The 71490-nt window shown below is 48.6% G+C and overlaps 1 protein-coding gene, 1 long non-coding RNA gene and 1 pseudogene across 2 annotated transcripts; 2 read left to right on the forward strand and 1 right to left on the reverse strand.

Moving 5' to 3' along the window:
* Positions 1-17794: 17794 nt before the first annotated feature.
* Positions 17795-21015, reverse strand: LOC112619277 (annotated as a pseudogene).
* Positions 21016-21245: 230 nt separating this feature from the next.
* On the forward strand, positions 21246-24164 carry FOXL2 (forkhead box L2). The gene has a single exon (XM_025376958.1). The coding sequence runs from the start codon at positions 21658-21660 to the stop codon at positions 22786-22788; it is 1131 nt and encodes a 376-aa protein (XP_025232743.1). The 5' UTR covers positions 21246-21657; the 3' UTR covers positions 22789-24164.
* A 218-nt stretch (positions 24165-24382) lies between these two features.
* On the forward strand, positions 24383-33245 carry LOC112619597. The gene is made up of 3 exons (XR_003118258.1): positions 24383-24407; positions 25759-25993; positions 29940-33245. It is a non-coding gene; the product is annotated as an uncharacterized LOC112619597 (long non-coding RNA).
* Positions 33246-71490: the final 38245 nt, after the last annotated feature.

A 71490-nucleotide genomic window follows, 5' to 3' on the forward strand; every position in this document is an offset into this window, starting at 1 on the left:
CAAAAATTAGCTGGGCATGGTGGTGCACACCTGTAATCCCAGCTACTCAGGAGGCTGGCTGAGGCAGGAGATCGCTTGAACCCAGAAGGTGGAAGTTGCAGTGAGCCGAGATCACACCACTGGTTGAACTCAGAAGGCGGAGGTTGCAGTGAGCCGAGATTGCACCACTGCACTCCAGCCTGCATGACAGAGAGAGACTCCATCTCAAAAAATATATGTATATTATTTATATATATAATATATACATGTATTATATATATGTGTATATGTGTGTGTATATATTTTTTTAAATATATATAAAAAGAATGGTTGCTTCTGAGGAGGTGTAGGGATTGTCCAGGAGGCGACAGGAGCAAACTGCCTGCAGAGATGACAATATTCTATACCTTGACAGAGATTTATATTACACAGGTGTATGCTTTAGTCAAAACTCATGGAATGGTAGAGTTGAGATTAGTTCACTTGTACCCAGGGAAAGAAACTTTAAAGAAATATTTAACTGTAGTTAATGATATGCACGCTAAACTGTTTAGGAGTATAGTAGACTACTATCTGCAACTTATATTGAAATCCATCACAAAACAAGATAGACAAATAAATAGAAGGATGAGTAAATGGAGATATATATATATATATAAAATAAAGAAAATATTGCAAAATGATCATTAGAATCTGGGTGATTAGTAACGTAATGTCTGAAGTTTTTTTTTTTTTTTTTTTTTTTTTGAGACAGAGTCTCGCTCAGTCGCCCAGGCTGGAGTGCAGTGGTGCGATCTCGGCTCACTGCAAGATCTGCCTCCCAGGTTCACGCCATTCTCCTGCCTCAGCCTCCTGAGTAGCTGGAACTACAGGCTCCCGCCACGGCGCCCAGCTAATTTTTTTTGTATTTTTAATAGAGACGAGGTTTCACCGTGGTCTCGATTTCCTGACCTTGTGATCCGCCCACCTCGGCCTCCCAAAGTGCTGGGATTACAGGCGTGAGCAACCGCGCCCGGCCTATCTGAAGATTTTTAAAAGAAAAGGTGTGGGGATGCTATTATCAATAATTTCCTAAGTGCTACATTAAGTGGTATCAGAGAAACCTGGATTCAAATCTGGACAAGGCCAATTCCTCCCTGTCTCATCTGGGACAAGATTTAAACTTGCCAAGCCTCAATATCTTAATGCATGAAAGGAAGTTGATTTGAAAATGTTTGTGTTGTGGGGTTCTCATGAGAATAATATGAGAGAACATATGCAAAGGGTTCAGAAAGGTTCATTGTGACCTGAAGCTCTTTTTTTTAAACAAAAAGAACCTCCCATTACAAATTTACAGAAAGTCTATATTATAAAATAACTAATAAAAATGTTCTTTTTTTTTCCATTTCCTAGATACTAGAAGTGGAGTGAAATGAAAACCAGAAGAGTGGCACATGAGCTGACACAGAAGAAACCCTAGATGGGGGTAGGGGGGTTATAAACTGGAAAATACCCACTAAAGATGAGAAGCTTCAGTTCTAACCTTCCCACAGGAACAAGATACAGGTGTTGGGATCACTCAGGGTAAGGTAAGAGTGAGAATTCTGCATAAAGTCAGGACTTTTGAAAGGCTGCACCCTTAAAAGGACTAGAAAAACTTCCCCACCAGTGCACAGACATAACAATAGGACTTGTCTTTTCCTAGTCTCCCATAGAAGCACTAAGTTTGCACCAGGGATGGTTTGGAGTTGAACTTATACCATCCACATTGTACAGTATTCTCTACTCAAAAAATTAACAAATAAACAAAACACAGATCCCAGGCTGGTTAAACCTCCAGGTAAATTTGGTTTACCTCCTGGTAAAACCAAATAAAACCTCTCTGTAGGGCCATTCTTACAATTCGGGCAGCACAGCATTCTCACAGGGAAAGAAATCATCAATGAAAATGGCAAACTGGGCCAGGCACGGTGGCTCACGCCTGTAATCCCAGAACTTTGGGAGGCTGACGCAGGCAGATCACAAGGTCAGGAGGTCGAGACCATCCTGGCTAACACGGTGAAACCCCGTCTCTACTAAAAATACAAAAAATTAGCCGGGCATGATGGTGGGTGCCTGTTGTCCCAGCTACTCAGGAGGCTGAGGCTGGAGAATGGTGTCAACCTGGGGGGCGGAGCTTGCAGTGAGCTGATATTGCACCACTGCACTCCAAGAGTTTACAGATACAACAAATAAGAGAAAGGACAATGCAAGAGTTTCTGATAGTTGAACATTCTGAAAGACTATAAAATACATATGTTTAAAATGGTTAAAGGGAAAAAGAGGGCCAGGCACAGTGGCTCACACCTGTAATCTCAGGACTTCAGGAGGCTGAGGCAGATAGATCACTTGAGGCCAGGAGTTCAAGACCAGCCTTGTCAACATGGCAAAACCCCATCTCTACTAAAAATACAAAAATTAGCCAGGCATGGTGGTGCACACCTGTAATCCCAGTTACTTGGGAAGCTGAGGCACAAGAATCACTTGAACTTGGGAAGTAGAGGTTGCAGTAAGCTGAGATCGCACCACTGCACTCCAGCCTGAGTGATAAAGACTCTGTCTCAAAGAAAAAAGAGAGAAGAAATAGAAATCATAATGAAACACTAGGCAGGTTTTTTAAAAAACCAAACAAAACTTCTGGAAATGAAAAAATATATAGTCATCACAATTATAATGTTAATGAATGGATAAAATTGTAGATTAGATGGAGTTAAAAAGAGAATTCATGAATTAGAAAATATATATAAGGAAATCATCCATAAGCATGCACAGAAAGATAAAGCAATGGGAAGTATGAAAGATAAGAGAAATAGAAGAGGAAATAATAAGGTTCATCAAATTTGTAATAGGAAGGAGCAAACAGAATTAGAAAGTGGCAATACTAAAAGATACAACCATCAAGAATTTTCAATTTATGAGTGCAAAAGGATTATTGGGGGAAAAAAAGGATTTTCAGTAACAGTGAAAAAGATAAATCCTCACAAGGAAGAATCATCCAATCCCCAAGCAGATTAAATATAAATAACTCCATGCCTAGACACATTATAATAAAATTGCAGAACATCAAAACAAAATCTTAAAATCCACTAGAGAGAAAAGCTATATCACCTGCAAAGGAACAATTAGACTTACCACAGACTTCTCAATAGCGACCACAGAGCTAGAAAATATTGGGATATTCCAACTATCTTCCAGCATGCTGAGGAAAAATAACTGTCAACTTCAGTGCTCTATATTCTGCAATATTATCAGTGAAGAGGAAGAATGAAATTTAAAAATTTTAATCAAAGACTTACTACTCACAGACCTTTGAAGAAAGCACCATGAACGCTGTACTGCCGTAAGAAGGAAATTGAACTCTGAAGGAAGGAATGGGTGAGCAAAGAAAATACAAACCATACGAGTAACTCTAAACAAGCATTGACTGTAAAAATATACAGATAATAGTGACAAAGGCTTAGCACATAAGTGCTTGACAAATGTCTATTGGTTGGTGATTCTTGACTGTGTATGCCTCTTCTGAGACAATTCTGCACATGTTTTGGGCATGCAACTCAGAAGCCCTTCAGCTTATGGCTGTCACGTTCCATTTACTTGTTTATTTCAGGAAGGTTTTACCATTTCTGGTCTAACAAGAGTATTCCTTCATAATTTAAGTGCAACTTCGTGCTTATTATTTTTTCTTTTTAACTTTTGCCAACTTTCATTGGTAAGGGAGGGAATTCCAGTTTGCATTCAGCCTACTATTTCAAAATCCCACTCAACAAATTTTTATTGAACTGGAAAAACCTACTCCCACCCCTCTGGTCATGCTTCAAGAAGAACAATCCTCATTGCCTGGCAAATTCGAGTAGTTAGATTTTTACATGGTGGCTCAAGGCTCCAAGTATAAGTGTTCTAGCAACCAAAACAAAGCCTGGAATTAATACAGTGTCACTCCAGTTGTACCACATTGGTCAAGGTAGTTATAAGCCCACCCGGATTCAAGGGAAGGGGGCATTGACCCCACTTCTCAATGGGAGGAGTGTCACACAATTTGGAGGTCATAGTTTAAACTATCACAAGCATTTGGAGTGCAGCTAAAATTGTGTGCAACTAAACATAAGAGGTAAATAACAACTGTGAGATGTATAATTTATTGAGCATATACTATGTTCCAAGCACTTTACTTCTATATTTTGTTTATCCTTACAAAAAAACCTGTGAGACATAGGTAGGCATAATACTCCTCATCTTACAGAGGAGGAATCTGCATTCATACTGTTGGCATGAATACCCAAAGTGTTTCAGTTAATGAGTGGCCAAGTTCAGATCCAAGGCAGTCACACTGCAAGGCCACGCTTTTACCCACTGTGCTATACTAATTTTTAAAGTCACTGAGCAGTGATAACTTACTCTAGCCCACACTCACTGAAGCTGCCTGTGAGGAATTCAAGCTTGGGGCCAGCCATCAGGAGAGGGAGGTAGCATCCCAGAGCAGGGCTTCCTGTGTAAACAGGAGGCGCATGGGAAGCGGCACTGTGGTGCTGGGACAATGGGCAGTGAGCAGGCAGGGCCTCCTGTCTCCGGTGGGTGCTCAGGGCTGCAGGCGGCTGGGCAGGAACAGCTGAGGCCCTGACTCCCTGACGCCTGGCCCAGGAGAGGAACTGCCCTTCTCGTGGCTTTCCCAGGAGGAAGTTCCCCACTGATTCCCGGGAAGCCCTTCCCATCACAGGCCTTGGCTGTGCCTGGGCCTCCTCTTTCTTCTTAAGGAGCATGTTGTCTTTGGGGCTAATCTGGGATACAGGCCTCTTCTGAAGTCCCCATGGCCTGGAGGTTTGGAGGGCGTGAGCAAGCAGGCCAAGCCCAGATGCCAATGCAGGAGGCAGCCACTGCTGAATGTGCACTAAAGAAAAAATGCATAGCGCATTTAAAAAAAAAAAAAAAAACTTGAGGCATGTAAAGAAGAATACTTGACTCCACATCCCAGCTCCAGCTCTAACTAGCTATGTGGCCTTGGGCAAGACACTTAACCTTTCTGAGCCACAATGTCCTCATCTGTAAAGTGAGAAAATAATATTTATCTGGAAAGAGTTGTTTGAAGGTTGAATGAGATAATGTTTGTAAAGTAACGGACAACTAGTAAGAATAATTGCAACTAAGGGTATTTAAAACACATAAGTAGACTCCCACCTTTGACAGGCAACTAGTCTACAGTGTATCACCTAAATTTTCACCATCACAGAGACGGAGTCTCTTTGTACCAATCACCAAATGGGGGACAGAGCACCCAATGCCTGGGAAGCCAGAGAAGGTGGGTCTTGGAGAGGGTTCTGAGTGGACCCTAACCACTATCTTCCCAAGGCTTCCGTGGGACCACACACTTGGCCACCTCTGCTTCTTCAGCTACTCCTGCTCCATCATTTTACCTTCCCCCAACTCTACTTATCTCTTTTCTTTAATGTTCTCCTCCTCTCTGTCTCTCCACACCCTCCTTGAGTGACTTCATCTTGTCTCATCTGTAGACTAAGAACTCCCAAACCTCTCTCCTGAGTGCAGACCCGCATGTCCAACTGCCTCCCAGACATTTCCCCCTGGATGTCCCTCAGGCATTCAAATGTAATGTGTTCCACACAGAGATCATCATGTTCCCAAGAAACCTGTGCCTCCAGCCTTCCCTGTCTCAGGGTAGCCACACCCTATGCCTAGTAGACCAAGTCAGAAAACTGGGAGGTGCTCAATCCTCCCTCACCCTCACACCTAATCAGCCATCAAGACTCATAGATCCCATCTCCTAAATGTCTCTCCAGGTGGACCCTTGTCTCCAACTGTCTGCCCCTTCCTTAGTGCAGGCCCATCTTCTCCCACCTGGACTCTGCTTCAGGTTTAGCACCCTCCCTCCATCCTCCACACTGCAGCCACCTTCACCTTCTTAACATATAAAACCTCTCTTTCACTCCCATTTTACACCCCTCATGTTCACAAGATAAAGTTCAAGCCCCTCAAGGAGGCACCCTAGGCCCTCAGTGATGTAGACCTTGTCAGCCTGTCCAAGCTCATGGCCTGCTGCCCGACACACCTCTCCTACACTGGGCACTGCCAACCCCAGCCACAGGTGCTCTCCCTGTGAGGGAAGGGACCTCAGCTCTGGGCCTTCACACACATGCTTCCTCTTACTGGAATGCCTTCCCCACACCTTCTTTGGCTCTTATGGGTCCCTCAGGACACAGCCCCAGTATCACCTCCTCCAGGAAGTCTTCCCATGCTTCCACAGCCTCAACCTTCCCCCATCACAGTATTTATCAAAGTAAACTGCTTTTGTCTGTTTACTTATCCAACTCCCCACTAAACTGTACCTCCCCAAAGGCAAGAACAAGACATTCCTCTTCTCCAAATCCTCACTCCTAGCACAGGGCGTATAAAGAGGAGGTGCTCTAGATACATATGTTCACTCAAATGCATGAATGACAACTTCTACCAGCCAGGGGGTGGTGCTAAAGGCAGTCCTTGGGAGACAGTCAATCTCAAGTAAACCCACATATGTTGTAGAAGCTTCCTCTTCCCAGAAGGCAGATATGGTTTAAAGTTTGCAACCATCCTGCTACAAAGCCCTCAGAGCCAAAGAAAATCTAGTGGGATCCTAACAGAAATCCCCTCCCAGGCAGGTTGGGGGGCCAAAGTGGGTGGATCCCTTGAGCCTAGGAGTTCGCGACCAGCCTGAACAACATGGTGAAACCCTGTCTCTACAAAAAAATACAAAAAATTAGCCAGGTGTGGTGGTGCATGCCTGTAGTCTCAACTATCCAGGAAGCTGAGGCGGGGGTCAGAGGATCACCTGAACCCAGGAGGCCAAGGCTGTGGTGAGCCATGATCACACAACTGCATCCAGCTTGGGCAACAGAGGGAGACCCTGTCTCAATAAAGATAAAAGAAAAAGAAATCCCCTTCCAGGCAGGAAAAATGGAGAAATACCAGTAAAAACATTTGGTAAGCACAGACTGCCATATACAGTATGCATTCAATATGGATAGTCTTCCTAAGACTCAACATGGAGAGAAAAGGGGACAAGGACATGGCGGAGGGGAGGCAGGAGGGTGAGCACACACACATGCACACTCAGGCACACATTTATCTGTGTGCACAACTATGTATTCATATCTGTGTGCACGTGTGTGCAAGCATGCAGTGTATACGTGCAACCATGTGCGTGGGCACAGCCAAGCCTACATGATTATATTACTCCATTCATGTACTCTTCAGATTAAGAAAAGACCATCTCTTGGCATATAAAGAATGTCCCAGAAGACTGCCCAGTCCCAAGACCCATGAGCACCCATTTCTCATAGAAAAGTAAAGTTAGGAGAGTCCCACCTGTTCTTAGTGAATGTGCCAGCCATCCCTACACAAGGCACGCACCGCATCTGGACTTCACCGCATCTTAAAGTGGTGCCTGCCTAAAGAATGCCTTCTCTACTCCTTCTTTTGGCCTTAAAAGCCCTCGTTACTCGGCCCTGGAAGCGGCCACAGTAAAACCCCCCGTCAGTCCCACCATCTTAGAACGGATCCTTCCTTCCTTTCCTGGAACAGGCATCCGTGGCAGGACTTCGCCGAGGGTGACATTGGGAGCGTGCAGCGTGGGAGAGCCAGCAGGCATCAAGAAGACAGGAGGAAGGCAAGGTGACCGGTGTGCAGGACCCCAGCTCTCAGGAGCTGCTCTGGGCGCGCGCGTCGGTGCCCGTGCGCCCGAGGTCTGAGCGGCGATGCCGGGGCGCCCCGCGGGCTTCCTGCATCACCCGCCTGTTCCGGGCCCTGGTCCCCACCGCCGGCTGCCGCTTCCGGCCGGCCTCTGCTGGGAAGGAGCGCGGTACAAAAGTGAGGAAGACCCCCTTGCTGGGGCGAGCCCCGCTTCCGGTCCGGAGGGACGCGCCACGCTCGTCCTACACCCTGAGTCCTACACCCCTGAACACCCCGTCAGGCCTGGAACAACACCGGGAAACGTGCCTTCCTTCCTCCACCCAGGAACCTGGCCGGACTGCCCGCAGCCTTTGCCTTGCAGTCCTCTCCCATCCTGAATCTCCCGCCTCTTCGTGCTACTGCCTCACTATCCATGAACACATACGAGGACCCCTAACATTTGACCTGGATTCTTCCCCACCCCAACTTTCCACAAAAACTAATAACAATTGCATGTCTAATCCCACACCGGACTAAATCTTCATCTAAAAGAAAGAAGCTCTAAATTCGAAGTCCCCGGCATTCGCTCAACAAACATTTTCTGTCAGAGGTATTACACAGCAGGCCCTACGTAAAACAAAATGAATCAGAACACAGGCCTGCCCTCAGGGAGTTCCGTCTAGTGGAGGGAGATAGACAAATTAACAAATAAATTACAGCTTAAGGTAATATCTGCTGAGATAAAAGCAAGCACAAAATTAGCTGGACGTGGTGGCCAGCACCTGTAATCCTAGCTACTCAAGAGTCTGAGGCAGAAGAATCGCTTGAAGCCAGGAGGCGGAGGTTGCAGTGAGCTGAGATCACTCCACTGCACTCCAGCCTGGGCGACAGAGCTAGACTCTGTCTCAAAAAAAAAAAAAAAAAAAAGCAAGCACAGACAAGGTGCCATAGGAGCTCAAACATCAAGCTCAGCCTACTGAAATATAGGATTGGGACACGGAAGACCTCCAAGTCCTCTAAGAGGAGGCAACCCTTGAGCGAACTTGAAGGATGAACAGCAAGCAGCTGAGAAGACACTAATAGGCAACTCCCCTTCACCATGCCCAAGTGGGGCAACCTGAAGGCCCACATGGCCAAGGTTGCACCTGGTTCAGTGTGAAAAGTGGGGTGTGCAGGGTCAGAACACCCAGAACATGGATATGCTGAGATGACCAAATGGCCTGCTGAGGGTAGGGGCCAGGCCCAACTCCCCTTCAGAGCCCTGCTTCTGGCTACAGTAAATACTCAAGGAATATTTGTTAAATTACAGCCAGTGCTTAAGGATCTCTGTGGGCCATATGTGTGTTTTCTTCCAAACCAGACTAAAGAAAAATTTTCAAGGGTAGAAACTACTCTACATCTTTTCTTATGCTTGCCAGAGCACTTGGCACATACCTGGGCACCTGTCAGGTAAGCAGCTGAAAGTTTCCCTTGTTTAAAGCAATGGGAGTCTATCCTCCGGTCCCCAGCACCTGCAGTGGCATGGTGGCCAGCTCAGCCCTACTGTGGCCTCTCCTAGGAGACTTGGCCCTTATCAACAAGGCCTTCCCATATTGCCCAGTTTGAAATCCCTCCTTTCTTCCTCTTCCCTCCTATAGCACCTGTGCCTTGAGCTGAGAGAGCTGTGGAGAGGCTTGTACCTGTCACCTGGGGCTTCCTGTGAGCAGAAATCATGCATTGCTCCTCTCCACTTCCCCACCCATAACAGTCATTGCACAGAAAAGGGGTTCAACAAATGTATGAAGAAACAAATGATGTGATGGGGAGTTGGTGCTTTGTCATTCATTCTTTCTTTTCTTCCTTTCTTCTTCGGGGTGGAAGACATCACCTAATGTCTTTTAAGAGCCCACGAATTCAGCTATTTCCTAAATGACCCCTGGAGTTCCATCATCGTTATCATCAGATATAAGAAGAATCCATCATTCATCCTGCCTGTCCTTCATGGGCCTGAACTCAGGACAGTCAAATGGTTGATAAGGAAAAATTTTCCTTTATGGAAGAGTTTGATTAATTCAATAAGATGAAATGATAGAATTAAAATATTACTGTTTTGCAAACCCTAATGAATAATGACTCTAGGTGGTGATCATTAATGACTGTTAAAAATCAAAATACAAACAACCCAGGTATTAGTGTTCTGATGGAGCTACACAACACTATCTATGAAGTGTTCTTACCAAAATAGCAAACTTGAATCTAACCAAGCTTCCAGATCTACCAATGTACAGGAAATACAGAGGACAGAGGAGCATGTTAAAGGATATCATAGGAATGCAGTCAGCAAAATCCAGGTTGTGAGAAACTCTATAGAACAAGTGGTCCAGTGTCTTTAACAGATATATTGCAAGAAAGAAAAAAAGAAAACAATGAGAGATATCTATAGATTAAAAGTGACACGAGACATATTAATCAAATGTCATGTGTAGTATAGATCTTGTTTGCATATTGATTCAAGCAAACTAACTGTAAAATCTTTTTGAGACTGTTGAGAAAATGTGAGCATTGAATACCATGAGCTGGGTATTCACTACACTAAAAAAAATCACTGTTTTTAGGTATGATGATAATATGATAGCCACAGTAGTTTTGGAGATTTTTAAAGTATTTATATTTTAGGGATGTAAACTAAAATATTTACAAAAGAAGTAATAGATATGATGTCTGTGGTTGGCTTCAAAATAATCCAGTGGGGAAGGGGTGAGGAACTGGATGGGGCTATAGAAGGAAGCAGATGGGGGTTCAGTGTACTATTCTCTCTCCCATTTTGTTGGTTCAAAATGTGCCACAATAACAAGTTAAAAAGAGATCAAAGGTACAATATGATAATATTACTAATAACAAATTAATATTATATTCATACTATTAATACTATGAATATATTACTAATCATTGCTAGAGCCTTTTAGTGTTTCCTCTGTGCCAGACCCTATACTAAATCTTTTCATACAGTATCTCATTTATTTCTCAGGAACCCTGCAACGTAGATACTATCATCACCATTTTGCAGATGAGAGAAATGAGGAAAAGAAAGGCTGGATATTGGGCCCAAAGTCACACAGCAAATAAATCACAGAGCCAGAATTTAAGTCGAGACCTGCTAAAACCTGAGCCCACATTTGCTTCCACTCCACCATCCCACTTACGGGTATGGACTCCCTGAGGTATAGGCATCACTCTCTGTTTCACAGATGTAGATGAGGCTCTGCTCAACAGTAACTGGTGAAGTTGAAAATCCCTGTAACCTTTCATCCAGCAGTCCCACTTCTTGGTAAACTGTAGCACATAAGCACTAGCAAACATGCCTAAGAATATCCATAGCAAGACTATTGGTAATAGTAAAGAATAGGAAATAACCCAATGCTCTTAACAGGAACATGGATAAATAAACCATGATGTATTCATACAATGGAATGGAGCAACACAGGGAAAATGAATGGAGCTTGTCTTTGTGTGGCAACCAGGAACTTTTTCACAAACATAAGGTTGAATGAAAAAGCAAGCACGTGTCTTTCTGCAACAGCAGGATACCATTTATATAAGTATTGCCTAGGAATGGGTACACACATAGTACAAGTGCAAAAGCAGGTATGGGAATCTTAAGCACCAAATTTACTGTGGTGATCACCTCAAGAGAGAGAAGGACAGAGGGGAATCGAGGAAGCCAGGGTCCTCAATTATATCTGTAAGATTTATTTCTTTTTCTTTTTTGACATGAAGTCTCGCTCTGTCACCCAGGCTGGAGTGCAGTGTAAGTTGGCCAGGCGCATTGGCTCATGCCTGTAATCCCAGCACTTTGGGAGGCTGAGGCGGGCAGATCTTGAGGTCAGGAGATCGAGACCATCCTGGCTGACACGGTGAAGCGCCATCTCTACTAAAAAAAAAAATACAAGAAATTAGCCGGGCGAGGTGGTGGGCACCTGTAGTCCCAGGTACTCGGGAGGCTGAGGCAGGAGAATGGGTGAACCTGGGAGGCGGAGCTTGCAGTGAGCCAAGATCGTGCCATTGCACTCCAGCCTGGGCCACAGAGCGAGACTCCGTCTAAAAAAAAAAAAATTCAGCTGGGTGTGGTGGCACATGGCTGTAATCCCAGCTACTCGGGAAGCTGAGGCAGGAGAATCATTTGAACTAGGGAGTCAGAGGTTGTAGTGAACAGAGATCGCATGACTGCACTCCAGCTTGGCAACAGAGCGAGACTCCATCTCAAAAAAAGAAAAAAAAAAAAAGACTTGTGTTAGAGTGCCTATGAGGAAACAGGAGTGCCACACACTGTTGGCAGGAGTGTATTCTGGCTCAATCTATAAGGAATTTGGCATAATCTATCAAAGTTATAGGTGCATATATCCACTACCCAATCTTACACTTTTAGAAATCATTTTATAAATATATATACATACTTACAAAATGAGATATATACAAGTTTATACAGTATTGTATTGCTTGTAAAAGCAAAGGATCAGAAACAACCTGCAGTTCTAAAAAGAGAATGCATTGATGTGGAAAGATTTCTAAGGGGCAGAACACTGTGCATACGATGCTGCCATAGGCAAAAATTGAAGGAGTGCGGGAGAATGTATGTGGGTATGTTTGTATGTGCATAAACTATGTCTGGAAGGATATACGTGAAACCAGGGTCACTGGCTGCCTGTGATGAGGGTGACTTGGGGGACAGAAGTGGGAGAGAAACTTTTCACTGCCAGCCTTGTATATTTTTCAGTTTTGGTCCATGTGAACACATTGCCTGCTCAAAAAATGATTTAAAAAAATTAAAACTCTGATGCAAGGTGAAGTTCCATCATTTCCAAGGATGGTATGAGTACGAATTGGAACAGAGGTCTGTTAGCCACCCAACGGCAGTGCCTCCCAGCCTGTCAGTGGTGTGCATAGATGACAGTGCCAGGCATAAGAACCTCTGCTGCAGCTGCACTACCTCCCTCTGTGTGCTTCTGAATCTGAGTTCCCAGCACCCGCATGAGGAGGTCCCTTCCTGTTCAGATATGCTACCAGTCCTTGGTCCTCGGGAGTACTGCCTCCAAGCAAATGGCCAGGGACAAGAGCTTCCTGGAACAGGGAACATTGGGATCCTGGACTGTCCCCACCCAAAGCTCCCAAATCCTGACTACTGCTTCCCCAACAAAAACCTGCTTGTACCACCACAACAGCCTGTCAGCAATTACCCCCAATTATAAACCCAGAGCCCAGCAAGACCTCAATTAGTCTAGAAAGGGGCCTGAGGAGGGGCCACCTGCAAAGCATAGAAAACCCACATATGGCCTCCACCCACAGAGCAGCAACACTCCTCTCAGTCAAGCTTAGAGGCTTGGAGACTTGGAGATTTGGTAACCCACGGTCCCAAGGAGGAGGCTGCTGGTTTTCCCTCCCGTGGTGACCATTCCGTGCAGGGCCTAGTCAAGCACTGTGCCTAGAGGGGCAGTTCCCCAGACTTCCTGCTCTCTCCCTGCTCAGACCACACACATCCTCCCTACTCACCACGTTCCAGGGCAAAGTGCAACATCTCTCGACAAACCTTGCAGAGGGATGCCTTAGGCATCAGCCTCTGAAGCCCACCATGGGCTTGGCTCAGCATGCTGGGAGGAGGACCAAATTCCCATCTCTTTCCAGGGAAAGAAAGGCTCTGAATTATCCTCTGCAGCATCCAGAAACAGGCTGGTCCCTAGTCCAATCTTCTGCAAATTCCCTGAGAGGGACCTCATTAGGTTATTAAGCCCGGGACTTGGCAAGCTCTGAAGTCTTCACTAAATTGGCCCCCATCCTCTCCTTCTTCACAGTGAGTGTGTGGCTGTGAGAGAGAAACTGTGTGCATATGTGTGTGTACACAGATCTCAAATCTAGGTGTGAGAAGGTATGCAGAGAGGACCACAGGTTGATAGGAAATGAGTCTGTTACCTGGCAGCTGGATTTGGTCAGATGGAAGGGAGAACTTCCTGACCTCACAGGAACAAGCAGAGGTACATGCATGGAAGTGAAATTCAGAGCCCACAGTCAAGTGGTCACTTATCAGCTGGGGGCCTTTGGCAAGTTACTCACTCTCTCTGAGCCTCAGGTTCCTCAAGTATAAAATGGGAATAGTACCAATCCCTTGGGTTTCTCATAAAAACAAAATGAGATAATGCATGTAATGTTTCTGGCACAAAATAAGTGCTTAATAAAGGATAGCTATGTTTTTGGCCAGGTGTGGTGGCTCACGCCTGTAATCCCAGCATTTTGGGAGGCTGAGATGGGAGGACTGTCTGAACCCAGGAGTTAAAGACCAGCCTGGGCAACACGGCGAAACCCCATCTCTACAAAAAATACATAAATTAGTTGGGTGTGGCAGTGAGCACCTGTAGTCCCAGCTACTCAGGAGGCTGAGCCCAGGAGGTCAAGGCTGCAGTGCGCCATGATCACATCATTGCACTCCAGCCTGGGTGACAGAGTGAGATCTTGTACAACAAAAAACAAAAAAGCTGTTTTTTCCAGTTATAGTAATAGTAATAATAAGTGCAGGTAAATAGTGGTTTTTAGAGAATGCTATCTATAAGGAAAAGGCCCTGTTAAAGTATGTTTGTCTATCTGTGTACCACTGTATTTGGTTTTATCACTTTGGAAACTGTTTGGCAGTATCTACTGAAACTAAATATATGCCTACTCTTACAATTCACTCAAGAGTAGCAAAATGCCCTTCACAAAAAAGACATGTACAACAATGTGGGCAGCAGCTTTATTTATGATATCCAAAAACTGGAAACAAACGTCCCTCAACACATGGATGGATAAGCAAATACTAGAATATTACACAGCAATAAAAAGAAATAAATGTCTAACACATGCAACAAGACCAGTGAATATTAAAAATATGTTGTGCAGAAAAAACTAGACATAAAGGCATATATGCTATACGCTCCATTTATATGAGGCTCAAGGCAGGCAAAAGTTATTCATGGTGATAGAAATCCAAATATGGGTTCCCTTTTGAGGCAATATTGATTGGAAAAAGATATGAAGGAACCTTATGACGTGCCAGAAATGCTCTATATCTTGATCCAGGTGGTGGTTACATACTGCATTATATGTCATAATACATCAACCTGTATATTGTTTACCATCTACATACAAAAATACAGAAAAAGCCTAAATGCCCATCAACCAATGAGGGGATAAAGAAAATGTGATATATATACACCATGGAATACTACTCAGCCATAAAAAGGAATAAAATAATGGCATTCACAGCAGTCTGGATGGAGTTGGAGACCATTGTACTAAGTGAAGTAACTCAAGTATGGAAAACCAAATATCCTCTGTTCTCACTTATAAGTGAGAGCTAAGCTATGAAGACGCAAAGGCATAAGAATGACATAATGGACCGGGCGCAGTGGCTCACGCCTGTAATCCCAACACTTTGGGAGGCCAAGATGGGCAGATCACTTGAGGTTAGGAGTTCAAGACTGGCCTGGCCAACACGGTGAAACTCCATCTCTACTAAAACTACAAAAATTAGCTGGGCATGGTGGTGTATGCCTGTAGTCCCAGCTACGCAGGAGGCTGAGGCAGGAGAATCACTTGAACTCAGTAGGCTGCCGTGAGCCAAGTTCACGCCACTGCACTCCAGCCTGGGCAACAGACTGAGACTCTGTCTCAAAAAGAAAAAAAAAAATATATAATGGGGACTCAATGGGGAAGGGTAGGAGGGGGGTGAGGGATAAAAGATTACACACTGGGTATTGTGTACAATGCTCAGGTGACAAGTGCACCAAAATCTCAGAAATTACCACTAAAGAACTCATCCACATAACCAAAAACCACCTGTTCCCCCAAAACTATTGAAATAAAAACTAAAAAACTGACCAGGCATGGTGGCTTACACCTGCAATCCCAACACTTTGGGAAGTTGAAGCAGGCAAATCACCCTGAGCTCAGGAGTTCAAGACCAGTCTGACCCACACGGCAAAACCCTGTCTCTACCAAAAATACCAAAAAAAAAAAAAAAAAAATTAGCTGACTGTGTTGGCTCACAGCCATAGTCCCAGCTACTTGGGAGGCTGAGGCTGAGGCTGAGGTGGGAGGATCACTTGAGCCTGGGAGGTGGAGATTGCAGTAAGCCGAGATTGCACCACTGCACTCCAGCTTGGGCAGCAGAGTGAGACCCTGTCTCAAAAAAAAAAAAAAAAAAAAAAAGTGTTTAATAAAGTTATACCGCATACACACACACACACACACACACACACACACACACACACACACCCATCTTGGCATGAGGAAAATCTCCAAAGGTAGAACAGTAATATAAAACTCAGCCCTTCTCCCTCCCTTCCTCTGGACTTTGTGCCAGCTAGGCATCTAAAACTGCCTTCCTGCATGGCAGTTGCCTATCGTCTTTAGGCAGGGCCCACTTTGTGGGCGAAAATTGAGCCAGGAATGAGGACCAAGGGGGAAGGGCTCTCTCTGGCGTCCCCTCATGGGTTAGCATGGGGCTGGAGACTGCAGGCCTTACCTTGCAAGCCAGTTGCCCTGAGTGCAGAGACCTGTTTCCAGTAAAGTCTAGTTTGAATGTTTCAGACAGGTCCTCACCCTGATTGGGGACTAAGGAGGTGTCCTTGTCCTTGCCTAAGGTTCAGCACCATGGTCATGCAGCTATGATGAGCAAGGAACCCCAAATGGCAGAGAACTCTCAGATTCTGAGCTGGCTCTCAATGGTCAAACCACTCTTCCTCAGCTACAGTCCCTTTCTTGGAAATTCTAACTTCATTATAAGGAAAGTGGCATTTCCCAATTCTGTCCAGTGGAACCGTTTTCTAATTCTATTAAAAAGTACTAAGCCCATCCTGGTGGGAAGCACTGAGTGAGGAGCAGAGGGCAGAGTCTGCCCATTAGCACTTACAGTCTGGGTGTGGAGAGCAGCAAAGAGGCAACTTTTAAGAGCACATCATGTTCCCAAGCAAGTCTGAGGCCTACTGGCAAGGCACTCACTGTTCAGAGCTGAACAAAATGGCTTTGGGCCATAGATGTCATGAGGGACATCAGAGGATGCTTGTCAGCAGCTCCCACCACCCTAGAATCCGGCTCTGAGAGCATCCCAGGGGTCTTTGGAGGGAGGAGGGCCTGACTTGGCCCAGGACCCAGCCCCTTCTGCCTTTTTCCCAGTTGGCCTCCACCATGAAAAAGGCCTACAACTGCCTTGCATTCTGCCTGATTGACGGTGAGGCACATACTCCTTGGGACAAAATTGTGTTGGTGAACTCATACCCCCACATCAGCAAGGTAAAGAGGAGCCAGAGCTCTGGCCTACTGCCTCTCAGCCCTTCCTGGGGGAGAAAGAGGGGAGCTCAATGAGACACTTAACAACAGGAAACAGCTCTCATGTGTGAGTTCTTCCCAGAGTAGGAGGTCACTTCTCTTTCCTCTTTCTCAATATCTCTCTCTCTCCCCATTCCCCTGTTCTCTCCCAAGCACATAACTGACTTTGCTAATCCCAGCCAGGCAGACTAATACCCACTGACTTCAGACTTGGTGCTATGTGGGTGTCTGCTGCTGCAGCAAGCTCAGCAGAGCTGTGAGACAGAGATGAAGCCTGTGTGAGTGGCCTGTGCATGTTAAAGTGTATCTGGAATGTGCTCAGTACCTGAGCTTCTCTGTGGTCTGCGCAGCAATCCCACCATGAAAACACCCAGGTGGCAGCCCAGTCACCCCAGTCACAGGCCAAGGACATCAGAGAATCAACAGGCTTCTGGGAGTCAGGCTTGTAAACATGGAGCCCAGAGATCCTCCTGTGCCGTGAGATGGGAAGGTGAGCAGAGTGTGGAAAAAGCTTAGGGTCTGCACATTGGCTTGACATGTTTTCCACCAACATGTGCAGGATCTGAATTAGTATGTGTAGCTGGTGAGTGTGAGAGAAGTAGGTGGGGAAGGAGAACTAGAGGGGATCTGGAGTTGACCGAGAGAGAGAGAGAGAGAGAGAGAGAGAGAGAGAGAGAGAGAAGTGGATGGAGTAACGTGACCTAAGTGGAGGGACACCGGGTCCCTGAGGTGTGGGTGCAAAGGGAGGTGTGAGGGGCCAGGAGGGCGTGAGTGCTGATAGTTGTTGAGGAGTGGAGTGTATGGGGATGTACTAATAGACACAATGAAGCGTCCCTTTGCTGGCCAAGCACTGCATAGGCCATCCCTACAAGCAGAGAGTTGCAGCAGGCTCTATTCTCTCCCGCTCAGGAGTGGGAAACCGGCGGGTGTTTCGGGGTCCCGCTAGGAAAGGGGACCGCGGGACCTGGTTCAGGCAGCCGGCGTCGGCGCGGGACGAGCTGAACGGTTCTAGCGAAGCGCTGCCTGCCTCAGAGCAGCCGCGACGCTCCCCTAGTAGAGCTGGGCCACCGGGAGCCAGAGGCGAGGGCCGCTTCTGCCGCTGTTGCAGGATTCCCGGCCCTGGGGAGAAAAGCGTCTCCATCAGAGCCGAGCAGATTGCTCACGCCGGCTGTCGGGACCTCCGAGGCGCGGGGCCAGACTGCGAGGAGGCGCGGGAGCTGAGGCTGCGCTCGGTTGGCGGTTCACGGGAACCGTATCCGCAGGCGGCGCTCCGGTGGGACCGCGGTCAGGAGGCGCCGGTGGCTGCTCAATTGCAGCTGCGGGACCCTGGAAAACTGGGGCAAAGAGGCAGTGATCTCTGCCCAGCCCACCACCCTGGCCTCTGGAAGTGAGCACCGCCCCAAGGTCACTAAGCCGGGGCCCTGCGTCGCCCCAATGCCGCGGAGAGAAAAGGAACCGGCCCGGGCGTCCACAAAACCTAGGCACAGTATGCCCTGTTCAGAGAGGATCCCGACCCCACCAGCAACCAGCCTGCCTCCGAAGGCTGAGAAAAAATCAAGGCGTCCCGCACCGTTTCCTGGAGCGCCCGCTTCACCCACCTCTGGCTGGGCTGGCAAGGAGAGGATTGTACTCTCTTCCTAGGCTCCTCTGTCTCCAGCTCGAAGCCCCTGGCTTTTCCGCAGAGGCCTGGAGGGGACCTGAAAGTAATCATTCTGCCAGGCTTCTTGCCCGCATTTTCTTGCCTGTTTTCTGAGCCTTCGAATGCCGACCGCCATGTGAAGGCACATCTTGGGGAGACTGATTCCAGCCCTTCCCACGGTGCACGCATCAGGCATCCTCTTCTGCACCAGGGCTGGGGGTTCTGTTCCTCCACGGAACAGTCAGAAATCAATATTTTCAGAGCAGAACTCCTTTCTACTCTGAAAATCCTTTAGAGGAACTCCTTCATTTGCCCCCAACCCCTACACACACACACACACACGCACGCACGCACACACACACACACACAGGCTCCTTAAAGGCTGAAAAGGGAGCCGAGTATGGAATTCAGGGAAGTGATGACACACACAACAATGCTGTTACACCTGGCTGCTGCAGGGCTGAGCAGCGGAAATGCCTGTGAGAAGAAGAAAGAAAGAGAGAGAGAGAGGCAGAGAGCCAGCCTGGGTGGTCAGAAAAAAAAAAGAAAAAAGAGAGAGAGAGAAAAGGAGAGAGGAGCCCCCACCAGGATAGGGCCAGACCCAGCTGTTTTTCCCCCTGCCCAGGCCCTGGCTGGGGGAGGATAGGCACTAGGCCAATCTGCAGCAGCCCCAAATCTGACTCACTACTCCCACCCAAAGCCTGGGCAAGGATGGGGGTAAGGAAGAAGAAAAACATCTGCACTCCTGCTCAGAAAGCAGCAGCAGGGATTCTGCAGAAGTGCTGCTTCCCCCATGCCTATTGGGTGCAGTGGGAGACCGCCCATTAAAAAAAACCAAGCTACTTTGTGGATAGCCTTGCTCCCTCTCATCCTTGTGACCAGGCAAGGGCTGCCCTGCTGACCTCTCTGGTGTCATCTTCAAGATGCTGAATTCCAAAGAGCCCCAGCACCCTTGTCCTCCCTCTCTTTCATCTCAGAATGCAGATCAGAGGCCTGAGTGAGCAGCAGACAACACTTGTAGATGGCCTGTGGATGCTGGAACTACAGGCCACTGAAGGCTCCTTGGGCTTCTGGAGAACTCTCAGAGTCGAAACAGCCTGGGAGGAAGAAGCAGTGACAGGCATTGAGCCAGCCACTCCAGACATGCCAATCACTAACGCACACCTACAGGACATCCATTCAGTCCACCTTCCTCCATAAGGCAGCCTTGCCCCACTCCTCAGCACCAAGGAGTTTGGGGTTTGAGGATTCAAAACACTGGCCATCTGTCTCATACTTTATAACTGCAGACTTTTTGTTAAGGCCAAGTTAAAAGGCACTGTTAAGGAGCATACTGTTAAAAGGCACACCTGATTTTCCCTGAAACAATCTCTGTACATGCTGATATAACTGGATTCCCATCAGAATTCTGCTTAAGGTAGGTGACAACTAACTCCTGATCTTCTGGAGAAAGATCAGAACAAATGTCTCATCAGGAGAGAGATTTGAACAAGTCCCTCCCTCAGCCTGATGTTTTTCTTCCCAGTCTGTGGCGAAATACATGCACTGGGAGGGAAAGAGGCATCGAAGAATTGTGAAAGAAAGGAAGAAAGAGGGGAAGGAAAGAAGAAAGGAGAAAAAGAGAAGACGCTATATCCACCAGCTACATTTACTCTGATACTTGATAAACATATTATGTAACTATCAGTATCAGTGTGTTTTACCTTGTAGATACAAATCTCACACCTTGTACATGTGCATACCTGTGTTTCTGAGCAGCATACATGCACCTGGTATCTCACCCATCTCAAGGACAGCTCTTCTCCATGACTTCCATATGTGACCCCTGTGCACACACATACACAGTCCCGCAAAGTCCCGGCAACATCCCCGGCTGTATTAGCGCAATAGCTGAGGGGCATCTACTTGGTGCTGTTAAAAGCACACATCCAACCTTCACTCCAACCCCATAGGATTAGTACAGGGATTCCAAGGAGGAGCCTGGTTCCTAGATCCACTGGCAACGCAGGGAGAGGCAGAGGTTATTCAGGCGGCGCCCCTGTACGACTATTCCCAGAGATCCTCTCCCCAGCCCCATTCCATCCCAGTCACTCTGAGAGCGAGAGGGACAGGCCAGTCCGAGGTTTCTTCGTACAGTCACACGCGTTTCTGTGCTCATTTTCCCAAAGCCTCAGAGCAGCTCTCCCCACCCTACCCCGTCCGGCCCTGCGCCGTCTCGCCCCTCCCCAGCCCCGAGCTAGTTCAGCCTCAAGACAGCAGCAAACGGCAGAGCAAAGGAGTCGTTTTCTTTCACCTGAAAGCCGCGAGGAGGCTTGGAGCGCCTCTTCTCGCTGGGGCCCGAGCTTCCTGGGCTTTGGCTGGGTGCGAGTGGACCCCACCGGGGTCCTCGTCATCTCCCAGCCCAGCCCGCAGAGAGAGTACCGGCAGATTTCAAGGGCGCGTGAGCCTGGCTGTCGGCTGGGCCCCGGAGGCTCGCCGGGCGGGGGCAGGCCGGTCCAGGCTGTGCGGGGCGTTTACAAAAAGTGACTTGGAGATGAACTCGCCCGTGCGCGGCTGGCCGCCCCGCTATAGGGGCGAAGGCGCCTGACGCAAGCGGAACTCGGTGGAGCCCATACGAATCAGAACAGAGCGAGGCTCCTGGCGCACTAGGGACTCCAGGAGGCAGCTCTGCCAGAGACGCGGGTCGTGCTTCGGGAAACCGGGGGGCGGGGGGAGGGGAAGAGAGCAGAAAAGAAAACCCACCAAGGCGGGGACTGGCCTGGACGGGGAGGGGCGGCGAGGCCGGAGCCCCTCTCTGTTGGGCGGACTCCCCATGGCCAGAGGCTGAGCTCCACTCCCGCCGGCCGCTCCCTAGGGGAAGGGGAAGGAGAGGGGAGAGCAGCGAGAGGCCTCCAGCAAGCAAACGCGGGCGGCATCCGCAGCCTCCAGAAGTTTGAGACTCGGCCGTAAGCGGACTTGTGCGCTCCAACTCTTTGCCGCGCCAGCGCCTGGAACGGAGAGCAGAGGCGGCCCGGCCGCGGCGCGCCGGCTTTGTCATGATGGCCAGCTACCCCGAGCCCGAGGACGCGGCGGGGGCCCTGCTGGCCCCAGAGACCGGCCGCACAGTCAAGGAGCCAGAAGCGCCGCCGCCGAGCCCAGGCAAGGGCGGAGGGGGTGGCGGCGGGACAGCCCCGGAGAAGCCGGACCCGGCGCAGAAGCCCCCGTACTCGTACGTGGCGCTCATCGCCATGGCGATCCGCGAGAGCGCGGAGAAGAGGCTCACGCTGTCCGGCATCTACCAGTACATCATCGCCAAGTTCCCGTTCTACGAGAAGAACAAGAAGGGCTGGCAAAATAGCATCCGCCACAACCTCAGCCTCAACGAGTGCTTCATCAAAGTGCCGCGCGAGGGCGGCGGCGAGCGCAAGGGCAACTACTGGACGCTGGACCCGGCCTGCGAAGACATGTTCGAGAAGGGCAACTACCGGCGCCGCCGCCGCATGAAGCGGCCCTTCCGGCCGCCACCCGCGCACTTCCAGCCCGGCAAGGGGCTCTTCGGGGCCGGAGGCGCCGCAGGCGGGTGCGGCGTGGCGGGCGCCGGGGCCGACGGCTACGGCTACCTGGCGCCCCCCAAGTACCTACAGTCCGGCTTCCTCAACAACTCGTGGCCGCTACCGCAGCCTCCCTCACCCATGCCCTATGCCTCCTGCCAGATGGCGGCGGCCGCAGCGGCTGCAGCAGCGGCGGCTGCGGCCGCGGGCCCCGGCAGCCCCGGCGCGGCCGCTGTGGTCAAGGGGCTGGCGGGCCCGGCCGCCTCTTACGGGCCATACACTCGCGTGCAGAGCATGGCGCTGCCCCCCGGCGTAGTGAACTCGTACAACGGCCTGGGAGGCCCGCCGGCCGCACCCCCGCCGCCGCCGCACCCCCACCCGCATCCGCACGCACACCATCTGCACGCGGCCGCCGCACCGCCGCCTGCCCCACCGCACCACGGGGCCGCCGCGCCGCCCCCAGGCCAGCTCAGCCCCGCCAGCCCAGCCACCGCCGCGCCCCCGGCGCCCGCGCCCACCAGTGCGCCCGGCCTGCAGTTCGCTTGCGCCCGGCAGCCCGAGCTCGCCATGATGCATTGCTCTTACTGGGACCACGACAGCAAGACCGGCGCGCTGCATTCGCGCCTGGATCTCTGAGAGCCCACCGCATGCCGGTGCAGACGGATGCGAGGATGCAGGGACGCGCGACGCCGGTCCTGGTCGCAGCCGCCGCCGCCGCCGCCAGCCGGACCTCACACCCTCTGGGCCCGCCTCTGGATCCAGCGCCCGGGGTCCCTCTGTGCTTTTTCGCTCTCCTCAGCTCCTCTTTGTTCCTTCTGCTTGTCCTCCTGTGCTCACCTCCCTGACCTCTATGCCCTTGCACTCCCCTGGCCTGAAGCCGCCTCTCTGTGCGCTTTTTACTGGGCTCGTCTCTTTCCGGAGCCCCAGCGTCTCCCGCCCAAGTTGACCGCGGAAAGGGCCCGGGGCCGAGGTGCGACTGGGCGTCGGCGGCGCAGACCTCTTGGCCTTCTCTCACAGGTCGGTGCGCTAGCGCTCGGCGTTCCCCGCCCGACTGCCGTGCAGTCCATGGCTAGACGCGCCGGACAGGACTGGCGGCGGGACCCGCGCTGCCTGAGAAAGGGACAGACCAACACGTGTGTTTGCTCCGCGAACCCTCTTGAAGCTGTTCAGAAGCCGCTTGCCGCGGGGTCCACTGGGCGGGGCGGGGGTTGGGACCCAGCGGGAGCCGGGACAGCCTGGCTCCGCGGCCTGTACTCGGTTTACACCGCGGGCCGGCGCGGAGGGAGGCCGCGTTTCCTTCGCTGTCAGTCCGGTCGCTTCGGGCACCTCCGGGCCCCGGCGGCTGGCTAATGTTTTGTTTAAAAGATCGGTGGAGCTTTTTAAGAGAATATTAAAAAAAAAAAAAAAAGTAAGGAGAAAAAACATTCACCGGGCAACCGGGGAAGTATTGTGGCCTTGGAGCTTGCTAAATCCAAACATGAAAATCAAAAGCTTTAGTATTCCTCATCTTCTCTTCTGGAAGATTTGCGTGAGAGTTCCTGTCGGGCCTTCAAAAAGCTGTGTTCAGAGGTAGGAGAATATATCCACTAAATATGGTTTCGTCTACCAATTGGGGAAGTTTCACCCTCTCCCTATCTGAAGAAAAAAATCAAAAACAAATGTCCCCGGATTTTCCGATGCAAGTCCTGGATGCAGGGAGATCACTGCCTGCCTGGCCCACGCTGCAGGGACGGCTCGTCCTCCCTGCTTTTTGTTTTTCAAACGTCCTGCTTCTCCCACCTTGGGAAGGAGAAATGTGAAACCCGGCAGCGGCCGACCTAGGTGGTCTTGTGGCCCGGAGCCGGCCCGGCCTGAAAACCATAGACCTGGTTGTACTGTAACTTGTTTGGGGGACCAAATTTTCTAGAGAGAACTAGAGCACTTTTGTTGTGTTTTTGTTTTTGTTTTGTTTTGTTTTGTTTTTGTTTTTTGCCTTGTCGATTCCCGAATAAATTTTTTGTTCTTTCTTTTAACACGGACTTCTTTATTTCCGTCGCGCCTAAGTTCAGCAGCTAGTTCAAAGAGGGAGATTTTCAGCACAATTTTCTTTTTTTCAGAATGAGCTAAACAAAGATTGAGAGCAACCGGGGTGGCAGGCGTTTGTGGCTGTCGCTGCTGCTTTGTTTTCCTGGGGATTGTTTGTTTTCTGTGTCATCACTGGCCTGTTTCGGCTGTTTAACGTCAGCAGAAAGTTCGTTCACAAGGCGCGACTGTAGGTAGGACTCGGTTTATTTTTGTACCCATTCAAGTTTGTATTCTACCTCATATACAGTTGTACTAGGTATATGGGCTGGCTGTGTTTTTATTATTGTTCTCAAACTTTTCGATTTTGAGTCAACTATAACAGCCAAGAGTTTGTTCCGAATATTAATAGATAAAATTCCGGTTGTGGAAATGCGCTGCAAGCTGCTAACCTCTGTACAAATGTGAGGAGTGACTGATTTGTTATTTTTAATAGTCAGAATTCATTTACCTTGAGATATGGGTCGGAGATTTGGAGGTTTCACTAAGGATTGAACATACTTCGTGGCTGCAGAAATTTAGTCTTTTTTCTTTCTCTCTCTTCCTTTACTGAGATCTTCAAATAACGAATTAAGATCCGTGCTTCCGCGCAGGCACAAAGGCGTTTGACCTGGTTGCAGTCTGGTTCTCCCAGGCGGATTAGGGGGTGATGGGCCTTCACTCTTCTGATGGGATAGATGACTTCCGACTTCTGATAGGATAGATCCGCTGGCTCTTGCGGGCTGCTGCTCAGCTGAGACTAGACCCCGCACCCAGCGGTGTGTCCCTCACTGCCCCGGTCTATCTCGGGGCCTGGCCAGCAGAGTGGCGGCAGGTCCAGGCCGGCTGGTGGGCCAGGAGCGGTCTTCCACCACGAGAATGAGCCTGCAGGCCTCTCACTTCAGCCCTCCAGTGGTCAGGCGGTAGGAACCTCAGGGTGGTATCCCCGTTATGTGTAGTTGGGCCCAAGTGGCTTCTGCTCAGAATGCCCCCCGCCCCCCACAGGCATCCTGCCAGAGACTACAAGGCAGGAGACTAAGCCATGGGGATTCTCAGGGGGCATCACCTCAAGACTGAGACTGGAGCCTACCAGGAACCGGCAGGAGCAGTATGGAGAGGGAGGCTCAGCTGGAGCAGGAAGCCCTAGAGGCTGGTCAGGGCTGGTGTCTGGGTGCCTTTGGTGCCCAGCTGCTCCATTATCTGGCTGAGGGGAGTTGCAGAACAGAAAGCAGCCTGCTATGTGCATGTCTGTTTGTGCTTTGTCTAATGTGAAAATGTAGCCCATGGGCAATTAATTGTGTAGTCTGTATCTGCTGCAAATGTGTGTGTACAGTGTCAGTTGTGCATTGGTGACAGGGTGGGAGGTGTGTGTGTCTGTCATTCGCCTACAGAGTGGGCATTTATTTTCGGCATTGTAATAATCATATGGCTAACACTTAGGAAGTGCTTACTGGGACCACAGTGTGTGTGGCATTCATACCTCACTGGTGATGTGTGCATTTGTGGGTGTGTATTCCTGGCTTGCTGAAAAATAAAATAATATGGACAGAGCCTTTGCTTCATCAGGCAGAGGCTCCCTGTTCTGAGGCTGGCTGTGAGCACTCTCCCAGCTGCTGTCTGAAGCAGAGAAAGCAGGGGAGGGAAGTCTCCAGGGCCAAGACCGGGTGCACAGGTAGCAGCCCACCTCCAGTGAGACAGAGAAGTTGTCTGGGGCCAGCAATGGAGGAGCAGCCTGTCTGCTCTCTGAGAACTGAAAGGCAAAAGGCACCCAAGGCTGGGAAGAGAGCAGCAGCCTCAGCAAGTAAGGAAGACGAAATGAAGGAATCAGTGAGGGTTTCCTGGGTCTACACAGGGGTTGAAGGAGGTGAGAGAAGGGAGCCACATCATACCCCACTTCACCATGAATGCCCACAGGAAAAATCTGTCTAACTCCAGCCCTCGGGATTTCTCCAAAGCTCTTAAGTTTGGTCATTTTCCTCTGTGCCGAAAGTTTAGTTCAATGGCAGGCTGTCTTCGTCTCTCATTTCCTTTCTCTTCTCTCCCTCTTTGCACTTTTGAGTTTCTATTATAGAAGCTGATTTAAGCAATTCCTGAGGGCAAAAGTATTTAAGAGAGTTATATAGCAATTATGCCTTAGCATATACAGTCTGGTCTAGACAGCTGGGCCATGCGGATGTATGTATATATGTTGGCCAGTGTGTAAATACAATGTAAATAGAGTTTAATACAAATACCTGGCCAGTTCTTGAATGTCCTGCCTAATGAGTTGTTCTTGCATGAAGATTATGTGTGTGGTTGGTGTAAACATCCTCACACACTGCCGACAGTATGAGCCCCCTCCTCACATTTACACAGAAATTCTTAGAGCCACCTCCACCTCACTAAAATTGCCCAGTCAGAGTAAGTGGGTTGGTTGGGAGAAAGCGGGGGGAGGTGTCCTATTCTCAAGAGGGACCTGGAGAAATCTTTGCCATTGAAGTACATGCACCAAGGGACTGTGGGAAGGGGACCTACAGAGTTCTGGAGATGGTCCTGTACCCTACTACAGAGGGTATTGACGGCCTCTTTTCTGCTTGCATCAGTAAATAGTTCGCAGCTCCACATCTGAGGCTTAGATGAGCAAGAGGCCCTGGACCTTTCATCCGAGATTAGGTGCATCCAGCCTTTGCCAGGGTTTCCTGGAAGCCAAGGCTGGAGATGGAGCTGCAAGGAACCCCCTGGTGGAGGTTGGAAATTGGGGCCAGACCCAGGCTTTATGCAGTCCGACAAGCAGAATATGGGCCAGGAATCTGAGTCTGGCCCAAAACAGTTTGCTCTCAACTGAGCTCTTCCCTTTATGATGGCCTGGGCCAGGCTTCATGGACAGAATCGCCAGACCAGACTCCTGGCCTCTGTGGGTGGGGGGTCTAAGGCCAGGAAACATCTTGATCAGACTCAGGACCCCTGCAGTGTCCCCATTCTGCAGATCTAACCTGGTGGTGACCCTGGGGCCCTGCCCATCAGGCCTGCCACTGTGTGGCAGTCCCTGCTCCTTGGAGTAGACTGTGGGACCCTTAGAATATGGGAAAGGATGGGACTAGGAACCCCATACCTTAGGGACAACCAGGAATTAAGGATTCTTAAAACCAAGCAGTCTTAGCAACTTTCCACTTTCTGGAGAGAGGGCTCCCAGTTGTCATAAAAGAGTGTCTTGCGTGTAGGAACCCAGAATTACATTACATTTGAGGAATCTCAGGTCCTAAGAAGAGAAGAGACCAACCAGAGGTCATCCAGCTATCTGTGGGGCAAATGGTTTCCGAAATTTTAAAAGGAGACTTGACAGCAGCTGAGCCTAGCTGCCACTGATGCTCAAGGGAGCTGTGTAGTAAAGGAGAGCCTCCCAGGAGTAAGAAGGGAGAGCCTCCCAGGAAAAGAAGGAGGCACAGTCTGAGCTGTGGGCAGACTGTGCCACAGAAACTGCTGCTGTGCAGGCTGTTTGCCGCACAGGCTTGGTGCTGAGCTGTAAAAAGCTTGTTCTGGGATCTTGTCACTTCGGGGAGGTGGCCTGTGCAGAATAGGGCAAAGACCTGGCCTGTTCAGCCAGGAAGAACTGGAATGGAACCTGATGTCCTCTTTAATAACTATGTAATGGTGGGCAAAATACACATTCAAATTTCAGTGTTCTCCTCTATAAAACAGAAATTCTTATGTGTGTGTATCAGAATTATTAAAATAAATTTTCTGATTTTTAAGTGCCCAGTTTATAGTAGACGCTCAGTAATGTTTTTCCCTTCCCCTACATAAAAAAAGGAAGGAAGCAAAGAAGGAAGGAAGGAAGAAAGGAAGGGGAAAAAAACTTTTAGTGATAACTTTCTAGGATTGGACTTCCTAACCCACCCTGTGAGCATCTTCCGGGGCCAGGCGCACGTGATTGCATCCACCCTGCCTTAGCCCCTTGTCCGTAGTAGTGAGGCGCAAGCGGTTACCGTCACAGCTAACACCCAAGCCCTGAAGGCACACACGGTGGGCTCTGAGACCTCGTCCGGCGCTCCTCCAACCGCCCTCTCGCTTCCCCCAAAGCGGTCTTCACACATTTAGGAGGTTTACTCTGAGAAAGGCCGTGCTGACCCGAGAAGCGGCACCGACCCAGGGGCTTGGGGCCAGCCACAGCCCCACTCACAGGCTCTCCGGCTGGCGCCTGCAGTCCCCACGCGCCTCCCTCGACTGGTTGATTTTTCTTTTTTTTTTTTTCTTTTTCTTTTTTTTTCTTTTCTTTTTCAGAAAAACAGAAGGCAGCCACCGGGCCAGAGGTTGCAGGGTCAGCCTGTGGGCGAGGCTCTCCTAGGCCTTTGTGGATAAACGGGAAACCTGAGGGGCAAACGCAGGAAGCGGGTTGGGTCGAGTTGCGGGCGACAGAGGCGCCGCCAGCGGGTGGAGAGCGAGAGAGGCCCGTGGCCGGGAAGACCCCGGCCTGGAGCGCCTCGCGTCCCCGGGGCCCTGTTGCCGGCGCTGCAAGCCCAGGTCTCGGGGCGCGGGCTAAGTCACCTTGCCAGCTCTAAACAAAATTCGGGAGAGAATGAGTCGGCCAGTCTGGGCACAGGGTGCTCTCGACTGCGGAGCGGCGGACGGAAGCGCAGGGGCCCTGATTGCCCCCAGAGGTGCTAAGTGCACAGGGCAGTGGCTGCAGAGCCCCGGCACGAGGCCGACTCAGATCATCCATGTTGGGACCTCAGCCTGCCCGGTTGTCCTCAGTAATAATAATAGTATGAAACCGAGTTTAAAAAAAACCTTTCCCCGCATTTTCCTCTATGTACAAGGGAGAAAAAGTATTTCTAGGCAGTCAAAGAAAAAAAAGGGGCGGGGGGGCGGGCAGGATCCCAGGAAACTTTAATCTGTATGGACGAGGAGCGAAGGGGAATATGCCTTTTGCCTTTTTTGTTTGTTTGTTTCTAGAAGAGAAAAAAAGGAAATTCGACACATATTTTTAAAAATCTTCCTCCAACAACCGCTAAAGGCTGTGAGTGTGAGCAGAGAGCCAGGAAACCAAGCCCCCGCCCGCAGTGACACCGGGCCTTTGTCCTCCTTCCTGAAGCCCCCGCGACTGCTGACCGTGCGGAGATAAAGGCCGGGTCAGGACCCTGTGGAATCCCGAGGGAGGGGCGGCGGGGCCGTCCCACTGGCCACTTTCAACCCCATATAGGGAGGTTTGGTGGGCCCAGCTGATCCCCGGAACAGGGGCTACAAGGCCAGGGGCTGTACCCACACCCAGGCTCAGAGGAGGCACGGATCTGCCTTTCCCCCACGAAAGGCTTCTGCCACTAAATTCCTTGGACCTTGCCCCCACCAGCATTATGTTGTCCTACTTAAGGTCTCCTAAGGCGTTAGGGACTGTGGCTCGCCACCGGACCCGATCCCCAGAAACGGAATCGTGCTCAACCTCTGTGGCGACTCTGGCTTTCGCTACCGCTGGGCTCGGTTGGCCGGCCAGATCCGAACCCGTGCATCGCTTGTTCCAGCTGCGCCTCTCAGGGGCGCCTCTGTGCCTTCTCCGGTCCTCGGAGACTCCTCCAGCGCCCGGCCTCGAATTTTCTGCGCAACACTCTCCTATCAGCCGAACGGGTCTGCAGAGAAGGCGGGAGAGTGTTTGTGACCCTGCCCTGTCCCTTTCGGTGACTTAAAAACCCAGGTCGCGGCGGAACCCAGCCTCCACGGCATTGCCTTTGCAGGCGGCAGCCTTGGGCTTACGCCTGAGGTCGTTTTCTCCACAGACACTTCTGGGTGATGCGAGTGCTGCGCAGCTCAGAACCCTTGGAAGGATGAGAGGAGGACAAGCCCGGCAGCCTGCCGGTGCGGTGATGGAGGGCTCTTCGGTAGCCACACTGCGCGCCTCCCACGCACACCTTAACAGTCTTGGGGCCCCGGGCCAGCGCTGCAGCCCAAAGAGACCCTGCAGACGCATTTTCTCCCAGGCGTGGCAAACCCTGGCTTCGCCTCCCTTCACCATGGCTTGTGAGGGCAGGGGGCCCCCCCGGGGGCCGCCTTCCCTGACCTGAATGAGTCAGGGACCCTTCTTTATTTTCAGTGGGGGTGTGACCTGGGGAGATAAAGGAAGGACGACACACCTGGGAAGTGGGGCCCTGCAGCCTCTTGTACCCGGAGCGGCCTCCTTCTCCGCTCCCTCCCCTCACCGGCAGGCTCGGGGGTCTTGGTCCCCACTGAAACTGGAGCCGCTCACCGGCCGGCAGATGAGAGATAAAGGAGCCCGGAGGCGCCGAAGCGCTGACCAGCAGACCCGGATCCGGACTTTCCGGCGCTCCAGAGCAGCACCCGAAACCCTACTTCCCGGGTGGCACCGACTCTGCTCGGAAGAAATGGGTCGGCTGAGCAGCTCCTCCGGTGCCACGAGGTGTCTCCAGGCAGACAGTCGTGCTCGCGTGTGTACTGTGCATGCACAAGACTGCAGGATGATGTCCTGTATGAGCCCTGTATTAGCCCCTTTGCTCTCAGCCAGACGTACACGCATACGTGTGTGCATTTGTCATGTGTCTAGGGACAGGTGTGCACCTTTACACATACGTGATGTGCATGTGCACACATTTGTAGAACGTTCTAGCATCTATCCTGTTGGCTCCTGCAGGCACTTATAGGGCTGGCTGCTCATAAGTCATCATTACACCTCGCATTTACACAGGCCTTTTCAGTTTTGGCATGATTTTCAGAATCACCCCGGGAAATGCTCTCCTTTGAAAGTTTACAGATGAGGAAACAAGCCAAAAGAAGCTAATGGGTGCCCGTTTGCACACACTCTGAGAGAGATCGAGGTCAGCCAAAGATCCCGCCCGCTGTTGAACTTGGGTGTGTTGGCCGAATGTGCTCATAGATGGGTCTGTTTAGCGCCCCAAGCGACCTCAGGTCCGGCGGGCCTTGGCCCTTCACCAGGCTTCCTGGGAGACCCACTGCGCCGGGTGTTGGGTCTCAATTCCTGTGCTGATAAGCACTATCTTCTGGAGCTGGGTGATCCTAGTGCCCAGGGCGGGGAGTAGGGAGTTGGCCGGAGTGCCGCTAAGGCGATCCCGGCGGTTCCACGGCCGTGGCTGCCCACGCGCAACTGGGTTGCAAAGCCTGGCGGGCCTCGGTCTCTAAAGCAGCCACGCCAGGCAAACGTGCGATGATAGGATCCTTTCAGCCCACCTGCAAACCCAGGAACCCAAGGTTGCCGGAGCAGTGAGGAAGTTCCTGCTGTCTGGAATCCCTAGCGCCCCTACAAGACTCGGAGCCCACCATGCCCATTTTACAGACGTGATTAGTCAGAGGCTAGAGCGGTACAGTGAGTTGCTCAAGTTCAACGTCAATTGAGTGACCAGAGTCGGGACTGGAATCCCCAATTACGTGTGTCTGAATCCTTAGTCCACAGTCCCTCTGCCCCAGCACGGATCGCTGGCACCTCTGGCTCCTGCGCGGCCAGGAGCCATCCCGCTACTAGCCTCCGACTTCCCTCGCCAAGAACGCGAAGACTATCATAGCTCTCACCAGCATCATTTAAAAGGTTTCCACACGCTTGGAAGCTGTTGCTTGAAAACAAACTCCCTGTATGCGTTGGGTTTTGTTTCTTTCTTTCTAACCCTTCCTGAGGCATCTGGTCCCACTCCACCCTCTAAGCCCTTGCCGTCGCAGAGTGAGGCTGCCTAAGGGCTGTAGCTTGACCACATCTCGGGGGTGCCCTTGGGCCTCTGCGCCGGGCTCCTGCAGACTGAGGTTGCTGGTCTCTGGGCTCCAAGGCCGCCTCTACCCCGCAGAGCCCGGGAGCTGGAAGGGAGCCCGTGGTTTGGCGAGGTTGCCGTTCGGGCTCACGGCCTCGAGGCTGCCCTCTGCTGGCACTGGGCGACATTACCGCCGCCTCCCTCTGCGGCCCACGAGCTGCACCCACAGAAGGGGCTCGCCCAGAGTCAGGCGAACTCATTCTCGCTGGGTCCCCAGAGTGGCTGCTGCACCTTCAGCCACTGACAAGACCCTCCCGTATTTCTCAATCCGAGACTTCTGTTCCTCCCCCCGCCCTCGACACCAGAGGTTCCGGTGTTCGGACCCAGAGACAAGGCAGAGAGCCGGTGCTCTGTGCTGGCAATTCCACCTCTTCGCGGCGCCAGCTGGGATCCGCGGCCAACCAGGCACGGCCACAGGCGGACGCTGGGGGACTCCAGGGGTGGCCCCAGGCTGTGCTCGTCCCCTTTACTCTCCGCCACCATAGCATTGATTGGCGCCCACGGGTCCCGACCTACGCCCAGAGGAGCCTGCCCCCCGCCTTTCAACCCCACTTGATGGTGGCCTACTCGCTTGGCTGCCTTTATTTCTTGCAGTGCACTTGTCTCTCCAACCAAATTAAGAACTCGTTGACGACCGGAAGTGGCTGCTCCCTACCCGCACCGCACAGGCCTCGCTCAGGTTCTGCTGAGACAGAACTGATTCCAGAGGCCCCCATTCTTGCCGTTGAAATAAACCTTAGGCAGACACTTCTGCCTGCTGCATCCATTCTAGACAGAGTGGGGTAAAAATTACTCAGTCATCGTATCTATGCATTTCCAGTGCTATGTATTAGGATTTTCACATTTTCACTTTTCCCATCACAAAGATAATTCAAACTGAAGAAAATTGGGAAAATAAAACATTAAAATGCACAAAAGACACCAACGCTACAATAATCCCATCCCTCCTCGAGGTCACAAGGTAACCATGGTTAACATTTTGATGGCATCCTTCCAGTCTTTTATTTATATATTTCAGTTAAAATAAGTCTAATTTCCAATAATTAATAAATGTACATAAAATGTGCAGTTTTGCATCCTGCTTGTTTTAACCTTTCGCCATAGGGTTTTTCTCCATATCTTATTATTTGAAAAATGATTTTCAATTATTGCTTAATAATCCATCCTTTGGATGAACCATAATTTTGTTATACATCAGCACCAAGTATCTGTTTTAGGCCCAGGAAAGTTTCCCTAAGCCACACCCTCTGAATCAGTCTTGATCAGTTAATATATAATCAGTAGTTGATCAATCAGTGTTGAGCCTTTCTTTTTAATTTTTTTGTTGTTGCTGTTCTTTTCTTGTTTGTTTTGAGATGAAGTCTCATTCTGTTGTCCAGCCTGGACAACAGTGGCACCAGCTCAGCTCACTGCAATTTCTGCCTCCCAGGTTCAAGCCATTCTCCTGCCTCACCCTCCCTGGGAAGCCGGGGTTACAGGCACCCACCGCTACACCTAGCTAATTTATGTGTTTTTAGTAGAGATGGGGTTTCACTATGTTGGCCAGGCTGGTCTCAAACTCCTAACCTCAAGAGATCCACCAGCCAGGTGCAGTGGCTCACACCTGTAATCCCAGCACTTTGGGAGGCCAAGGCGGGCTGATCACGAGGTCAAGAAATCAAAACCATCCTGGTCAACATGGTGAAACCCTGTCTCTACTAAAAAATACAAAAATTAGCTGGGCGTGGTGGTGTGTGCCTGTAGTCCCAGCTACTCAGGAGGCTGAGGCAGGAGAATCGCTTGAAACCGGAAGACGGAGGTTGCAGTGAGCCAGGATCGTGCCACTGCACTCCAGCCTGGGCAACAAGAGTGAAACTCTGCCTCAAAAAAAAAAAAAAAAAGAGAGAGAGATCCACCCACCTCGGCCTCCCAAAGTGCCGGGATTACAGACATGAGCCAGTAGGCCTGGCCATTGCTGAGTCTTTTGCTAGCCTAACAAAGAGAGTCATGGTCCCATTCTCAGGACACAAAAAAACTACCCAGATATTAGGGACTGCCTTGACCTAGAAGAGGGCCTTCTAGCCCCTGCTGCCAGCCATCTCCCTCTGCTGGAGACCAGTGTACCTAGAGTGGTGAGAGGGATGAAAGAAAGCAGGAACCAGCAATGTGTCTGAAGAGCTGTCCCAGCCTGCTTCTAGGACCAAAGCCCTGTATTCCCAAATGGCACACAAGATGATGTTTGTCACCTGGGGTACTGTGTGCAGTGTCTTGTAATGGTTAGGAGTCAAACATGCCTTCATGTAATCCTGAGTCTTCCCCTTAAAAGGTGTGTGACCTCAGAAAAGCTGCTCAACTTCCCTGAACCTCATTCTAAAAATTGGAATAATAATGCCTACCACATCAAGCTATTGTAAGTATTCAAATAAATGACACACTCAGCCTGTACAAATAAATCATCAATACACAGTAGCTACTGCTTCTTTTGCCTCTGCAGCTACTATCGCTGTTGTTCTGGCATTAGCTGTGGTCTTGGGGATCACTGCAATTGCCCTCTCCCTCAACTTCTGACCCCATTGCTACTGTTAAACACAAGCCCAAATCCTGGCACTAAGCCGGATCCAGGTCCTCAGGGCTGAAGGAGTCATTTCCAGCATTCTGGTTGGGCTGCTCAGGACCTTCTGACAATCAGGCCTGGGCTTGGGCTGTTTATACTAGAACCGTTAAAACAGGAAAATATGCAAACCCTTCATTCACAGGGATCCGGCTATTGTTGGGTCAGAAATGATATTTTTGTTTCTAGAGTAAAAGGTACATTTGCTGCCTTACACACACACACACACACTTTTTTTTTTATTCCTTTGGTTGTGTCTACAGAGCTCAGAAGGCAAAGTAAATGATCTGGTTCATTTGACCAGCTCAAGCAGCCAACCTGAAAAGGTCCTTTGGCCTGATTGATGTTTATATGTACTCCAACGAGCCTGAACCTCACTGGGCTCTGTTTAGTCCATCTGCAGACTAGGCCCTTATCCATCTCCCAGACAAAATGCCTCCAAAATCCATCTCCCAGAAATGATAGGTTGATAGCAACGCCGCCTCCATCTAGGAGGCAGTTAAAGAGGAATTTAATTTTTTTTTAATTAACCCTACCAGCCTGATCCCAGTAGACTCAACTGCACATCAAAATTTCATGGAAAAAAGTTTTTAAAACACAGATTTCAAGATCCTCTTCAAACTAAACAGCTTCTGCCTCTGGAGATGGTGCTTGGCACTCTATGTGTTTATCTGTAGTTCCTCCAGGTGATTCTCAATAAGCCTATGGAGCCACATTAGGGAATCATTGCAGTTCTCAATTGAATTGAAAACAGGTTTCTCCGGGTGGACTCCAGAAAATACAGAGTCCAAACAGTCTTCCGCTGGGACCACATGGAATTAGAAAGAGCTTGGGTGTAACTGTGGTGGGGGAAGGGAATACATATTTGTTTTTGTGTGCTTTTGATGTGCTGTTGTCTGTGCACACGGCAGGCCTCTTTGGTCACAAGTAACATAAACCCACTAGAGCTGGCTTTAAACCAAACAGGTGGCTGGGGTGGGGGGTGTTTTTATAAGGATTCGTGAGTAACCCCTGGAACCCCAGGCAGGGTGATAGCCAGACTCCCTGAAGGGCTGTGCTGCAACAGGGGCTGAGGTGATGGCAAGAACCAACTTCTCCTGCTGCTCTGGTCAGGTCTCTCCTCTGCTCCATTTGAGAGAGGAGCGCCCGTGATAGCTGTAATTTCTGAGTGCCAGTTCAATCTTCCTGTGTGAGACACCTGATTGGTATCCTGGGTCAGGTACTGTCCTGGAGATACACCCCAGTCCTGTCAACTGGAGCTGAGGAAGAGGGTCTGCTGTAGCTTCTGATGGTCCCTCCTTGTGGGAAGAGGGCAGTCATGGCACTCATGAGAGGCTAAGCAGGCACTCCAGAAAGTCTTACTTGTTTCAGTCTAGCCTGTCCAACCACTCAAGCAATAGCGCAAGGATTTTTTATCCTAGCTGCACTACAAAATTGCCTCGGGGGCTTTAAAAAACTATTGTGTCTTACCTTCATATCTTGGGTGTAGCCAAGGTATTGGGATTATTTTTTTTAAGCAACACTGGTGATTCCAATGTACACCTAAGGTTAAGAACCATGGCCGGGAGCAGTGGTTCATGCCTGTAATCACAGCACTTTGTGAGGCCAAGGCAGGCAGATCACCTGAGGTCAGGAGTTTGAGACCAGCCTGGCCAACATGGTGAAACCGTGTGTCTACTAAAAATACAAAAATTAGCCGGGCATGGTGGCACATGTCTGTAGTCCCAGATCCTCAGAAGGCTGAGACAGGAGAATTGCTTGAACTCGGGAGGCGGAGAATGCAGTGAGCCAAGATCACGCCACTGCACTCCAGCCTGGGCAACAGAGCGAGACTCCATCCCCCGCAAAAAAAGAACCATTTAGCCATTTGCTAAAGATATAGTTGAAAAATAACCAATTAAGAGGAAAATTATTAAAATCTAATGGTTTGCACATGGCTTACTTTCATCTAAATTGGACATACCCTAGTCCAAATTTCAAATGCCATGATTATTTACATTGACATTTTCTAAACTTCTTAACATAAACATTATGTTAAGTTCCTTTTGTAAAAAACTTGCCTTTCTGGAAATCCTGAGGCACCAGAACAAAGGATGGCTCCCCATGGCCTCAGCTGACCCCCAGACCCCTATAGACCACCTGCTCTTTCTTTTCCAGGGTCTCCAGCTTGCCAGGGCAGTCTCAAAGCTCCCCAAAGAAAACCCTGAATTACACTGATCTTGCTGTTTTTTGCCCCCACCCACATGCCTGTGCTTCAGGGTGCCCACCCAGGAGCTTCTGACACCTTTTCTGGAGGTCAAAGAGGATAAACTCTACCCCTTCAGCCAAGCTGGCAAACACTGATCAAAACTTTGTCCTAGTCCAGGTGCAGTGGCTCATGCCTATAATCCCAGCATTTTGGGAGACTGAGGCAGACAGATCATCTGAGGTCAGGAGTTCAAGACCAGCCTGGTCAACATGGTGAAACCTAGTCTCTACTAAAAATACAAAAAAAAAAAAAAGAAAAAGAAAAAGAAAGAAAATAGTGAGGCATGGTGGTGTATGCCTCTAGTCCCAGCTACTTGGGATGCTGAAGCAGGAGAATGGCTTGAGCCTGGGAGGTGGAGGTTGCAGTGAGCCAAGATGGCACCACTGCACTCCAGCCTGGGTGACAGAGTGAGACTCCTTCTCAAAAAAAAACAAACAAAACTTTGTCCTAGTGCATGGCAGCCTTGAAGAATATCTTCATTTTGCTTTGTTTTCCTTCCTTATAGTTTTCCCTAAGCAACTAGTCAATCAACAAATATTTCATAAATAGCTATGATGTGCAAAGCACAAGGTAAAAAAAAAAAAAAAAAAGGATCACTCCAGAGCTCTTGTCACTGGGAGAAATGCAACAGCGACCCCTCTAAGCTTGGCCTTGAGTGGATACTAAGGTGCCTATTAAAGGTATCCTTCCTCAGCTGCCTGTTCTTTTTAGACTAAACCAGGGCTAGGACTCAAGCAATTACAGAGGGTGAAGGATGGCAGCAAGGAGAAGGGAGCTGTCCTGCCTGGCTGGGTGCAAGAATGAGGGTGGGGTATGAGGGTTGCTGCTCTTTCCATTGCTGAATCACCCTAACAGCTGTTTCCTGCTTCCAGAACCAGAGAGCACAGGCAGCACAAGACAAGACCAAACTGCCTTTTCAAAAGCTGAGAAAGGCGATCAACATGAAGACCAGTGACTGGTGGAGGATGTCCAGAGAGTGGGGCTGGGGACAGATACCATGACATTTGAGGCTATAGAGAGGGCTTGGAGATCCCAAATGAAGTCTAGGGCTGTGATTTTCAAAGTGTGGAAGCCAAATCAGCAGCAGCACCTGGGACCTTGTTAGAAATGCAAACTCTCAACCCCACCTCAGCCCCACTGAATCAGTAATTCTGGGGTGGGGCCAGCAATCGGTCTTACCAAGGCCTCCAGGTGATCCGGATGCACACTCAAGTTTGAAAACAAATGGCTTACTCTAGGGAGGCCCTCATCCCAGACATCCTGCACCTAAAACACAAGGCTGGGTGCGGTGGCTCATGCCTGTTATCCCAGCACTTTGAGCGGCTGAAATGGGAGGATAACTTGAGGCCAGGAGTTTGAGACCAGACTGGGCAACATAGTGAGACCACCCCCACCATCTCTACAAAGAATTTTAAAATTAGTCAGGTACTGGCCGGGCACGGTGGCTCACGCCTATAATCTCAACACTTTGGGAGGCGGAGGTGAGCAGATCACGAGGTCAAGAGATCGAAACCATCCTGGCCAACATGGTGAAACCCTGTCTCTACTAAAAATACAAAAATTAGTTGGGGGTGGTGGTGCGTGCCTGTAGTCCCAGCTACTCAGGAGGCTGAGGCAGGAGAATTGCTTGAACCCGGGAGGCGGAGGTTGCAGTGAGCCGAGATCGTGCCACTGCACTCCAGCCTGGGTGGCTGAGTGAGACCTTGTCTAAAAAAAATTTTTTTTTTTAAATTAGCCAGGCATAGGTGGCTCATGCCTATAATCCCAACTACTTGGGAGGATCCCTGGAGCCCAGTAGTATGAGGCTACAGAGCTATGATTGTGCCACTGCACTCCAGCCTGGGCAGTAGCAAGACCTTGTCTCTAAAAAACAAACAAACAAAAAAAGAAACACTTTCAGGCTTTTAGATCCCTGAATGGGTTCCAAGAAACCAGGCAGGAATTGTGAGGTTACCCCAACAAGAATTGTTGCCACTGTCCTCCCAGCCACCAGTCTCCCCTTCCTACTCTCTACTCCCTACCCCTCACCCCCAAACTCCTCTTGCCAGGAATGACTGGTGGCCCAGGCCAGTGACAGAGAGCCAGGAGCCTTCTCTAGAGGCTAGGCAACTTGAGCAGAAGTATCCCGTAGAGAGACTGCCTGGAGTCCTGAAGCTTTTTCACAGGCTTTTGGCAGCTGCCCATTTACCTGCCCAGGCTGCTGGGAAATTCCAGTCCCTGAGTTTTGGGGCGGGACTTGGTTGATTCACTATAGGACAGGAGTGACCAATCAAAAACAGGCTCCAAAGGGGATGAAAGAAGCTAGGCACAGGCATCAGTTGTTGAGTTCGGAGGTGGCGGGTGGGAGAGCTCTATTGGATCGTTTACCCACTGCAGACCTCTCTGGGACTCAGCCATCTGAAAGCCAGGATAGTGGTGGTGGGAGACTCAAGGCCAAGTTGCTTCCATCTCCATATTTACTAGCTGGTTCTCAAAGAGTTTTCACCGACCGACAGCACCAGCGTTCCCTGAAAAAATGCAAATTCTCAACCTCCACTCCACCTGCAAAATCAGAAACTCTGGAGGTGGGGCCCAGGAATTCGTGCTGTAACAAGCCCTCCGCGAGATGCGGAGGCTCCCTCACGCAAGTTGAGGACCTCTTGGGGTGCCCCAACAAACAAAGGATTCAGGCCCCCGCGGGCCGTTGGCCAGGAACTCCGACTTCCCCGGCCCAGTCGCCCAGAGCCCCTCAGTGCCGTGTCCCCGTGTCTCCGCCAAAGATCGCAGGATGGGCAGGCCCGGGGCCGCCGGCTGCAGCCTCGCAGAGAGGAATGGTGACCGTGAGATTCCTCTCTGACTTATTTTGTTCCATTCTGGGAGTAATAATTTGTTTTGTATTGGAATCAAAGCGCCTTTCGCGGCTCTTCCGTTTTATCTCGGCAGCTCTCGGGCCCAGTGGGAAGAGGCTCGGCCACAGTGCGGCGGCTGCTTCGCATTAGAGCGAGCGTGGTCCCCATTAGGCCACCAGCTCCGTGCAGAGCTTGTCTCCATTAACGGGACGCATCTGACCCGGCTCTGTGCCGCGACACCCAGGGACCACCCCGCCTCCCCCCGCACTGTTATAGATGGCCCCAGAGAAAAGCGGAACTGGGTGGCTGGAGCCAGCCTTGGCAGTCCGAAGAGCTCGTGTCCACTGCCTGGAAGTCACGGCCATGAGTGACTCTCTTTAGTGTCAAACACTGACCCCAAAAGAGGGCTACAGGCCTTTATCTCTCCAGGGGAAGTAAATTCACAGGCCCTTAGCCTTTAGGACCCGGGCCTGCCAAAAGTGACTCCTAAGGAGGAAAGCATGGCAGGGTTTCCCCGAAAGGGTGAGGGGCCGCTCACAGATGCTCAAGGAAACACCGTAGACCTGTTTTTCTCCTGGTTTAGCATCCATTTTACAAACAGTATAGAACATCTAATGAAGAGAATATCAAAAACAAAAAGCTATAGCCAGGCCTCCTGCCTTAATATCCCCTGCAGACAGAGAGGCACTGAAAGTAGCCCCCACCACCCACTGGGGAAGGGGATGGCGTCCTCAGTCCTGGCCAAACCAAGGCCACATGGCTTCCACTCACACCTTCTTACAGGTGACAAAGGATCTGTGCTGGGGGCCTGCCAGGGTGTGGAGAAATAGGCAGACTCCTGCAACCACCAGAGCAAAGAATGTTACACAAAAGTCCCCATTGTTCAGGTCAAATTTCACACTTATTTTCTTTGATTTCATTAAATGTTTGATTGCACAAACAATATTGTAGTAATCATGGAAACTCAGAATTAAGATTGAAAGCCAGTAATCATCCAACATCTAACCACTAACAAAGCAATTATTTTCATTTTTCCATACTGGTACACAATTCCCAGCTGTTTAACAACTGTATGATATTCAGCCACGTGGATGTGGTCCAATTTATTTAATTCCAACGTTTAGGATGTTTCCAAGTTGTTCACTATTATCAAAGGAAAACATTGCAATGGCCTTTTTTGAGATTTGCTTCTTTCCTTTATTTATTGAGGAATGCACATTATTTTAATAACTTTTATGTGATGAAATAGGCAATAGATATTTTTTGTAGGGAATTTGAAAAATTCAGATCATAAAAATCAGCCATAATCTCAAATGTCCTTTTGCTCATTAAGCTTTTCTCACCTCTGGGCTGGGCACAGTGGCTCATGCCTATAATCCCAGAGCTTTGGGAGGCCAAGGTAGAAGGATCGCTTGAGGCCACGAATTCACAAGTAGCCTGGACAACATAGCAAGACCTGTCTCTACAGAAAAAAAAAAAAAAAATTAATTAGTCAGGCATGGTGGCACATAGGATTCCCTAAGCCCAGGAGGTCAAGGCTGCAGTGGGCTATAATCGTGCCACTGTACTCTAACCTGGGTGACAGAGCAAGACCTTGTCTCTAAAAATAAATAAATAAAGCTTTTCTCACCTCTGAACTCTTACAGCATATGTTCTCTTTACCCCCATGATTCGACTCAGTTGTTTTCATCAGGTCTCACTTTGTGTTTCATGGCTGTTTGTCTTTTCCATACTCCTTAATTGTAATAGTATTGAAGGCAAAAACCATGCCTTTTTCATCTGGAAATAACCATGATAGCTAGCTTTTATTTGGTGCCTATTCTATGCCAGCCATGATACATTATCTCACTTAGTTCCCACAGACTATATTTATTTCCTTTTAACATGTGAGGAAAGTGAGACTGAGCAAGATTAAATAACTTGTGCAGGGCCCCCAGCCAGTAAATAGCATGGGGACAGAGGCCAACTCCACATTCTAACTGGGATCTTGCCACTGTAGGGATGTAGAGTAGAACTGTATTAGACAGATGACCTCTAAAGTCTCCTATGATTCATGATGATATTAATCTAGCTGTGATTTAATAACCTGCTATATCTGCATCAATTACAATACAATATTGTGGGATTTTATTTTAAAAAGAATGTAAACAATGAGGGCTTTATTATCTCACAGTAAAGAAGACAGAGATTACTGGCTCTAGGCTATAGTTACAGTCACTCTAAAACTTGGGCACAAGTCCTGCTACTTGTCATCTTTTACCTCTGTAGACTGTAATAGACATCGCATTCAGAATTTTTTTTTTCTTTTTTTTGAGACAGAGTCTCGCTAGAGTAAGACCCAGGCTGGAGTGCAGTGGCCAAATATTGGCTCATTGCAACCTCCGCCTACTGAGTTCAAGCCATTCTCGTGTCTCAGCCTCCCAAGTAGTTGGGATTTGGAGATTACAGGCATGTGCCACCATGCCTAGCTAAGTTTTCGTGTGTGTGTGTGTGTGTGTGTGTGTGTGTGTGTGTGTGTGTTTAGTAGCAATGGGGTCACACCATGTTGTCCAGGCTGCTCTCGAACTCCTGACTTCAAGTGATCCACCTGCCTCGGCCTCCCAAAGTGCTGGGATTACAGGTGTGAGCCACTGCACCTGGCCCATGTTCAGAATTTAATTAAAAAAAAAAAAGAAAAGAAAAGAAAGAAAGGAAGGAAGGAAGGAAAGAAAAGAAAGAAAAGAAAGAAAGAAAAAGAAAGAAAAGAAAGAAAGAAAAAGAAAGAAAATGAAGGAAGGAAGGAAGGAAGTAAGGAAGGAAGATTCTGATGGGAAAATGAGCCATTTCTTCCAGACTCTTTCTTAGAAGCCTGATCCACTTTCCCTGAACCCCTCAGTAGAGTTCCCTATTCATCTCATGGGCCTGGACTAAGTCTGTCACATGCTGGTTCCTAAACCAGCTGCTGGCGAAAGAATGAGACCACCATGGCTGACTCAGACTAACTGGGATCTGCCTAAGAGTAGAGGCCAAGGTCTCTACGATTTTGTTGTTGTTGTTGCATATTCTGCTTATGTAATTTTTTTCTTTTTTGAGACAGGGTCTCACTCTGTTGCCCAGGCTGGAATGCAGTGGCACAATAATAGCTCACTGCAGCCTCGAACTTCTAAGCTCAAGTGATACTCCTGCCTTGGCCCCCCAAAATGCTACGACTACAGATGTGAGCCACTGCACATGGCCCTATGTAATATTTGAGTCACTTATATCCTTGAACAAAAGCAGAGTTCCCTGACAAGGAAGAGAGGATGAAATGGCTGATAGGGAGACAGATAATACTATAATCTTATAAAACAGAAAAAAAAGTGCCAGCTGGGCACAGTGGCTCACGCCTGTAATCCCAGCACTTGGGGAAGACAAAGTGGGAGGATCACTTGAGTCCAGGAGTTAGAGACCAGCCTGGGCAACGTGGCAAAACCACATCTCTACAAAAAAAATTAACTGGCCGTGGTGGTGCATGCCTGTGGTCCCAACTATTTGGAAGGCTGAGGTGGGAAGATCACCTGAGCCTGGGAGGCGAAAGTTGAAGTGAACTGAGACCTCACCGCCACTGCACTCCAGCCTCAGAGACAGAGACGCTGTCAAAAAAAAAAAAAAAAAAAGGTACAGAAATAATGAATATATGTGAGCTACAAATCAAGTTAAGCAGTCTGAATATTTCCTTCCCTCACTTGGAATATTATTACTCATCTTTATTTATTTATTTATTTATGAGACGGAGTCTCGCTCTGCCACCCAGGTTGGAGTGCAGGGGCGCTACCTTGGCCCACTGCAACCTCCGCCTCCTGGATTCAAGTGATTCTTCTGCCTCAGCCTCCAGAGTAGCTGGGATTACAGGTGCCCGCCACCATACCTGGCTAATTTTTGTATTTTTAGTAGAGACAGGGTTTCACCATGTAGACTGGTCTCGAACTCCTGACCTCAGGTGATCTGCCTGTCTCAGCCTCCCAAAGTGCTGGGATTACAGGTGTGACCCACCGCACTCAGCCTATTGCTTATCTTTAAATCAGTCTGTAGTTGTAAATAAATCAGCTAGATTTAACTGGGTGTTTGTGTTTTAAACTACGAAGTTTTGCAGGGTAAAGAAAAGGGATTCAATGTATAGTCTTGAGACTGGACTGCCAATGGGATCAGAGATCTCTCTGTCTCTCAGCAGCCCTGTCTCTCTCTACTGGACTGCATGATCTTTCCCAAGACCTCCCTGCTTCTTTTGCATGTCCCCCTGTTCTCTGCTGAACTGACCACTCCCTCCTGGATTTGGTATACATATGGCCACTGAGGACCCTTCAGCCCCTACTCCTTCTACAAATTGAAAACCTCTCTTGGAAGGCCGGGAGCGGTGGCTCACGCCTGTAATCCCAGCACTTTGGGAGGCCGAGACAGGCGGATCACGAGGTCAGGAGATCGAGACCATCCTGGCTAACATGGTGAAACCCCGTCTCTACTAAAAAAAAAATACAAAAAACTAGCCGGGCAAGGTGGCGGGCGCCTGTAGTCCCAGCTACTCGGGAGGCTGAGGCAGGAGAATGGCAGGAACCCGGGAGGCGGAGCTTGCAGCGAGCTGAGATCTGGCCACTGCACTCCAGCCTGGGCGACAGAGTGAGACTCCATCTCAAAAAAAAAAAAAAAAGAAAACCTTTCTTGGAAATCCTTAATTCCAACCTCCAAGGGACAAACTACTTGAGGCTACTTATCCTATCAAGACAAGTCACCTCAGAGGTTGCTGGCCTACCCAGTACCTGGAATGGCAGCCCTGGGGTCACAGGGCAGCCTAGGTCCAAGGAAGGGGACAGGGTCACTTGTCAGAAAACCTTACTGCTGAACACCTCCTGGGTTCAAGTGATTCTCCTGCCTTAGCCTCCCAAGTAGCTGGGGCTACAGGCATATGCCACCACGCCCAGCTAATTTTTGTATTTTTAATACAGACGGGGTTTCACCATGTTGGCCAGAGTGGTCCCGAACTCCTGACCTCAGGAGATCCACCCACCTCAGTCTCCCAAAGTGCTAGGATTACAGGCGTGAGCCGCTGCACCCAGCCAGAGGGGAAGTGTATTTGTGTATTTCACCCTGTCTTTCATAGGCATTGTTTCAATGGCAAGCAAGTGAATTGAGCCAAAGAGACCCAACTGCAGAACTTTTGTAGGGACTGAAGGCAAAGAGAAGCCTCTTTCCACTAAGATTGATAGCTATGGGGAAGAAATAAGGCCAAAACTCTAGAGAGCACCCAAGTGGAGAAAGCCTGCGTGGGAGTAAAGCCAGCACAAAGGAAAGCAGAACAGACAGGAGAAAGACCACTCTGACCACACTATTCAAGCTCCTGGATCCAGTTATACCTGAAGACTTGCCATGAGTTTTCAGTGACAAACCAATACATTTTCTTTCTTTTTAATTAATTTATTTATTTATTGGAATTGTAAACAACTTAAGCTGAGTTTCCATCATCTGCAATCAGAATACTCCTGACTAATACACTCGGCCTGTGTTACGGAGAAAAAAGCCACAGGCCAAGGCAGAAGAATCCTCCTCAAGGAGGACCCCAAGAGCCCCAGGACCACAGGCAGCACTGCCTCCATGCCCAGGTCACAAGGTGCAACTCAGATCCGGGGAGGAGTGCTGGGGTGACAGCCTGGCTGCAAGGGACCGTACAACTGTGTGGACCCTCTGGATCCTCGAAGACTGCAGCTTTGAGTGGCTGTCAGATGCACCCTGGACAAGAACGCAACTCACAGCCATCACAGGCCTATAAAGCAATGGCAGAGTCACCACCCTCCACAAGGGGGCAGTGTGGTCCAGAGTGGAAGTAGGTGAGAGAAATGCCTGTTACTCATGAAACATCCCCTATGGACTCCCGGAAGCACCTGGAGGAAGAGCAGTTTTGCAGTGAGCTGAGATCTTGCATTCTGTAGATGGAAATGAAGCCGCTGATGCCTGGGTTAGGGCTGGGGGCCCCTAGCCCCCACAGACAAGAGAAGCTCAATAGTTACTTGTTTTAATAACTTTTCCTGAAGATGCCCTGGGAAGATGGCAGGTGTTCAGAGGAGATGAACATAGGCTGCACCTGTGACCCAGGCACACCATCATGGCATGAAATTGAAGAGACGCCAGGCCCCAAGGACATGCAGCCCTGGGAGCAAATAACGTGGTAATAATATCCGAAGACTGATGTCCCAAGACCCCTGACAGTAGGCAGGATGGGAGCTTAGAGTGAGAAATTGGATCATTTAAAGAAGGCCACATAGCTGGGTTTGGTAGCACACATCTGTAGTCCCAGCTACTTGGGAGGCTGAGGCAGGTGGATTACTTGAGCCCAGGAGGTTGAGGCTACAGTGAGCTACAATTGTACCACCCTACTCCAGCCTGGGCAACAGAGCAAGAGCCTGTCTCTAAAAAATAAATAAATGAAAAAGAGGAGCACAGCTAATGTTCTTTGTTTCACACTTGAGTTTGTAAAGCAATAGTAAATTCTCTATATCGGGGTAAATAGTAAATTCTCTATATCAGGGGTCCCGAACCCCCGGGCCACCAAGCAGTACCAGTCCATGGCCTGTTAGGAACCAGGCCGCACAGCAGGAGGTGAGTGTGGCGGGTGAGCGAGTTAAGTTTCATCTGTATTTACAGCTGCTCCAAATTACCACCTGAGCTCCGCTTCCTGTCAGATCAGCGGCGGCATTAGATTCCCACAGGAGTGTGAACCCTATTGTGAACTGTGCATGTGAGGGATCTAGGTTGCATGCTCCTTATAAGAATCTAATGCCTGATGATCTGTCACTGTCTCCCATCACCCCTAGATGGGACCGTCTAGTTCCAGCAAAACAACCTCAGGGCTCCCATTGATTCCACATCACAGCGAGTTGTATAATTATTTCATTATATATTGCAATGTAATAATAATAGGAATAGGCCGGGCGCGGTGGCTCAAGCCTGTAATCCCAGCACTTTGGGAGGCCGAGACGGGCGGATCACGAGGTCAGGAGATCGAGACCATCCTGGCGAACACAGTGAAACCCCATCTCTACTAAGAAATACAAAAAATAGCCGGGCGAGATGGCGGGCGTCTGTAGTCCCAGCTACTCGGGAGGCTGAGGCCGGAGAATGGCGTAAACCCGGGAGGCGGAGCTTGCAGTGAGCTGAGATCCGGCCACTGCACTCCAGCCTGGGCGACAGAGCGAGACTCCGTCTCAAAAAAAAAAAAAAAATAATAATAATAATAATAATAATAATAGGAATAAAGTGCACAATAAATGTAATGCACTTGAATCACCCCAAAACCACCCCCCACTCCCATAAAAAATTGTCTTCCATGAAACTGGTCCCTGGTGGCAAAAAGGTTGGGGACCACTGCTGTATATGTGGTCTCTGCCCTCTCCAGGGCAAGCTGTCAGGAAAGGGACAGGCCGCCTGGTGTGCCTGAGGAGACTTGGAAAGGGAATCCCAGTAGCAGAGACCTGCAGGAGCCCAGCTTCTCCATGTCCTGGAGTCTCTATCCCAGAGCATACGGGGTAAGGTCTGAGGCATTTTCTCAAGCCCTGGATGGGACAGCCCCCATTCAGCCATGTGACCTCTCTCCTGAGCATAAATACAAGCAACCCAACTTGGAACCACTTAAGAAGCAGAAATCAAATCCCAGCAAGATGGAAAGCACCTCACACATCATCCAGCTCAACCCCCTCAGGGAGCCAAAAACCAAATTAAAACAAAATAAAATAAAACAAAAGAGGCTGGGGCCTTGCCCAAGGTGGCATAGTGAATTGGTAACTCAGCCAGGAGCCAAAGCCAGGCCTCCTGACCACAAGTCTGGAGCTCTGTACCCTGTGCTGCGGCCCTCTCTCCTGATGAAAATCTCCATGTTCCAGACCAGGAAACGGAAAAGATTTCTGCACACCTGGACTTCACACTCTGGAATTTAATAGTGAGAGCCCATCACTGTTATTTCCTTGGGATAATGCCCATTGCCCTGACCCATAAAGCTGCAGTCTTACTTATTGCCCCAAACCAGTCCCAGCCACTACTGAGTTAGATGGTAATGACAGTAGTAATCACTTATTGAACATTGTATTCATCAGCGTTCTCCAAAGAAACAGAACCAACAGGAGTTAGAGAAGGGCTTATTTTAAGGAATTAACTCCTGTGATTGCAGCGACTGGCAAGTCCAAAATCTTTTTTTTTTTTTTCCTTCTGACAAGATGGCCAAAATCCAAAATCTATAAGGCGTGCCAACAAACAGTAAATTTCTGCAAGGGCCCACACTGCAAACTTGAGTCCAAAGGCAGTTTGGAAGCAAAACTCCTACCTCTTCAGGGACATCAGTCTTTTCTATTAAGGAGGGTAATCTGCTTTACTCAAAGTCTACTGATTAAAGGCCAGGCACGGTGGCTAACACCTGTAAGCCCAGCACTTTGGGAAGCTGAGGAGGGAGATCAATTGAGGTCAGGAGTTCGAGACCAGCCTGGCCTACATGGTAAAACTCCATCTCTCCTGAAAATACAAAAAAAAAAAAAAAAATTAGCCGGGTGTGGTGGTGTATGCCTGTGATCCCAGCTACTTGGGAGGCTGAGGCAGGAGAATTGCTTAAACCCAGAAGGCGGTGGGGTGAGCCAAGATTGCACCATGGCACTCCAGCCTGAGCAACAGAGTGAGATTCTGTCTCGAAAAAAAAAATTTTTTAATTAAAATAAAAAAATAAAGTCTACTGATTTAAGTGTTAATCTTATCTTTAAAAACATACCAGCCAGGTGCAGTGGCTCACACCTGTAAGCCCAGCACTTTGGGAGGCTGAGGCGGGTGGCTCACCTGAGGTCAGGAGTTCAAGACCAGCCTGGCCAACATGACGAAACCCTGTCTCCACTAAAAATACAAAAATTAGCAGGGCATGGTGGCAGGAGCCTGTAATCCCAACTACTGGGAAGGCTGAGGCAGGAGAATCACTTGAACATGGGAGACGGAGGTTGCAGTGAGCTGAGATCGCGCCATTGCACTCCACCCTGGGCAACAAGAGCAAAACTCCATCTCAAAAAAAAAAAAAAAAATACCTTCACACTAACATTTAGGCTAGTTGTTTAACCAAAAATCTGGATACCATCGCTTACCCTAATTGACACGTAAAACCATCACAAACATTTCCTCTGTGCCAGGCATTCAGATCATCTCAACAGCATTTTGAGACAGCTGTCATTATCCCTATCTTACAGAAGACAAAACCAAGGGCTTAAGTCCACAGGAAGTTGCGGACTATATCTGGAATCCCAGTCTCCTCCTTCCTTGTCCATGACTTCCCCCATCTCACCACTGGCTCTCAGTTGGTTGCAAGAGCCCAGAAAGTGTGTCTAGGCCACAGGTTCTCAGCCACTGATGCACATTACAATCACGTCTCAGAGACGAAGCAAACCAACAAACAAAAACCAATGTTCAGACCCTACCCCCAGAGAGCCTGATCGAGCTGGTCAGAGATGGGCCCCTGAGCATCAGTATTTTAATCTCTCCCAGGTGCTTCTAATGTGCAGCAAGGCTGAGAACCACGGTTATAGAAGGTGGGACAATGCAAAGCATGGGTCCCTCATCTCTTTGGAGTATACATTGCCCAGCAGAAAATAACCACAACCTAAATGAAATCAAGTAGCTATAAAATAGCCTGTGGGAAAAACTAGCAAATATATTTCCTTTCTCAGCATGATGTTAGCCATTTCCCCTCTCATATTTCAAGCAGTGTACAGTGAGTATTTCTTTTATTATTTGGAGATACAAAAGAGTGAAACTGAGTTTAATTCATGTGGGCAACAGGCATTTGGTGAGCACTTGCTGAGTGTTGGGCAGCCAGCAGTCAGATCTAATGTGGTTCCTGTCTTTAGCCAGCAAACCCCGGAGGGGGGCAGTAAAGCTCATGAAACAATGTGGGGACTGCAATGACAGAAATTTGTCCCAAAGGTGCCAGAGTACAGAGATGGTGACCGCAACTGGCTGGGCAGGTGAAACACTGCGTTCGACACTGTGAAGCCTGTATTTCGAGAGATTCACAACCACAATGAATATCCCTCCCTTTGTTATCGAGGCCTTGAGTACTCGAGGCAGCCACCCAACCGTGAAAGGAACCGGCCCGGTGTACCACCAGGTCCTTACCTATTCTACCAGTCCTTGGTGAAATGAAAGGAGCTTCCATTTAGAAACTCTTGGTGTTAAAATAGCCCTTCTTTTCTGAATTGATAATAGAATTTGGCTTTGCTAATAATATCCTGATGTGCCAAATCAACAATTGACAAGTCTATGTGGTTTGCCCAATACTTCACGGGCTCATGAACTCCAAAAACCTGGGAAGCACCACACTAGACAATGGCCTGGGGCCTCACAAGAGCAGGAACCTCTGTGATCCTTGGTTTATGAGCAAAAACCTATCCTCACTCTGTCCACCCCTGAGCTGCCTGAATAAACCACAAGATATAGATTGTCAGCTCTTTTTCTTTTTTTTTCTTGAGACAGAGTCTCACTCTGTCTTCCAGGCTGGAGTGCAGTGGTGTGATCTCGACTCACTGCAACCTCTGCCTCCCAGGTTCAAGCAATTCTCCTGCCTCAGCCTCCCGAGTAGCTGGAATCACAGACGCGTGCCACCACACCCGGCTAATTTTCTGTATTCTTAGTAGAAACGGAGTGTCACCGTGTTAGCCAGGATAGGATTGTCAGCTATTTGAAAGAAGACACCTATATGTTTGAGCATAATATCAGCAGAATTGTTGAAGTGGGCATTTTCAGGTGTTTATTAGGAACAAATAGGAAATACATTCTATTTTATGAAATGAAATGTTCTAATAAAAAATTCTTAAGTAACAAAAAATGAACAAACACGATTTTGTACTACGTAAGGTAGAAAATAAAGACAACAGGGCTGGGCGCAGTAGCTCCCGCCTGTAATCCCAGCACTTTGGGAGGCCGAGGCAGTCAGATCACTTGAAGTCAGGAATTCAAGACCAGCCTGGCTAACATGAGGAAACCCCGTTTGTATTAAAAATACAAAAATTAGTCTGGTGTGATGGCACACATCTGTAATCCCAGCTACTTGGGAGGCTATACTCAGGAGGTGGAGGTTGCAGTGAGCCAAGATCTTGGCACTGCACTCCAGCCGGGGCTACAGAGGAAACTGTCTCAGAATTAAAAAAAAGAAGAAGAAAAAGAACAAGAAGACAGCATAACTTTCCTATTATTGGAATCTGGACTTCTCGGACTGGACACCCCTGGCTAAAGTGGGAAAGTGGACCACCAACCTTGGTTTCTGCCACCCCAGATCTGGGATACTGGCCCATCACTGATGTGACCCTTTGTAAGAAAATCAGATCAACTGAGAAGGGGGCAAACGTGGTATGAGTGGCTACTAATAAAACAAGGTATACCTAATACAAGAAAATAAAACTGGCCAGGTGTGGTGGGTCACACCTGTAATCCCAGCACTTTGGGAGGCCAAGGCAGGGTTCACTTGAGCCCAGGAGTTCAAGATCAGCCTGAGGAACATGACGAAACCTCATCCCTACAAAAAATACAACAACAACAAAATTAGCTGGGTGCGGTGGTGCTCACCTGTGGTCCCAGCTATTTGGGAGGCTGAGGTGGGAGGATCACCTGAACCCAGGAGGTGAAGGTTGCAGTGAGCCGAGATTATACCACTGCACTCCAGCCTGGGCAACAGAGTGAGACCCTGCCTGGAAAAAAAAAAAAAAGCAAATCTACTACAATGAAATAAAACTGGCTAGGCACTGTGGCTCACGCCTATAATCCCAGCACCTTGGGAAGCAGAGCAGAGTGGATCGCTTGAGCCCAGGAGTTCAAGACCAGCCATGGTGAAACCCCATCTCTACAAAAGAAAAAAAAAAAAAAAGAAAGAAAAGAAAAAAAAAAATTAGCCAGGCATGGTGGTGCATGCCTGTAGTCCCAGCTATTCAGGAGGCTGAGGTGGAAGGATCACCTGACCCCGGGGAGGTGGAGGCTGTAGTGAGCCGTGATTGTGCCACCGCACTCCAGTCTGGGTGATAGAGTGAGACCTTGTCTCACAAAAATAATAATAATAAATTAAAACTTTTCGAATGGGCAAGAACAAAAAATTAATCAAGTTATGCAAAAGGAAAAAAGTGAGAAACATTTGAGGATGCCCGGTGCCGCCCTTCTAACATGCCCTACCTCCCACCCCCAAAGTCTCACCAGTTCCAGAGCTGCCTCCAAGGTGCTTCCAGTCCTGGAGACAAATGGGCCATTCCTGCCCACACCAGGAAGGGAGTGGAGTTGACGCCCGGCCAAGAGTCCTGACAGGGTTAAGGAAGGACAACCAACAAACTTGCATTTCCAGTGAGCACAGACCCATGTTCTCAAGAAGGGGGAAAACTTCCAACAGGAACCACAGGAACTGTCTCCATTTTTAAAAACAGCGACTATGTATTCATTTTATAGTCACACACACACACGTTATCAAGACTGAATAAAAGGAACAATAGAGACGGGGGGCGGGGGAAGAGAAGTATAGAGAGGAGGGAGAGCCATTTTGAGCCCTCAGGGCATCCATGAAGTCAGGAAACTTAAGTTAACAGAAGCCATTTTCATGCTTGGACTGGTCAGTGCTCAGCTCTTTTATATATTGTTTTGCTTTTTTTTTTTTTTTTGAGACGGAGTCTCGCTCTGTCGCCCAGGCTGGAGTGCAGTGGCGCGATCTCTGCTCACTGCAAGCTCCGCCTCCCGGGTTCACGCCATTCTCCTGCCTCAGCCTCCCGAGTAGCTGGGACTACAGGTGCCCGCCAGCATGCCCGGCTAAATTTTTGTATTTTTAGTAGAGACGGGGTTTCACCGTGTTAGCCAGGATGGTCTCCATCTCCTGACCTCGTGAGCCATCGCGCCCGGCCATTTTTTTTTTTTTTTTTTTTTTTTTTTTTTTTGTGACAGGGTCTTGCTTTATCGCTCAATCTGGAGTGCAGTGGTGCAGCCTGGACCTGCCAGGCTCAAGAGATCCTCCCACCTCAGCCTCTCGTGTAGCTGAGAGTACAGGAGCGCGCCACCATGCCCACCTGGCTATTTATTTATTTATTTATTTATTGTAGAGGCAGGGTCTCCCTATGTTGCCCAGGCTTGGTCTCGAGCTGTTAGGCTCAAGCGATCCTACTGCCTCGTCATCCCAAAGTGCTGGGATTACAGGAGGGAGCCACCATGCCCAGCCATTGCTCAGCTCTTCAAAGTCCAATCCTACCTTAGCGTAGGGTTGTCATACCTTATGTATGTCAGTGACTCAGGCCCGCAACCACTACGGGAAATGGACCCAGGATCCTGCAGGAGGGGTAGGGTCTGCAGATCCCGCTGGCCAAGCAGCCCCTAAGGCGCGTCTGGGTTCTGAGGGCTGAGGGCAGCGGGCTACTGGCTGCGGGCTGCGGGCTGCAGGCTGTGGGCTGTGGGCTGCGGGCTGCGGCCGCCAGGTGGCGTCCCGACTTCTGTTCGGTCGCCTCCGGCCTTCCCCTCCCTGCGGATCCCTGGGACTGCCCCGGGCAGGGCGCTCGCCCATACCGCGCCCGAGGGCTCGCGCGTTGATTTCACAGACCGTGAAGAAGCTCGACCCCAAACACAGAGGTACTGCTTGCTTTGGCCCCAAAACCCTGGTGCAGGACCTAGGGGACGTAGGGCGGCGGGACGGACATTGGCCCCGCCCTCGCCTCCGCCTGTGACCACGCAACCTCTCACCTCTCGCGGGGAGAAGGGGCGTAAGGTGGGAGCCGAGCTGGGCCCGGAAGAAAGCAAGGCCCTCCAAGAATGTGGGGTCTTCGCCCTTGAAAAAGCGGGTCTTCCAGATGACGCCGTGGCAGAAGGCGCCAGAGCCCCAGCCTTCCTGCCCCGCCCGCGCCGGCCTCGCCCTGCGCTGCGCCCTCCCCCAACCCTCCTTCCTCTTCCCGCCCCGGCCGAAAGCAGAACTGTCCGAAAGTTGAGAGGAAATGGCCCGGGAGCTCCCGGGGTTTCCAACTCGCCTGCGGAGCGCGGGGCTCCGGTGCGGCGCGCGCGGGGCCGCCAGGGGGCGCTGTGGGGGCGGGCCTGCTGCCGGGGACACGGCTTTTGCGCCCGAGGGAGAGCCGTCGCTGCAAGCCTTAGATTTGTTTAGGAAGGGACAAAGTGATCTGGAGCCCAAGGCTGGGAGAGCCTCTTCGGGCTCCCACCATCAGACAGGATTAATGTCGAGCCCTGAAGGCGGGGTCTCTGTCCCTCCCGCCGCTGCACTCCCAGCACCTGGCACAGTGAATAGGTGCCATATTCACCAAATACTGACTGAGTGGCAACTAACACCAGGAAATGTCCTAAGTCCCGGTGATGAATCAGTGAACAAACAAAGCCTCTGCCCTAGTGAGGTTCATATTCTCCCCTGCGGGGATGGGGAAGGCGATAAGCAAAACAGAAGTGTAAATGCATGTAAGATGGGGATAGATGCTGTGGAGAAAAACTAAGTGGGATAAGGAGGGTAAGGAGTGCATGGTGCGGTGGAGACAGAAAGGTCAGGCAAGGCTCTGATGGGAGAGGGACGCTTCAGCAGATCCTTCCAGGAAGGGGCGAGTCAGCTAGGAACCGAAAAATAAGGAACACTTCAAACGTGTTAAGTGAATGAGTTTTAGAGGCAGGATGCCACACTGAGCAATGGCCCCTCTGGTGTGACCTGTCCTCCCTCTCTCCACACCTGTCTGCTCCCCTTCATCCATCCATTCATCCATCCAGCCCATCCCACAGGCACCTACCTGCTCCATGCTGGACTTTATGTGGAGTATATTTCATTGCCATATCCCCTACACGCAAGGATATAGAAATGAAAAAGACATACTCCTGCCAGGCGCGGTGGCTCACGCCTGTAATTCCAACACTTTGGGAGGCCGAGGCGGGAAGATCACAACGTCGGGAGTTCGAGACCAGCGTGACCAACATGGGGAAACCCCATCTTTACTAAAAATACAAAAATTAGCCGGGCGTGGTGGCGCGCGCCTGTAATCCCAGCTACTCGGGAGGCTGAAGCAGGAGAATCGCTGGAATCCGGGAGGCAGACGTCGCAGTAAGCCAAGATTGTGCCACTGCACTTCAGTCCGGGCAACAGAGCGAAACTCCATCTCAAAAAAAAAAAGAAAAGAAAAAGACATACTCCTTGAAGGGAAAAAGGGCCTCACTTTTACTCTGGTGGTACCAGAGAATGGCATAGCCCTTTCAGAGAGTAATTGGACAGCTTCTCACTTTTAAATATGGCCACCGTTTGCACCCAAAGCCCCAGTCTGGGACTGGCAGCCAGGCATTTCACAGAGGTCAGTCAGGCCCACTGACTGGAACTAGACTGTGGATTTTAACTCCAACCCCATCTCTTATCAGCTCTAAAACCCTGAACATGCCATTTATCTGTCTGCCTCAGCTTTCACATCTGTAAAATTAAGCTAATAAAAATATCTAATTAATCCGAGTTTTGAGCTAATACATTGCAAAGGGCAGGGCAGACACATAGGAAGTGTTCAATACATGTTAGCTATTATTATTAGCTCAGGCAAGGGTTTGAGCAGAAGTGCAATTTGTCTTTTTTTTCTCTCTCTCTTGAGACAGGGTCTTACTCTGTTGTCCAGGCTGGAGTGCAGTGGCGCCATCTTGCCTCACTGCTACCTCCATCTCCCAGGTTCAAGAGATTCTCCCACCTCTGCCTCCCCAGTAGCTGGGACTACAGGTGCCTGCCACCACACCCGACTAATTTTTGTATCTTTTGGTAGAGATGGAGTTTCACCATGTTGGCCAGGCTGGTCTCAAACTCCTGACCTCAAGTAATCCGCCCACCTCAACCTCCCAAAGTGCTGGGATTACAGGCATGAGCCACCGTGACTGCCCCAAATGCTCTCTGCAAAATTATCTGCATAGCTCTATACGGAGGCAATCTCAATAAAGTTCCATCAATAGGGAAATAAATTTGATTACAGTCTATCCGTACTATAGAAGAAAATATAATTTTAAGAAGATTGTGCTAATGGGAGACAATTTGAGACCCATATCAGCAAGTCAGACCAAATGTGAAAAAGCAGTGAGTCCTGTGAAACATGGGGTTGTGTGACATAGGGAGGCCTGGAGGGGACTTGGCCTCTGGGGGCCTCTGTTTCTCCAATGAGAGACAATTGAGCTGTTATCTGAACTGTCAGTCAATACTAATCAAATTTTTTAAATGCACACATCTTTTAACCCAACAGTTCTACTTTTAGGAGCTTATTCAACAGATACACTTGCATATTTGCACTAAGAATCATAAAAAAGGTTTGCAGAAATGCTGTCAAAGGCAAGAACAACCTAAATGTCCATCAACAGAGGAAGTGTTAAAAAATTATGATGTAGCCATCCAGTGAAAGCTTATGTAGCCTTTAAAGTTATCAAAGCAGGTCTAGATGTGTGGATGTAGAAAAATTACATGTAAAATAGTCTTCAATTATGAAAAAAAAAAAGACAAAGAAAAGTTCAAGTACTCACAATAAGAGTCATGAAAACTTTTGAGAGGGCAGGCAGCTGCTCTGGGGACCCCCAAGGAGATAGCCTCGGATAATGATGAGTCCTGAAGGCAGAATGCCCCCTCATTCAGCTTCGTTTCTTCTCTCCACCCTCAGTGCCTAGGACAGGACAGGACGGGACAAGTACTTATTGAGCACCACAGAGAGAGAGAGAAGATCGGACAGGCTCTCCATCCTCTGAGGCTCACAACAAACAAAATGTGATGGGACAGCCCCTTGGAGTAACTCCAAGTCTGAGCTCAGCAGAGCTATAAGACTTCAGGATGTGCAGAGCCTAAGTTTCCCATCATTTTCATCCCTGCTAGTGCTGTGGGCTGGGCTGAAGCAGCTTGTTCTGCTAGATTTGGAACACACAAGCGCCTCAAGGAGGCAGAGCAACACAAACTGACCCTATCAGGCCCAGCTGAGCCCAAGAGTTTCCCAGCCTTGCCCCATCTAACCATACCCTTTCAGGCGTCTTATCTGGATCCTGTAAGTCTTGGCCCCCAGTCCATCTCGATGCAAGCAAAAATCCCTTGGACCCCGAAAGCTACTGAAATTTTAAAAATAAAAAAAATTAAATTAAAAACAGAAGAAATCTGAAAAAAAAAACCTGAGATCTACAATCTCACAAAGAAATAAAAGAATATGAAATTGCTAGTATTCAATGATTATTGTCACTTTAAAAATGGCAGCTTTATACGGCTAATCTTAAGTAATTAAAACAACTTTGAGATATTATTTTTATCCTTTCATATTGGCAAAGATTAAAAAGGTTTACTGACATCTTGAATCAACAAAACTTTGGAGAAACAGGCACATTAAGGGCAAAAGACAAACTTGTACCATCCCTATGAAAGGTGATTTTGGCAATTAACTGTTAAATAACAAATCTCAATACCCTTTGGCCCAGCTATTCCACTGGTAGAACGTTATTCTACAGATATACTCACATACCTGGAATGTACACAGTTATTAATCACAACATTGTTTGTAATCACAGAGAATAAGAAAAAACCAAATACTCATCAATTAGTGGACTGGTTAAATAAATTATAGTACATTCTCTCTCTCTCTCTCTCTTACACACACACATAAAACAAAACAAAACAAAACAAATTATCAGTAAAAATTAAATAAGAAATCTCTTTAGGGGCCAGGCACGGTGGCTCAAGCCTATAATCCCAGCACTTTGGGAAGCCAAGGCAGGCAGATCACCTGATCCAATATCAGCCTGGCCAATATGGTGAAACACCATTTCTACTGAAAATACAAAAAACTAGCCTAGCATGGTGGGGTACCCCTGTAATCCCAGCTACTCAGGAGGCTGAGACACTAGAATTACTTGAGGTGGAGGTTGCAGTGAGCCGAGATGGCACCACTGCACTCCAGCCTGGACAACAGAGCAAGACTCTGTCTCAAAAAAGAAAAAAGAAATCTCTTTAGGTACTGATTTGAAATGCTCTCTAAGATCTAATCTCATCTCTATGCAAATTTTTAAAAACACGCACACAAGGTACAGAACAATGTGTATAGTATGTTACCATCTGGGTAGAAAAAGTGTGTTATGGTGTCTAAAAAATTGAAAACATGTGTTGTAGAGGGGAACTTGGATAGCTGGAAAATAGAAGTAGGAGGGAAACTTTTCATTAAATTGCTGTTTTGTGCCTCTTGAATTTTGAATCCTCGGAATAATTGCCCAGTCAAAACCAACAGCAAACAAAGCACACCTGAGGAAACAATGAGGCTTTCTAGAGTGGAAAGCCAGGAACCTGGAGCTTAGAGGCAACCTGAGGAGGCAAAACTAATCCAAGTGGGGTAGAGGGAGACTGCCACAAGGCCATAGCTCACCTAAGCCAGGGAAGAAGGCGATCTGCAGTAGGCCGAGAACCAAAGGAGTGGCCCCATTACTATCAATCCCAATGACCCACTCTGTGCTTCCTGTCCCGGTGACTCTAGGCTCTGCAAGGTTAGAGACCCTAGTCCCCAAATGCGCTGCACCCTTGCCAGGGGACATAACAAGGGTCCCATTGAATTACAAGCTATAGCTACTCACCAGTGTCTAGCTGATGAGAGGAAGAGTCCCCATAACAGCAGGAGTAATTGATGGCAATCAGATCACTGCAGCCTCCACCCCCAACTCGCCTGACCGCGCCACCCACTCCATCTTGGGTTCAAGCGATTCTCCTGTCTCAGCCTCCCAAGTTGCTGGGACTACAGGGGCACACCACCACGTCTGGCTAATTTTCGTGTTTTTTTGTAGAGACGGGGTTCTTGCTATGCTGCCCAGGCTGGTCTCCAACTCTTGGGCTCAAGCCATCCGCCCCCCTTTGGGCTCCCAAAGTGCTGAGATTACAGGTGTGAGCCACCGCGCCCTTCCCCTACACTGTAATTGTGAATGGACATGTGTAGTAACCCCAGTCTAAAAAGGGTATAATTACAAAGGGTCACTCCATTGCATAAACTACAACCAGCAAAAGCGATACATGAGGGTGAGGGGGATTGAGTAGATAGTGGAGGAGGGAGAAGGTAAGTACCAGTTACAACCGTGAGATCAGCTGCAGCAATGGGAGCTGTAGCTGTCCAACTAGTTAGAAAAAGAGGCCTCGAGGAACCACAGGGGAACTTCTCCCTGGACCTGTGTGGAAAAGCATGTTTGTGCAATACCAGGAGGTGAACTGAAGCAACCATGAGAATGTGTGTCTCAGATCTCACCTGCGGGGAGTATATTTGACCAATGGTCCCATGTGTGTGCTCTGAAATCTGTCAGAGCACAGGCTGCTCCCAGTCAATGTCTGAGCATTGTGGGAACACTGTACCCAGGAGATATAGGACTCCTCTCAGAGGCAGTTTTGGCTCAAAGACTCCCTCCTCAAAAGTGATGCCAAAACTTTCTTATAATTGCACTGCACTGTAAGATTCTTCCCATCTAACTTGCCTTCCTTCCTTCCTCCCCTCTCTTCTCCATCACAGCCTGATGCTCTCCCAGCCTTTACCAGCTTCACTTCTATTTTCCCTTTCAGGCCTTTTCTCAGTAAATCTCTTCAGATCTAACCCAATCTTGGCATCTACTTTTTGGAAGGCCTGCACTAACACAAAAACTATTGCTATTGTGTATAAAAGTGAGTTCCAAGCTTCCCGGAAGTCAAAGGAAAAATATTATATTACTGTATAGTATTCATTAGTGCTCTTCATGAAACACTTCTAGCTCCCCTACTTCCAGGCACCTTGGTACGACTGATTCCTTGAATTGGATAGGGCCATGTGACTAGATATGTTGCTTTAAGTTAATAAGATTTGGGGAGGCCAGGCACAGCAGCTCACACCTGTATTCCCAGCACTTTAGGAGGCCAAGGTAGGCAGATCACTTGAGCCCAGGAGTTCGAGACCAGCCTGGCCAACATGGCAAAACCCTGTCTCTACTAAAAACACAAAGAAATTAGCTAGGCATGGGCCAAGCGCGGTGGCTCATGCCTGTAATCCCAGTACTTTGGGAGGCCAAAAAAGGTGGGTTGCCTGAACTCAGGAGTTCAAGACCAGCCTGGGCAACATGGTGAAACCCTGTCTCTACCAAAATACAAAAAATTAGCTGGGCGTGGCAGCGTACGTCTGTAGTCCCAGTTATCCAGGAGGCTGAAGCAGGAGAATTACCTGAACCCAGGAGGCGGAGGTTGCAGTGAGCCAAGATCGTGCCACTGCACTCCAGCCGGGGCGACAGAGCAAGACTCCATCTCAAAAAAAAAAAAAAAGAAGAAAAAAAAAATAAAAAAAGAAATTAGCCAGGCCTAGTGGCACAAGCCTGTAATCCCAGCTACTCGGGAGGCTGAGGCACAATAATCATTTGAACCCAGGAGGCAGAGGTTGCAGTGAGCCAAGATTGCGCCACTGCACTCCAGCCTGGGTGACAGAACAGGCTTCTGCCTCAAAAAAAAAAAAAAAGGCGAGGGGAAATCATTTTTGTAACCATAAACCAGACTTTCCTGACTAATATACATTGGTTCCTATTATCTAATTATCTAATTCAGTGTTTGCCAATAGCAATGCTATCGACATTTTGAATCATAATTCTTTGCTGTAGGGACTGTACTATGCACGTAGGATGTTTTAGCAACTAAATAGATAACAGTAGATAACAGTAGTAAGATTTTCACAGTTGTGACAACCAAAAATGTCTTCAGACATTGCAAAATACCCACTGCGGGACAAAATCGCCACCAGTTAAGAACTACTCATGTAATGAAGAGCAGTAAAACCTTTCTTCAAAAAGAGATCAAGGGGCCGGGCCCAGTGACTCACACCTGTAATTCCAGCACTTTGGGAGGCTAAGGCAGGAGGATTGCTTGAGGCCAGGAGTTCAAGACCAGCCTGGGCAACATGGTGAAACCCTGTCTACAAAAAAGTGGCTGGGCACAGTGGCTCACACCTATAATCCCAGCACTTTGGGAGGCCAAGGCGGGCGGATCACCTGAGGTTGGGAGTTCGAGACCAGCCTGACCAACATGGAGAAACCCCTTCTCTACTAAAAATACAACATTTGCCAGGCGTGGTGGCACATGCCTGTAATCCCAGCTACTCAGAAGGCTGAGGCAGGAGAATCACTGGAACCTGGGAGGCAGAGGTTGTGGTGAGCCGAGATAGCGCCATTGCACTCCAGCCTCGGCAACAAGAGAGAAACTCTGTCTCAAAAAAAAAAAAAAATTAGCCAGGCATGGTGGTGCGTGTCTGTAGTCCCAGCTACTTGGAAGGCTGAGGTGGGAGAATTGCTTGAGCTGAGGAGGTGAAGGGTCCAGTGAGCCAAGACAGTGCCACTGTACTTCAGCCTGCATGACAGAACCAGACCCTGTCTCAAATAAATAAATAAGATCAAGTTTACAATGGAATCATATAAAATGCTCAATTTAAAATCAGAAAAGGCAGAAAAAGAAGGAAGAGGATATAACAAGTAGAAAACAGTTACAAACATGGTGAATATTAAGCTGCAGTGGGCCGGAAAGTCCTCCTGGGCCTGGGAACTAAAGGATGGAAGCAGTCGTGGCCTATATCAATAATCACTTTAAAGGTGAATAGTCTCAAGAGAATGAGATGACAAGCCACAGACTGGCAGGAAATATTTGAAATTCTGTACTTTCAGCTCAATTTTACTAAAATCCTAAAACTACTCTAACAAATGAAGTCTATTTTTAAAATATTTTTGAAATTTGACTAGCCTAAATACACAAAATAAAAGATATTGTCAGAATGGGCAAAATAACCTACAGCTAGTATTACAGTTAGTAGTAAAAAATTGGATGCCTTCCCCCTAAAATTGGGAACAAGGCAAGGATTTTCTCTCTTACCACTGTTACTCAACACCGTACTAGACGTCTCGGCTACTGTGATAGGCCAAGAAGAGGAACCAAATGCAGATTGTGAAGGAGCTACAGATGACATGATTGTCTATGCAGAAAATCCCAAATAATTGGCAAAACAACTTCAGGAACTAATACATAAATATAGCAAGGTCGCAGTTCACAATGATATAAATAAACAATTAAATGAGAGAGTAGTGATAAATCTTCTTTGCAGAAGGATTCTAATATATATAGTTCAGGCACAGTGGCTCATATCTGTAATCCCAGCACTTTGGGAGGCTGAGGCAGGAGAAGTACAGGAGTTTGAGATCAGCCTGGGCAACATAGTGAGACCTCGTCTCTACAAAAAATAAACAAAATTAGCTAGCATAGTGCCACACACCTGTAGTCCCAGCTACTCAGGAGGCTGAGGTGGGAGGATTGCTTGAGCCCAGGAGGTTGAGGCTGCAGTGAGTCAAGATCATACCACTGCACTCCAGCCTGGGCAACAGAGAAAGACCCTGTCTCAAAAAAAAATAATAATAATTTAAAAATCAATGTATATAGATACTCCCCCATTGTTATAGGTTAAACTGTGTTCCATAAAAAGATATGTTAACTGGGCATGGTGGCTCAGCCTGTAATCCCAGCACTTTGGGAGGCCAAGACGGGCAGATCACGAGGTCAGGAGATCCTGGCTAACACAGTGAAACCCTGTCCCTACTAAAAATACAAAAAATTAGCCGGGCATGGTGCCTGTGGTCCCAGCTACTCGGGAGGCTGAGGCAGGAGAATGGCATGGACCCAGGAGGCGGAGCTTGCAGTGAGTGGAGATCGTGCCACTGCACTCCAGCCTGGGCGACTGAGCAAGACTCCGTCTTCAAAAAAAAAAAAAGAAAAAAAAATATGTTGAAGCCTAAACCCTGGTACCTGTGACCTTATTTGGATAGGGTCCTTGCAAGTAGAATCAAGTTAAAATGAGGTATTTAGTGTGAGCCCTAACCAAGTACGACCGATGACATTATAAAAAGAAGAGGAGAGCCACAGACAAAGACAAAGAGAACCAGAAGGAGAACATCTTGTGCACACAGAGGCAGAGAGTGGAGTCATGTGTCTATAAGGCCAAGGGTTGCCAGTAGCACCAGAAATTAAGAGAAAGGTGCTGCGGTTTGAATGTGTCCCCGAAGTTCATGTGTTGGAAACTTAATCTCTAGTATACCAGTGTTGAAAGATGAGGTCTTTAAGAGATGAATAGGTCATGAGGGCTCTGCCGTCATCAATAAATTAATACCATATTGTGGGAGTTGGTTAGGTATCTTGGAAGTGGGTTCCAGATAAAAGAATGAATTTGACCCCTATTCCCTTCTCTCTCACAAGTATGTTCTCTTGTCTTTCTGCCTTACACAATGGAATGAGCAGCAAGAAGGCCTTCACCAGATGCAGTGCCCTTGAATGTGGCCTTCCCAGCCTCCAGAACTTTTAAGAAATAAGTCTCTGTTCTTCATAGATGACCCAGTCTCAGGTATTCTGTTATAGCAACATGAAATGAACTAAGACCGAAGACATGGATCAAATTCTCCCCTAGGACCTTCAGAGAGAGCATGGCCCTGCTGACATTTTGATTTCAGACTTCTAGCCTCTAGAACAGGGGTTCCAACCCCTGGGCTGAGGACCAATACCAGTCTGTGGCTTGTTAGGAACCGACCTGCACAGCAGGAGGTAAGTAGCAGGCAAATGAGCATTGCCTGAGCTCTGCATCCTGTCAGATCAGTGATGGCATTTGATTCTTATGGGACCATGAACCCTATTGTGAACTGCGCATGTGAGGGATCTAGGTTGCACATACCTCGTGAGAATCTAACTAATGCCTGATGATCTGAGGTGGAACAGTTTCATCCCAAAACCATCCCCCCACCCCCACATCTGTGGGAAAACTGTCTTCCATGAAACTGGTCCCTGGTGCCAGAAAGGTTGAGGACTGCCACTCTAGAACCATAAGAGAACACATTTCTGTTCTTTTACGCCACCAGTTTGTGGTACTTTGTCACCATTGCCTTAGGAAACTGACATACTCCTCGAGGAGGTGGAACATAACTCCCACACTTAAGGAGTGGGCACAGTGACTTCCTTCCAAAAAGAACACAGTGGAAAAGGGCTAAAAAAAGTAACTTTACATTGGTGAAACCTGATGAAGCCAGGTGACCAAGCTCAACATCAATGGCGATGACTCATGTTGATTGTATGTACCTTGATATGATGTGATGAATACGTGGTCTTCCTCCCAAAAACCTGTAACCACCAGCCAGGCATTGTGGCTCATGCCCTGTAACCCCAGCACTTTGGGAGGCCGAGGTGGATGGATCACCTAAGGTCAGGAGTTCGAGACCAACCTGGCCAACATGGTGAAACCCCATCTCTACTAAAAATGCAAAATTTAGCTGGGTGTGGTGGCGGGAGCCTGTAACCCCAGCTACTCGGGAGGCTGAGGTAGGAGAATTGCTTGAACCCAGAAGACGGAGGTTGCAGTGAGCCAAGATCCCGCCACTGCACTCCAGCCTGGGTGACAAAGCGAGACTCCATCTCAAAAAAAATAAAAATAAAATTAGCCAGGTGTGGTGGGGGGCACCTGTAATCCCAGCTACTTGGGAGGCTGAGGCAGGAGAATCACTTGAACCTAGGAGGCAGAGGTTGCAGTGAGCCGAGATCACACCACTGCCCTCCAGTCTGAGTGACAGTGAAACACGAAACTCCATCTCAAAAAAAAAAAAACCACCCTATAACCCCAGTCTAACTGTGGGAAAAACATTGAAAACACTGGACAGATTCCAATGGAAGAGCATTCTACAAAATACCAGACCAATACTAATCAAAACTGTCAAGGTTATCAAAACCAAGGAAAATCTGAGAAACCACCCCAAGCCAACAGGAGCCTAAGGAGACATGATAACTAGATGCAGTGTGATATACTGAATGGTATCCTGGATTACAAAAAGGACATTAGGTAAAAATTAAGGAAATCGGCTGGGTGCAGTGGCTCACACCTGTAATCCCAGCACTTTGGGAGGCCAAGGCGGGCGGATCACGAGGTTAGGAGTTGGAGATCAATCTGGCCAACATGGTGAAACCCGTTTCTATTAAAAATACAAAAATTAGCTGCGCACAGTGGCAAGCATCTGTAATCCCAGCTACTCGGGAGGCTGAGGCAGGAAAATCTCTTGAAGCTGGGAGGCAGAGGTAACAGTGAGCCAACCTCGCACCACTGCACTCCTGCATGGGTGACAGAGCAAGACTCTAGCTCAAAAAAAAAAAAAAAAAATTAAGAAAATCTGGGCCAGGTATGGTGGCTCACACTTATAATCCCAGAACTTTGGAATGCCAAGGCAGGAGGATTGCTTGAGCCCAGGAGTTTGAATTTACAATGAGCCATGATCATGTCACTGCACTCCAGCCTGGGTGACAGAGGAAGATCTTGTCCCTAAATTTAATTTAAAAATAAATAAATAAATCTGAATAAACTGTGGACTTCATTTATAATCATTGATCAATATTGGTTAATTAACTGGAACAAATGGGCCATACTAACATAAGATTAATCATAGGAATAATAGGAGAAACAGAGTGGAGTATAGGGGGAACTATATCTTCAATTTTTTCTTTTCTTTTTTTTTTTTTTGAGCTGGAGTCTCACTCTGCTCACATAGGCTGGAGTGTAGTGGCATGATCTCGGCTCACTGCAACCTCTGCCTCCCAGATTCAAGTGATTCTCCTGTCTCAGCCTCCTAAGTGCTGAGACTACAGGTGCAGGCCACCATGCCCAGCTAATTTTTGTATTTTAAGTTGAGAAGGGTTTCACCATGTTGGTCAGGCTGGTCTCGAACTTCTGACCTCAAGTGATCCACCTGCCTCAGCCTCCCAAAGTGCTGGGATTACAGGTGTGAGCCACAACGCCTGGCCTATATCTTCAATTTTTATGTAAGTCTAAAACTGTTCCATAAAATAAAATCTATTTCAAAAAAAAATTTTTTTTTTTTTGAGACAGAGTCTTGCTCTGTCGGCCAGGCTGGAGTGCAGTGGTGCAGTCTTGGCCACTGCAACCTCCATCTCCCGGGATCAAGCAATTCTCCTGCCTCATCCTCCCGAGTAGCTGGGATTACAGGCATATGCCACCATGCCCGGCTAATTTTTGTATTTTTAGTAGAGACGAGGTTTCATCATGTTGGCCAGGCTGGTCTTGAACTCCTGACCTCAGGCAATCCACCCACCTCGGCCTTCCAAAGTGCTGGGATTACAGGTATGAGCCACCGAGCTCAGCTTCAAAATTTTGTAAGATGAAAGAAAAGCCAGTGCTGCAAAGATGTCAATATTCCTCCAAAATGCTATAAAAGTTAACTTTTTTTAAGAGAACAAATTTATTATGGTGCTTACTCTAAGAAAATTTGCCATTTGATCTTCATATCATTGCTGGTTGTCATCATAATGAACTTTTTTTTTCCATTGTAGTTCTGCGTTCTTTGTGGCAGAACTGTTTCCTATGTGAATGCCTCACTTGATGATCTTGGTTGAAGATGAGGGTATGCGGTCATGTCATTATTCCCTGAAGGATGGTTTGCAGTGGGCTGCAGGTGAAGAGCTTCATAATAGACATGTCCTTCAGGGAGGCCCTCAGCTTTCCTGAACAAGACCCCACAGAAAGGCTGCATCTGAGTGGGCTCACCATGACTTAAGACCTAGAATCCATTTTTACAAATTAAAACCCTTAGTTCTGTCCCTTTTGCCCAGAGCCTATATACCTATAGAAGGCTGGTCTGACTGAGCTCCACGGGCAGATGTAGAAGCCAGAACCAAACCTGTAAGAGGCCAGAAAACCAATCTGGCCAGGTGACCCTTCAGGAAAATACGGAAATAGTAATAATCCCACTAACACATAATATTTGCCAAGTAAACATTTTTATTGGCCAGGCGCGGTGGCTCACGCCTGTAATCCCAGCACTTTGAGAGGTTGAGGCAGGCAGATCACTTGAACCCAGGAGTTTGAGACCAGCCTGGCCAATTTGGTGAAATCCTGTCTCTACAAAATAATAATAATAATAATAATACAAAAATTAGCTGGGCGTGGTGGCATGCACCTGTAGTCCCAGCTACTTGGGAGGCCAAGGCGGGAGGATCACCTGAGCCCAGGAAGTTGGGGCTGCAGTGAGCTGAGATTGAGCCACTGTACTCCAGCCTCACTCTAGGGTCTCACTCCCTCACTCCAGGACAACAGAGTGAGATCCTATCTCAAAATATATATATATATATAAAATATATATATTAGTATGATGACCAAGGGTTACCCCATACTACCCCATTACTGTGCATATTAATAGCAAAAGGAGGAAAGAGCCTTTACAATGGAGGGACTTGGCAATTACTATCTGAACACAATCTGCAGATGTAAGATCACCAATGGTGGGGCAACCTGACATGATGTCTTGCTGGTATGATGCAATATAAAGTACAATTTTTTTTTTTTTTTTTTTTTTTTTTGAGACAGAATCTTACTCTGTCACCCAGGCTGGAGTGCAGTGGCATGATCCTGGCTCACTGCAACATCTGCTTCCCAGGTTCAAGCAATTTTTGTGTTTCAGCCTCCTGAGTAGCTCGGATTACAGGCATGCATCACCCAGCTAGTTTTTGTATTTTTAGTAGAGATGGGGCTTCGCCAAGTTGGCCAGGCTGGCCTCAAGTGATTCACCTGCCTCGGCCTCCCAAAGTGCTGGTATTGCAGGTGTGAGCCACCACGCCCAGCCTACAATGTCACCTTTGAAAAACTTCTTACCATAAAAGCAAACTCAAATCCAACTGAAGCTACAGAGTTGACTTTTATTTTACAGGAAGTACAAGAAGCAGAGGAAGAAGTTAAATAACAACGTGAAGAAACCATCAGACAAGTCCTAAATGTGGGGACATTCTACAATTGCTCTTGTCTTTTCAAAAACTCTGTGTGAAATAAAAAAGATGAGGTGATTGGGGAGCAGTTCTCTATTCCACAAATTCAGTAACATAGACTTCTACCATCTGTGATGCTGTCATGGTTAACACACTTCCTACAAGGCCACCCAGAAACAGGAAGGGATCATGCAGAATCTTTTTTTTTTTTTTTGAGACGGAGTTTCACTCTTGTTGCCCAAGCTGGAGTGCAATGGCATGATCTCGGCTCATTGCAACCTCTGCCTCTGGGGTTCAAGCAATTCTCCTGCCTCAGCCCCCCAAGTAGCTGGGATTACAGGCACTACAGGTGCCTGCCACCACACCCAGCTAATTTTTTGTATTTTTAGTAGAAATGGGGTTTTACCATGTTAACCAGGCTGGTCTGGAACTCCTGACCTCAGGTGATCCACCCTCCTCAGCCTCCCAAAGTGCTTGGATTATAGGCATGAGCAACCACACCCAGCCACCACACAGAATCTTACAGGATGGGCCGGATGTCAGGAGTTCAAGACCACCCTGGGCAACATGGTGAAACCCTGTCTCTACTAAACATACAAAAAATGAGCCAGGCATGGTGGTGTGCGCCTGTAATCCTAGCTACTCAGGAGACTGAGGCAGGATAATTGCTTGAACCTGGGAGGTGGAGGTTGCAGTGAGCCAAGACCAAGCCATTACACTCCCTCCTGGGCAACAACAGTGAAACTTAGTCTCAAAAAAAAAGAGTATTACATGATGGCTTTTAATAGGCGAAGCCTCAAAGGGCTATATGTCAGCTCCTACTTACATTTTTTTTGGCCATAACTTTATAAGGCTTCCTATCTAGCTGCAAGAGAGCTAGGAAGTGCGACCTGGCTAGAAGCTTAGGAAGGAGAGGAAAGGGTTTTGGTGAGCATCTAGTCGGTCTCTCCACACATATGGTAAGCACCACTTACCCCTCCAGTAGGAGAGGTCTCAGCGTGGTCTCTGCCAGGCAACCCTAAACTATGCATACCCTCAGTCCCATGCCAGTCCTCGATGTGAGATGGACTGGCAACCTAGCGTCTGCCTTCCTGCTGTCATCCCCCAGAGTCAGTCAATCACTAAATAGCAACCTCTCCACCCTTACACATGTCTCCAAATAGCCACTGCCTTTCTGTCTGCAACTGCCAGAGCTTTGTGCAACAGCCTTCCACCTGGTCTCCCTTCATGCAAGGTTTTCGCTCTCAGGGAGTTTATTTTCTTCTCTGAGGCTGCAAGTGAGCAAATACATAAAGGAACAAGAGAATGGCAGGTTCTATGCGGAAGCAGATGTCGAAATGGTAGAGATAGCTGGGGCGGAGAGGAGGGGTTAGTAGGTAGAGAGCAGTCAGTGAAGACCGCACTGTGGCGGTAGCTGTGGCAGATAGTATTATCCAAAAATTATCCAGAAAAACAATATTTCAATTTCCAATGCTGTTTCAGAACCCTGCCACTCCCTCATCAAGTGGCAGACTCTGTGTTCCCTTCAGTTGAACTCCAGTGGATCTTTTGTCCTCCTCAACTAATAAAATACAACAGAACTCCCAAGTCTAGGTCAGAAAAGACATTACAGCTTCGACCTGACTTTTGTTTTGTTTTTTTGAGACAGAGTCGCACTCTGTTGTCCAGGCTGGATGACATGCCATGCCATGCAGTGGCATGATCTCAGCTCACTGCAACCTCCGCTTCCTGGGCTTAATCAGTTCTCGTGCCTCAGCCTCCCAAGCAGTTGGGATTACAGGCACATGCCACCATTCCCAGCTAATTTATGTATTTTTTTTTGGTAGAGACAGGGTTTCACCATGTTGCCCAGGCTGCTCGCAAACACCTGAGCTGAGGCCATCCACTCTCCTCAGCCTCCCAAAGTGTTGGGATTACAAGCGTGAGCCACCGTGCCCAGCCTCTACCTGACTCTTTCGGGACACATTCCCAGGAGCCTAGCTACGTGGAGAACAGCTAAAGCCCCAGCCTTCAACTCTGGCTTAACTCGTAGATGACTGCCATGTGAGTGAGCCAACTCAGAGGCGAATTCTCAGTTAGCTGATTTGCCCCAGCTGATGCTGCGTAGAGCAAAATGAGCCTTTCCCATGAAGCCCTGCCCAAAATACAGATATATGAGCAAAATAAATGATTGTCGTTTTGAAGCCACTGAGTTTTGGAGTGTTTCACTATGGAGCAGTAGTAAATGAACTCAGGCCTAGATACCAAGGAGTCAGCCATGAGGAAATATTCATAGAGCATTGTAAGCATAGCCAACAAAAAATCCCATGGCTTGAAGACAGGAACAAGCTTGGCACACTGAGGAACAGAGATGGTCAGGTAGCTGACGGGGAGAGCACTAAGAAGTGTGGTTGGAGAGGAAGGCTGAGCCACATTATGCAAAGCCTCTTGGGCCGTGAAGAAGTCTGAAATGATCAAAAGTTCAGTAGGAGTTCATTCTCCCCATAGCCGCAAGAGCCAACAAGGGTTGTGAGCAAGGCAATGATGGGATTTATTGTATTAAAAGATGGCTCTAGCAGCTATGGGGAGAATGATACATAGCAGTATAAGAGTGGAAGCAGATGGTGGGCACGGTGGCTCATGCCTGTAATCCCAACACTTTGGGAGGCCGAGGCGGGTGAAGAGCTTGAGCCCAGGAGTTCAAGACCAGCCTGGGCAACATGGCGAAACTTCGTCTCTACAAAAAATACAAAAATTAGCTGGGCATTGTGGTGTGCACCTGTAGTCCCAACTCCTCAGGAGGCTGAGGTGGGAGGATCACTTGAGCTGGGGAGGCGGAGGTTGTAGTGAGCTGAGATCACACCACTGCACTTCAGCCTGGGTGACAGAGCAAGACTGTATCAAAAGAAAAAAAAAAGGAAAGAAAAGAAGAAAGGAAGAAAGAAAGGAAAGGAAACAAAGAAAGGAAGAAAGAGAAAGAGAGCAAGAAAGAAAAAGGAAAGAAGGAAGGAAGGAAAAAGAAGGAAGGAAGGAAGGAAGGAAAGAAAGAAAGAGAGAGAGAGAAAGAAAGAAAGAGAAAGAAAGAGAGAGAAAGGAAGGAAGGAAGGAAGAAAGGAGGGAGGGAGGGAGGAAGGAAGGGGAGGGAAATAGAGAAAAGAAAAACCAACAGTGGAAGCAAGATCAGTTAGCAATTGTCCAAGATGAACACAATTGACACCCAATAGTGAGGAGAAGATAGACTCCAGGCACATTTTGTAGAAGCAATAAGCTTTGCTGATGAGAGGTGCGGGACAAAAAAGAATAAAAGCAAACCTCTAGGTTTTTGTCTCAAGCAGACATGTGAATGACAGTGCTGTTGGCTAGATGAGAAAGGCTTGGAGAGGAACAGGGTTGGGGTGGGGAAAAACTTCCCTTTCCCTCAGGATATCCGATTTCAGTGTGGTTGTAGAAAGAATCCAAGCTGGCTAAATAATTCTCTAAGCAGTTACCGGGAGACAAGTACAGAGCTTCCGACTCTGGTAGGGGTGGAGATTCTGATAACTACTTGGCTTGCCTGAGGAATTCCTTTCTATTTATGTGTTTGCCTGTATAGCTTTTAGAGTCTCCTTGCAGAGTGTGGTTGTTATAATTACTATGGCAAAAATCCCAGCTGGAAGCTAAAACACACCCAAAGGAGGAAATTGAACTCAACATGTAGGAGACCCAGCCAAGTGCTTTTCCCAAACCGTACTCCATTAGCCAGTCTGGAGAAGAGTTCCTGAGTGACCAAGAGGAAGGAAACAGGCCTTAGGTGCCTACTGAAAAATAGCTTCAGGAGCTTGCAGTGAGCCGAGATCGCGCCACTGCACTCCAGCCTGGGCAACAGAGCCAGACTCCGTCTCAAAAAAAAAGAAAAAAGAAAAAAAAAAAAAAGAAAGAACTAATTCAGCAGATTGACCTTTTGGACATCATAAATTTGAAGTGCTTATTTTATTTTTGTGTGTGTGTGTGTGTGTGTGTGATGGAGTCTCACTCTGTTGCCCAAGCTGGAGTGCAGTGGCGCGATCTTGGCTCACCGCCACCTCCGCCTCCCGGGTTCAAGCAATTCGCCGGCCTCAGTCTCCCGAGTAGCTGGGATTACAGGCATCTGC

Source organism: Theropithecus gelada, chromosome 2 (assembly GCF_003255815.1).
Source record: "Theropithecus gelada isolate Dixy chromosome 2, Tgel_1.0, whole genome shotgun sequence".
NCBI lineage: Eukaryota > Metazoa > Chordata > Mammalia > Primates > Cercopithecidae > Theropithecus > Theropithecus gelada.

Coding starts and splice junctions, on each gene's coding strand:
- FOXL2 (XM_025376958.1), top strand. CDS start 21,658: ATGATGGCCAGCTACCCCGAGCCCGAGGACGCGGCGGGGGCCCTGCTG.